Source organism: Physella acuta, unplaced genomic scaffold (genome assembly GCF_028476545.2).
Source record: "Physella acuta isolate Inbredline_101_S28 unplaced genomic scaffold, ASM2847654v3 ptg001189l, whole genome shotgun sequence".
In the NCBI taxonomy this organism is placed as follows: domain Eukaryota; kingdom Metazoa; phylum Mollusca; class Gastropoda; family Physidae; genus Physella; species Physella acuta.
In genome coordinates this window covers 1-65,000 of record NW_026732706.1, presented here as the reverse complement: position 1 = coordinate 65,000, position 65,000 = coordinate 1, and the positions used below count along the sequence as shown (strand labels likewise).

General features: G+C 35.2%; 4 protein-coding genes across 13 annotated transcripts; 2 read left to right on the top strand and 2 right to left on the bottom strand.

Moving 5' to 3' along the window:
• Nucleotides 1–4,493: 4,493 nt before the first annotated feature.
• Nucleotides 4,494–14,368, bottom strand: LOC131956955 (uncharacterized). 3 transcript variants are annotated; one of them, XM_059321604.1, is made up of 14 exons: nt 14,294–14,368; nt 12,129–12,278; nt 11,880–11,972; nt 11,547–11,627; nt 11,308–11,376; nt 11,049–11,174; nt 10,732–10,791; nt 10,504–10,576; nt 9,172–9,250; nt 8,729–8,819; nt 7,982–8,076; nt 7,188–7,348; nt 6,917–6,991; nt 4,494–6,445 (listed from the first exon to the last, which is right to left on the bottom strand). In XM_059321604.1, the coding sequence occupies exons 2-14, from the start codon at nt 12,219–12,221 to the stop codon at nt 6,258–6,260; spliced, it is 1,284 nt and encodes a 427-aa protein (XP_059177587.1). In that variant the 5' UTR covers nt 12,222–12,278; nt 14,294–14,368; the 3' UTR covers nt 4,494–6,257. The 3 variants fall into 3 exon arrangements, with proteins under 3 accessions (XP_059177587.1, XP_059177586.1, XP_059177585.1); XM_059321603.1 differs by having other exon boundaries at nt 14,298–14,368; XM_059321602.1 differs by having other exon boundaries at nt 12,129–12,288; nt 14,301–14,355.
• Nucleotides 14,369–21,025: 6,657 nt separating this feature from the next.
• Nucleotides 21,026–37,151, top strand: LOC131956948 (helicase ARIP4). 8 transcript variants are annotated; one of them, XM_059321588.1, is made up of 24 exons: nt 21,026–21,130; nt 22,888–23,695; nt 23,937–24,205; nt 24,470–24,577; nt 24,689–24,951; nt 25,198–25,314; nt 25,467–25,689; nt 25,827–25,994; nt 26,124–26,238; nt 26,520–26,747; nt 26,885–27,062; nt 27,295–27,558; nt 27,770–27,888; nt 28,030–28,133; nt 28,257–28,353; nt 28,719–28,924; nt 29,062–29,135; nt 29,246–29,350; nt 29,432–29,625; nt 29,820–29,977; nt 30,063–30,320; nt 31,127–31,303; nt 31,398–31,961; nt 32,177–37,151. In XM_059321588.1, exons 2-24 carry the CDS (start codon nt 22,905–22,907, stop codon nt 34,162–34,164), a joined length of 6,768 nt encoding a protein of 2,255 aa, XP_059177571.1. In that variant the 5' UTR covers nt 21,026–21,130; nt 22,888–22,904; the 3' UTR covers nt 34,165–37,151. The 8 variants fall into 8 exon arrangements, with proteins under 8 accessions (XP_059177571.1, XP_059177573.1, XP_059177574.1 ...); XM_059321590.1 differs by having other exon boundaries at nt 21,026–21,195; XM_059321591.1 differs by having other exon boundaries at nt 21,026–21,199.
• A 210-nt stretch (nt 37,152–37,361) lies between these two features.
• LOC131956947 (uncharacterized) lies at nt 37,362–42,777 on the bottom strand. The gene is made up of 6 exons (XM_059321586.1): nt 42,523–42,777; nt 41,414–41,514; nt 40,694–40,826; nt 39,812–39,974; nt 39,407–39,514; nt 37,362–38,402 (listed from the first exon to the last, which is right to left on the bottom strand). The coding sequence occupies exons 2-6, from the start codon at nt 41,447–41,449 to the stop codon at nt 38,204–38,206; spliced, it is 639 nt and encodes a 212-aa protein (XP_059177569.1). The 5' UTR covers nt 41,450–41,514; nt 42,523–42,777; the 3' UTR covers nt 37,362–38,203.
• Nucleotides 42,778–44,179: 1,402 nt separating this feature from the next.
• On the top strand, nt 44,180–53,266 carry LOC131956954 (uncharacterized). Its single transcript, XM_059321601.1, has 6 exons — nt 44,180–44,241; nt 45,831–47,232; nt 49,547–49,713; nt 50,379–50,529; nt 50,670–50,808; nt 51,597–53,266. The coding sequence occupies exons 2-6, from the start codon at nt 45,943–45,945 to the stop codon at nt 53,264–53,266; spliced, it is 3,417 nt and encodes a 1,138-aa protein (XP_059177584.1). The 5' UTR covers nt 44,180–44,241; nt 45,831–45,942.
• Nucleotides 53,267–65,000: the final 11,734 nt, after the last annotated feature.

The window sequence follows — 65,000 nt, the reverse complement described above, 5'->3', positions numbered from 1 at the left end:
GGGCCGGATGCGGCCCGCGAGGTCCTCTTATCCGGCCCGCGGAGATCTTTTTGTTGGTGATGGCTGAGGAACTTTGCCCAGAAAAATCAGACATGCCTGGAAGAAACTGGCCCCCGAACTGAAATTTGATAGTTAATGCGGCCCTTGGACTGAAAAGTTTGGAGACCCCTGGTCTAGACTGACGACTGACGACTGACGAGGAAGTGAGTTAAATAAAAGCTTGTAAAAACGTTTTAATAACAAGCTTTTATGTAATGATGCACTAAAAAGTAGAAAATAAATTATAGACTACTATTTAAATAACTATAAAGAAAAGCGTGGGTCACTTTAGTATCTATTGGATACCTTTACTAATGTTAAGGAAGACACCCACGCTTTTCTTTATAGTTATTTAAATAGTAGTCTATAATTTATATTCTACTTTTTAGTGCATCATTACATAAAAGCTTGTTATTAAAACGTTTTTTATGAATTATTTTTTTCAGTACTTTACATGTTTTATCTACAATAGAGTTACATGACTAAAAACCATTGCGCGCCTACTGAATATCACGTTCAGTAGGCGCGCAATGGTTTTTGAACGCAGCCATTACGTGGTCGTGATGGCGCAGCTATTGATGACGCGTGTGGTGTGGTTGGCTAGACATGCCTACTAATTCGGTCCAAATTTTAATTAATTCATAAAAAATCAATTAGGCATCCAATTAAGTCAAATTTAGTTTCAGATTGCATTGTCTTCATGTCTTGACCCACGTGCCAACTTTGAATCGTATCGGTCAAGTAGAACTGTCCGAATTTTCACTCCTGCGTTTCCATCTAGACAGACAGACTGTCGACAGACTGTCGACAGAGGAAGTGAGTTAAAAAAAAGCTTGTAAAAAAAAATTCATAAAAAACGTTTTAATAACAAGCTTTTATGTAATGATGCACTAAAAAGTAGAATATAAATTATAGACTACTATTTAAATAACTATAAAGAAAAGCGTGGGTCACTTTAGTATCTATTGGATACCTTTACTAATGTTAAGGAAGACACCCACTCTTTTCTTTATAGTTATTTAAATAGTAGTCTATAATTTATATTCTACTTTTTAGTGCATCATTACATAAAAGCTTGTTATTAAAACGTTTTTTATGAATTTTTTTTTCAGTACTTTACATGTTTTATTTACAATAGAGTTACATGACTAAAAACCATTGCGCGCCTACTGAACATCACGTTCAGTAGGCGCGCAATGGTTTTTGAACGCAGCCATTACGTGATGGCGCAGCTATTGAAGGTGATGACGCGTGTGGTGTGGTTGGCTAGACATGCCTACTAATTCGGTCCAAATTTTAATTAATTCATAAAAAATTAATTAGGCATCCAATTAAGTCAAATTTAGTTTCAGATTGCATTGTCTTCATGTCTTGACCCACGTGCCAAGTGTGAATCGTATCGGTCAAGTAGAAGTTTCCGAATTTTCACTCCTGCGTTTCCATCTAGACAGACAGACTGTCGACAGACTGTCGACAGAGGAAGTGAGTTAAATAAAAGCTTGTAAAAATTCATAAAAAACGTTTTAATAACAAGCTTTTATGTAATGATGCACTAAAAAGTAGAAAATAAATTATAGACTACTATTTAAATAACTATAAAGAAAAGCGTGGGTCACTTTAGTATCTATTGGATACCTTTACTAATGTTAAGGAAGACACCCACGCTTTTCTTTATAGTTATTTAAATAGTAGTCTATAATTTATTTTCTACTTTTTAGTGCATCATTACATAAAAGCTTGTTATTAAAACGTTTTTTATGAATTTTTTTTTCAGTACTTTACATGTTTTATCTACAATAGAGTTACATGACTAAAAACCATTGCGCGCCTACTGAATATCATGTTCAGTAGGCGCGCAATGGTTTTTGAACGCAGCCATTACGTGGTCGTGATGGCGCAGCTATTGATGACGCGTGTGGTGTGGTTGGCTAGACATGCCTACTAATTCGGTCCAAATTTTAATTAATTCATAAAAAATCAATTAGGCATCCAATTAAGTCAAATTTAGTTTCAGATTGCATTGTCTTCATGTCTTGACCCACGTGCCAACTGTGAATCGTGTCGGTCAAGTAGAACTGTCCGAATTTTCACTCCTGCGTTTCCGTCTAGACAGACTGACGACTGACGACAGAGGAAGTGAGTTAAATAAAAGCTTGTAAAAAAAAATTCATAAAAAACGTTTTAATAACAAGCTTTTATGTAATGATGCACTAAAAAGTAGAAAATAAATTATAGACTACTATTTAAATAACTATAAAGAAAAGCGTGGGTCACTTTAGTATCTATTGGATACCTTTACTAATGTTAAGGAAGACACCCACGCTTTTCTTTATAGTTATTTAAATAGTAGTCTATAATTTATTTTCTACTTTTTAGTGCATCATTACATAAAAGCTTGTTATTAAAACGTTTTTTATGAATTTTTTTTTCAGTACTTTACATGTTTTATTTACAATAGAGTTACATGACTAAAAACCATTGCGCGCCTACTGAACATCACGTTCAGTAGGCGCGCAATGGTTTTTGAACGCAGCCATTACGTGATGGCGCAGCTATTGAAGGTGATGACGCGTGTGGTGTGGTTGGCTAGACATGCCTACTAATTCGGTCCAAATTTTAATTAATTCATAAAAAATTAATTAGGCATCCAATTAAGTCAAATTTATTTTCAGATTGCATTGTCTTCATGTCTTGACCCACGTGCTAACTTTGAATCGTATCGGTCAAGTAGAACTGTCCGAATTTTCACTCCTGCGTTTCCGTCTAGACAGACAGACAGACTGACGAGGAAGTGAGTTAAATAAAAGCTTGTAAAAAAATTCATAAAAAACGTTTTAATAACAAGCTTTTATGTAATGATGCACTAAAAAGTAGAAAATAAATTATAGACTACTATTTAAATAACTATAAAGAAAAGCGTGGGTCACTTTAGTATCTATTGGATACCTTTACTAATGTTAAGGAAGACACCCACGCTTTTCTTTATAGTTATTTAAATAGTAGTCTATAATTTATTTTCTACTTTTTAGTGCATCATTACATAAAAGCTTGTTATTAAAACGTTTTTTATGAATTTTTTTTCAGTACTTTACATGTTTTATCTACAATAGAGTTACATGACTAAAAACCATTGCGCGCCTACTGAATATCACGTTCAGTAGGCGCGCAATGGTTTTTGAACGCAGCCATTACGTGGTCGTGATGGCGCAGCTATTGATGACGCGTGTGGTGTGGTTGGCTAGACATGCCTACTAATTCGGTCCAAATTTTAATTAATTCATAAAAAATCAATTAGGCATCCAATTAAGTCAAATTTAGTTTCAGATTGCATTGTCTTCATGTCTTGACCCACGTGCCAACTGTGAATCGTGTCGGTCAAGTAGAACTGTCCGAATTTTCACTCCTGCGTTTCCGTCTAGACTGACGACTGACGACTGACGACAGAGGAAGTGAGTTAAATAAAAGCTTGTAAAAATGAAGGAATTCCAACGAATTGTTTATTTTTTATCAATCAAAACAGTAACAGGAATATTGCAACACAGTAGCTGGGGCGCACCATGATTTTTCCCTTGGAGCCCATTGAAATTTTTTGTTGGGGCCCACCGAGATTTTTACATGGGGGTACACCAGGGTTTTACCTCGTAGACCGGCTGGCCAGTCCACCTCTGTAAATAAGGTTATATAATTATTTTTTCAGCGGCCTCCACAAGAAACAACTTGATTTTGTAATATAAAAATCTGTTTGTTGGTCTATTTGGTGAAATGTGACCTGAATTTGCTGAACATATTTTGTTGTGGCTTTCTTAGAAACAATCGCAATTAAGTTAAAAGAAAATTGTGCGCCAGCCGGTTGTCACTGTGCCAACACTTACATCCAATTATTCTTACTGTTGGAATGGTTTCAAAAATGGCAATACCTAAAAAATCAAAGTCAATGTCATAATTTCCTGGTCGCAATGTGTGCTGATGGTTGTTGCCCCTGTCCCTCGGGAACACAAACATTTGTGAACAAACCAAACAAGATTGATTACTATAGAGACACGTTTCTTGATTGGTATTCAACAAAAATTAAATATCCCTTCAAGTGTTGGGATAAATAGACAATGTCCAGTCAGAGGCGTAGCGAAAGGGGGGGGGGGGGTGCGGACCGCACCGGGTGACACCATTTAGGGGGGTTACACCAAGGCAAAAAATAGCAAAATATATAGAGAAAAATTTAAGGGGGGGGGGGGTGCAAATCGAAAGTTTGGGGGGGGGGGTGCAAATCGAAAGTTTGAAAGTTAGGTGCCGCACCGGGTGACACCCGACCTCGCTACGCCACTGTGTCCAGTTGTACTCTCTATAGGGTTGGATAGGTCTACCATGTAGAGAAAAAAAAAACGCACATCAAATCTCGTAGACCTCAATGTGATGTATCACAATATCAAACCACGATAAAGAATGCAAGAATAGAATAATTTTATAACAATTTTAATGTATTCCATGTAATAAAACCATGTAATAGAACAAAAATAATTTTCTATATAATTGGAAGCAAAAGGTTAGGAAATGAAAGTGGTGTAGTAATTTTGTTCTTGCATAGTTCATTGCCAGATTTTTTCGCATCTACAGACTAGAGTTCTGAAGAACACAGTGAACCTGGCATATCATCACAACAGGAACAACACATTTTGTGAAAATGTTGAGCCCTATATAATGAGACACAAAGGCTGTAAAACAACAGATACTTTGAATGTGTGTAGCCTTGTGTACACATGAAGACTACCATACTTACAACTAACTTATCATACCTTTTACCACTTCTAAATTGGACATAAGTTTAAACCTACTATGACTACTAGATCAAGGTTGTTGTATTAGGACCTAGCAGGTCCTCTATACTAGTCTGCTGTATGACCTCAGTAGGACTTATTAAGTCATCTATATTAGTCTCCTTTAGGACCTCAATAGGACCTCTCAAGTCCTCTTTTCTAATCTGCTTTTGGTCCTTAGTAGGACCTCTCAAGTCCTCTAGTCTACTTTAGGACCTCAGAAAGACCTCTGAAGTCCTCTATCCTAGTCTGCTTTAGACCTCCAGTATTCTAATACACTAAATATATAATGATTTATAATTATGTAATATGAATCACTAACCAGGCTAAGGAAAAAAGAGCAACTCTTGTTTTTAACATAAACAAAATCTTAATCCAATGACAAATAAATGATAACATTATCAGCAGCCTACAAGGTAACCACACAAAATATTGTGTATTCATAAAAAAAAAAACTAGCAAGGTAACACAAAGGGTATCAAGGTATAAAAAAATTGAAAAACACCAGATGTAAATTATGCCATGTGGATCCCACCCTTCAGCTTATGCATGGGTGAATGGAGGGGGGTGGGGGTAGTAGGTGGTGTGGGGAGTATGTGGAGGGGGATGGGGACAACAGAAGGAAAATACCAACATAAGATCTGTTTGACTAAGAAAGCGAGGCAGTAGAGGAATGAACCAGTAATGACCAATTTATGACCACGTACAACCAGGTATGATCTGTATAACATTCGCCTGTTGACGCAACACCCAACAAAATGGATTGGCAGTAAGTTGATCAGGTGTTATAAACAGGTAAATCGTAAGTGCGTGATTAAATGGCATGATGTGAATAATCAGTATAGCATCTAAAACTGACAATAACAGTGTGAAAAAGTTAATACTGTAATCCATACAATTCCATTTTAAATTGATTGTAAATAACAAAATTTCACGACCTGTCTTACCAGGTGAAACAAAATTTCATCTTTTAACAGCAATTTTTTTTTAAACATTACCAGCTCAGTAAAAAAAGCTAACTCACTTAAGTTTAAGTTAAATAACCACACATACTTATCTACCAATAATATGTTAAATAAATAAATATAATATTTTTACATCACTTTGTTTTGAAATGTTTATCATACATGTGATATGTATTGAGTTTTTAATAATTAAAATAATTTATTAGAATGTCGCAACATAAGTTTAATCTTTCCCAATGAAATTTTCACAGGAAAACTTCAGAATGTATTAGTATTTATAATAAGCAGCATATATATTCCATTTTAGATTAAAAAAACATACATCTGTCATTAGCGTTACAAAATACATCTCATTCAATTAAATTATTGGGTAAAAAAATCTATAAAATACCCCACTGTACAATTTTACAATAGCCCACGAGAAAAAGCATGAGATGAAGATTTAAACACCTTCAATAAAATCTGTCGTTGCCATGTTGACCCGGGCGTGGATGGAGGCAGCTCTGTAGGTGGCCACTGCACCCAGGGCAGACAACCCAATCATCAGTGGGAACATACCTGGCCAGCCAAAGTAGGCCGTCAGCAGACCAATGATGGGCCCTTCAATGCATGTGCCTATGCTGCCAAACCCTGAGAAAAGACATTTAAAAGATTATTAAACAAATTATACCAAATGTATATTCTTGAGTTTCAAAATAAAAATAAAATTTCTTGTAAAGCCCATTTTAGTGAATATTATAGAAATACAGCTAGAATGGATTTACTAGAGTACATCATGCCATTATGTATAGTCAAAAAAAAAAATTATTTTCTATTTCTCTGTCATAACCAACCACTACTCTTAAAATTCAAGTTAAGTCTCTGAAATTCATAACAGTTTACTAGATAAATTCAAAGACTTGTGTGACAAAAAGACCAATTTATAATGGATATTTTTTTAGAAACATCACTATAATGGTATAATTTGAAATAAACTAAATATTTAGTGAGTTTAAAAAATATAACTCTAATTTATATGACATATGACCAATCTGTTCACAACTAAAAACCCAACAGAACACCAACCTGCTCACAACTTAAACACATAATGAGATGACATACCATTGACGAGTCCTATAGTGGCTGTGGCAGCATTTTTGTTTTGTTTTTCCACCAGATCAGCAGGTACAGTGCCACCTGAGGACAACAGACAACAGCTGTTTACAAATTATATTTCATTTACAGAGGGTCTCATAACATCCTGCCAGCGGATCTCAAACTATCATTCAACATGCCATCCAACTATTACAGTTCATCTCACATCAACATTCAATATGCTATTTCACTATTATAGTGCATTTTACACCATCAGTTGGGATGCAGAAAGACTCACATAACAAGATGTCAGGTCCAGCATTGAAAGCCCCAGCAATGAACATAAACAAGGAGTTGATGAAGACACCCCATGTGCTGGTTATAAGAAAGAGGATGAGTGCAACCGTGGAGATCAGAACAAACAATGCTATGCCTCGGAGTGTCTGCCCTTTGTAATACCTTAAAAAGAAAAGAAAATTACTGCTTACACTACTATCTACTTGGTAGATTTACAAATATTTATAAGGAGATTTATGTTCCATGTAAATGGTAACATAATTTAAAAATGCTTAATGTAACATTTAATGTAAAAACCTTAAATAGATACAAGCAACTTGATATTATTAAGAGACAAACAAAAAGTATTGTAAGTATTTATACATCACTCAGTCACAAAATCATTACAATTTCAATAAGAGACACAAATATTTACAGGAAATCCAGAACTAAGTCACATCAGTATATCAGTAAGATACTAGTATCACTTTATACAATAACACCATAACACAGGTACCCTAGTATAAGCTAATTAATAATTAATAAAAAAAAATACATGGTCAGGTACCCAATGCAATGAAAACATAACAAGAGTACCCTAATTTAAGCTAATTAATAACAAACAATAATACATGGTCAGGTACCAATATAATAATGTACGATGCACCTATAAAATCCTTAGGTACCCCTATAAAATCCTACGGTACCCATATGAAATCCTAAGGTACCCACATAAAATCCTAAGGTACCCATATAACATGCTAAGGTACCCATATAACATACTAGGATGACCAAACACAGCAGCAACATACTGACCTGTCCAAGGCAAATCCTATCAAGGCACTGCCTGTTACCCCTCCAATCTCAAACACTGTAGAGAATATCCCAGCCATACTCTTGGGGTAGTTTAACTAAAGTAAACAAAGAAAACTACACTTAATGTACACATTTAGAATACTATAAAACTGTCAACAAAAAAAGAAACAACAAAGAATCAACAAATATAAACAATTTGTATCAAAGTAGAAAAAAATATGTACAGTTGAGTACATAATTGTAGCAAATAAAAAAAAAAATTACGAGTTCATTATTGCATTTAATTTTTGGGTATTATTCCTTCATTTATCCTCATTTCTTTTATTGCCAAACTTAAGACACCAAAATGTTTTTTTTTAATTAGCAGCATCATAAGAATGATCAACAATCAACTTTGATGTGCCAACCCAGTGGGGGTAGGTGTCTAGGCTTCTGTTGGTTAAGAAATATAACATATAGGCCTATATTAAATATTTTACAAATGACATTACAAAAAATATGTTACTTTTCATTAGAATAATTGATATTTTAAAGTGGTGTTGAAAATGTGTCACAACATTTTAGAGGGAGAGAGGGCTGCCTTTTGTGATTACTTGTGACGATGTTGGTAAAAATCATCTTAAAACTGTTTTACGTCATTTACAGTCAACCCCTCAGTATGCATAACAACTTGTCTACATTGTCTTCATAAGAAACACTCCAGCTCTGTGTTATCTAAAATGAGGATTGTATTCTTCTTGAACTTACAGCTTGCAGTAAATACATTGGCAGCCACATGTACATGCAGTATCTGACTACCTTGAGGCAGAAAACAGCAATGGAAACTTCTGCTATCATTCTAGGGATTGAAAGAAGAATACATCAATAAATGAGGCTGGTCAGAGCAATGATGAAATTTAAGTCACAAAAATAAATATTTATGATGAAATCTAATTAAAAAAGTACTTAATACCGCAAATTATAAAATTAATGAGTTAAAATTTTAATATATAAAAATCAGAAAATTATGCTGTTTTTACTTATTTAATTTTTTAATAACACTTTAAGGAAATATTTTCAAAAACACTAATTTAAGTATTTCTATTTTGCGATTTGTATCTTTTAACTTCAGGTTTAATTTCTATTTGATTGAATCCAATAATTCATTAAAATTTGTTAATAAAACACAGCAATATAGAAGTTTATCTTACGGCATTCTCCACAAGTCAATCATCCTTGGTTTCTCTGTAACATTAGGATTCTTTTCTCCCTCCTTAGCTTTATCTACACCTAATGGAAGAATAAAATGGTAAAAATAAAACATAATTAGGATTATTTTCAATTTTAACACGTTTTTCTTAACTCAGCTTCGTGTGTGTTTGTTGTTAAAATTGACATCGAAAATTAGCCCACTTCTGATTGCTCTAGAGATCTGAAATTTGGCATGTAGGCTACTTTCGCCTAACAATTTCAGATGCAATCATAAAAACTAGCAATTAGAGACCGTAAGTAGCTTAATTTAATTACGCCCCAAGGACCATAAAATTGAGGACATGATTTCTAAAGATACCGACAAGACTGGAGGCCTATTGACACAGTTACTTCGGCCCCAATCGATGTGAGCGCGCTGGCCGTGATCGTATAGTGGTTAGTACTTCGCGTTGTGGCCGCGACAACCCAGGTTCGAATCCTGGTCGCTCAAGATTTTTAGTCTGTGTATTTATAAACACTTAGTAAAGTCATACTTAATCAAGTCATTAGATAAAGTAGAAAATAAACTATATAAAAAACTTTTTTAAAACCCACGTTTTTCATGTGTAGCAACGGACTAAAAAGGAGAAAATAAAATACTTAAAAAAAACTTTTTTAAAAAACCACGTTTTTCTTGTGGACTAAAAAGTAGAAAATAAATTTTTCTTTTGTGCTTCCTCGAGCTGTGCAGATTCTTGTGATGACTGACAAAAAACGTGGGTCGGGCAGATGGGTCGGGAAATTTGATGGTGAACGTACCCACGTTTTTTGTCAGTCATCACAAGAATCTGCACAGCTCGAGGAAGCACAAAAGAAAAATTTATTTTCTACTTTTTAGTCCACAAGAAAAACGTGGTTTTTTAAAAAGTTTTTTTTAAGTATTTTATTTACTTCCCTTATCAAGATCTGATACAAGAATAAAATTATTTTTAAAAAAAACATCATTAGGATACTTTTCAATTTCTACTTCCTTTATCAACTTCTGATAAAATATTAAAATAATTAAAAAAAAACATCAGTAGGATTCTATTCTATTTCTACTTCATTAATCAAATCTGGTAACAGAATGATTTTTTAAAAATGTATTCTTTTCTCTCCTGTATCGACTTCTGGTAAAAATGTAATAAAAATAAATTTTAATGTAATTACATTTACAAGAGTGTTAGAAAACTAATTTGAATATCATAAATCAGTTTACAAGTATTTACAAATCTATCTCTTTAATGCTAAATGTGCAATCAAAAGCTCTGGAAATTAATTTTTTTTTAACCAATGTGTCTGAAGCCACCTACTTCTGCCTGGGACTTCCATGTTCAGCTCATCAGGTTGGGTGAACAAAATTAACACCAGAAAGCCGAGCACAAACTAGAAAAAAAAATTGTTTCATAAAATTTATTTTAACTAAGAAAAATGTACTTATTCTCCTGTATATGAATTAGTTTTTTATATTACTTTTTAATAGTTTAATAGTTTAATTTAAAATTCAAATTACAAATGGGATTAAAATTTTTCAAACTCACAACAATAATGGAAGGGAAGAAATATACAGATCTCCAGCCATAAGCAGATTGTAGATAAACCTATTGATAAAATTATGTATTAGAGGCAAAAAGTAAAACAACAAACTTATATGATTTATCTTTACATAGCATGTGTCAATTAACGAATAATATAAGACAACTTCTCAGAGAACATGCACAGATAACTCATCAGTGTGTTATTTCAACTTCTGTGGTCTGTATTAAGGAAATCTTTGACACACTATATCACTAAGTTTTTCTCAACACACTTAAATTAATAATGCATGCTAAGGTAAGTAATTTTCAGGCAAACCAACTGATATCATTGTTCCAATGATGCCACCGGCAAATGCGCAGGTCCCAAACATGCCGAACATGGAATTCCTCACAGAGTCAGAGAACCAGCACAACAAACCTTTTGTGCAGTTTGGCCAGCACTGGCTCTAAAACAAACAAAAGTATAACTTAACAGGTTAACTGGCAGAAGCTTTACAATGGAATCTATAGACTTTTATTATTACAATCTGAATCAAAACATAAAAACAGAGTGAAAAATTGTATAGAATTATTAAAAACCTGAGCAGTTCCGTTTAAAAACAGCAACAGAAACCAGACAGCAAAACTTGAGAAGTATCCAAATGAAATCTGAAATTTAAAAATTATAGCTCTTTATTTAGAAAAAATTAATAATTGACAGCAGTAAATTTAAAATGGTAAATCCTAAAACAATGTTGCCTATACACTTCAAATTATTCTACTCTCTTAATCAAATCAAATAAAACTAAAAAAAAACAACATGAAAACTCCCCACAAACCATAGACAAGGCCGATAACATCATGCACACACCAAAAGTTTTACGTGCACCAAACCTGTCACCCAAGGGCCCCAGAAGAATCTGTAGATAAAACAAATATTTCAAAACTAATGATATTCTTATAAATTATAAATGCTGTAATTTCTTTAAATTTAAAACACATTTTTCCAGCGTTGTTTAAATACTCATCTTTCCCTATAAAATAAAATTTATTTAGCGTGTAAAATTTAAATACTTTAAAGAAAAACAATAAAACAAAAAAAAAGTCTTTTTTTTTTAAAACAGTATGATTTAAGTGATTGAAAACATACAATAATTAAGATGATACTATACCTGCATGAATGCATAGGGAAAAAGTAATGCTGTGTCCAACCATCCCAACTGTGTGTGGCTTAAATTCATAAAAGTGTGAAGATCTGCTTTGATCTACAATTACAACAAAACAATAAACTAGTCAGCATTATTTAATATTAGTTTTTTCTTATATATACTATTTTAAAAATCAAACAAAAGTTTTTAAAAATATAACAGATAAAATTCTATTGGAAGGAGAGTGTAACTATTGGAATCTCTATATCTTACCACTCCTAAAGGTTTACGTAGAAAATATGTTGAAGCATAGGCTAACCACCCAAGGCCAAATGCTATTATCTGTCGAAAACGTAATGCATCCATCTCTACCACTGGCCAGTCAGCACCAATATATTTAGATAGTAAGTTGCTAATCTAGCTCTGAAATTTTTGAAACATAATGGCATAGATGAATATAAAAAAACATGATGAACTAAAAGCTTTTAAAAATTTCATTCATATTTCAATCATGGTCTGATTTTGAAATTTGATTTCATTTCTTTTAAACATTTTTTTTCTACTTCTATACAAAAAGAAAAATTTGCACTTTTTATTTTATTTTAATAATGTAGCTTTGTATTACCACCCTAGTGACAACACTTGGAAGTAGCAAACAGTTCTAGCAAATTCTGTGTAGGCCTATCATTAGTTAACGCACTGTTAAGCTTAGTCTTTAATATTAATAATACCCGTAGTAATCTTGCTTGGTTTTTTTTTGTTATTGATCACCCACACCCAGGTAAATGAAAAATGTGGTTTTTTCCTTATAAACTAGCAACTTATTGGCCAACCTCTAACCAACTTTTAAAAATATAAAATTCATTCAATTTTTAATTTAAAAATAAAATCAAAACAAATAGGGCCTACACAAATGTATAGATTCTATATTACTTCTTCTTCTTCATTCTTAATTTTAGTGTTGGAAGGCATCCCCTCCAACACAATTACGTATATGTGTTAACTGGTTATGCGCCATTGAGGCCATTGACTCCTATTTCAGCCTGCTTTTCTTTTTGGATTTGCTTCCATAGCCATAGCCTTTGTCCAACCAACAACAAACTACAAGGCAGCAGTTGTTTGATTTTGGAGTTGTCTCTCCTAGAAGAGTGGCTATCCCCAGCTAACGAGCCTCATCTGCCCGAGGGTTCGAACTCGAGACATTTCAGTTTAGCAACCATGAGATTGCCTTTACCGACTTGACCACACCTACCCATAGTTCTATAATTAATATTCTTATTTCATTAACTGACTTGCCTAAAACTGTACATTTTCAGCAGAGTTCCAATGAGTGGGTGTTAAATTAAAATTATTATTGTAATTGTGTGAATGTGTGTGTGAGCGTTGGATGCAAAAAAGAACTATTACTACTTCCTGAAGTCCTAAACCAAACTTGGAACTTAATTCTTGAAACTCAACTAATTACTAAAGAGTAATAACACTACTAATAGTACTAGTACTAACTAAACTAACTAAAAACAAGTTAATTAAAAAGTCTAGTGACAATTTTAGCGCAATTTCCTTATGTTATCTAAAAATAGCTCTGTCGTAGCGTAAATCAAGAGCAGGGTTAGTAAAACCATTGGTTAGTTATTAAAACGTTTTTTATTAAAAAAAATTTCAGTATTTTACATGTTTTATTTACAATAGAGTTACATGACTAAAAACCATTGCGTGCCTAGCTACTGAACGTGATGACGCAGCCATTGAACGTGATGGCGCAGCTATTGAACGTGATGACGCGTGTGGTGTGGTTGGAAAAAATGCCTACTAATTCGGTCCAAATTTTAATTACTTCAAAAAATTTGTTGTGACCGAACGTAAGGATATTTTTGAAAACTTTCTTTGGCAATATTGTTCTAAATTATGACAGGAATCGATTGGTACATGTTTCAAGTCGCTAAGTGGTCTGGTTGCCGAGATATGGGCCAAAAACTGCATTTTTTCGAGGTTTTTTGGCTTTTCTGGGAAATCCATGAAAGAAACCCGGAATTTTTATGGCCTATCCCCATGTTCATCCTCGTAACTTGCTTAACATAATTGCTTTTGGAACTGAACTAGTAATCGATATTGCTTCGTTGAGGAGGAGATACGACTTAAAGCTGCGGACACAAATTCATCCATCCATCCATCCATTCATACATCCAGAAATGACGGGTTAATAAACGCAATTCTCCAGAATGGAAATTGCGCTAAAAAATTAAAAAAAAAAAGTCTAAGATTTTTAAGAAAGTTTGTGGAATTCTAATATTCTATTTTCTAGATCTAGATCTAGATCTAGACCTAGATCAGAAATCTAGATTACTAAATCTATAATCAACACAGCGATCGACAGTTATTTCTCATTGGGTTAATCATTTTAAAAAATAGGCTCTAACAATGTAAAAATAAATTATTACCTACTTTAAAACAGCGTTGTGGTGTGATGTGGACTAACTCTTGTTTCGATTTTATTTTAGTTATCATTAGTGACGTTGTAGCGGAAGTAAACAATAGCCGTCGCTGTTCCGACTTTAGCAATCATCTTCGAAGCAACTTTTAGTCGGGCTAAACTAAATATGCTAACCAGGGTTTCTTTCACGCTAAAATTCCGGGGGGGGGGGGGTGCACTTAAAGTTGCCTTTACATTTTCTATGTAAATTATATTTTTTTTATATTTCGACCGGAGTCGGGTACGCCCTCGATCCCGGAAAGATGCCAACAAAAAAAACTCACTCCCCCCCCCCCCCCCCAAAATAAAAATTAAAAAAAAAAATAACAGAATCCGTCATCATAATGAAAAATGCAAAGAAAGCTCGCTATGCCAAAGTGTTTGACTACTTGGAGAACATCAAACCAAACACTTGATATATTATTTAAAGTTTATTAAAATTATTGTCTATGTAAAGTAAAAGTCCAAATAGCCGAAGCTGGAAGTCTCAGTTTTGTATATATATCAGGGGCGGAACTACAGTGCCGCCAGACCCCGCAATGCGGGGGGGCCCAGACCGATTGGGGGCCCAAAAATCCTGGCTAAATTATTTAAAAAAAAATAAAAAATAAAAAATTAGGTGGAGGTCGAGTTATCTTTCTTCTACAGTTACAAACAAACACGATAGTCGGCAAACGTCTTTGAGAAAAATGCACAGACTATAGCTCGAGAGACCGCCAGACATATAATATACAACTTCAAAGACGTAGCCTACCGTTCTTTTTTGTGGCGTCGATTACAGAACAAAAAGCATTTTTATATTGTTTACATTATTAAAATACATATCTATGATTGTGTGTTTAAACTACTGGCCTGAATTCTACAAAAAATATAATTATTTATTTCGATCTCATACATTTATAATTGCGTTCATTTTTACTTTAACAACTGTATCAATAAACTTGTAAAAGTTTAAGTTATCTCCCTTCAGCAAAGCATCTGAAATTTGACTGCCGGCACGCTTTGAAATCGGGCTGGGGAAATGTTGCGGCGACTATCCTGGTTTTCTAGGCGACCGGAAAAAGTCGGCACTATTGATGTAGATGTTTATCGGCGCTTTCTTGTCCCCTTCCAATGAACCTTCCCAACTCTCTCCTTCCCCCCTCTCACCCCTACCCCTCACCTCTACCCCTCACCACACCCTTACTCTTACAATAAGATGTAATGCATAGATTAACGAACTACTGAACTGTAAACTGACCACTTCTGCACATTTTGTTAAAGACACTAGTCAGTAGTTGTTCATTTACCTGATGAATAGGGGCGGAACTACAATCCGGCCAGACCCCGCAATGCGCGTGGGGGGGGGGGGGGGGGGGCAGGCCGTTTAGGGGCCCACGGCTGACCAAAATTAATATTTTTTTAAAATTTTGAATTTAATTTTCGTGCATTTTTGCCATAATATTTGGTTTGTAAAAGAAAAACACTGTAGCTGCGGTACGATTATCTTTATTTTACAGTCACTATTCCACGCTCTTCCGCAAAAGATAAAATCCATTACACAAACTACAGTGTAAAATATAGGCAACTCTTCAAATTTGAATGACTTCTTTGACTCGTTGCCCCCCCCCCCCCCTTTGATAGCTGCTAAATAGAGGACACGTAACTGTTTGACCGATCCTCCAAAGTGTACTGTGGCGGATGGGGCAGGGGATGGGGACCAAAAAGGGAGTTCAAAAATTGTCGATACATTTTTTTACATATTTAAAACAGTTATTTATAGTTGTATTTTTAAACCATCGTCAAGGCCGAGTTCCATTTCCCTACAATCAAACACACGCTGTCGCCGGCAAAATTCTTTTTAAAAAACAACAAAGTCCATAGCACGAAAAGCCGCTACATATGAAGTGGGCTTTCTTCTTTGCGGCATTGGTAAGGGACCCGAAATCCATTGTACATTTTTCAATGTTAATATGTGTTTGTGATAGTGGTTGAATTTGTATCCTGTACTATCTTGTATCCTACAAATAATAAAAAAATAATATAATACTAGAAACTTCAGTTTTATATACGTTTACTTGTTTTTGCTTTTACAAGAAATATCATAGTAAACTTTTAAGGCCTATACTTGGAATTATCTCCCCTGAGTAAGTTTTCCAATGGGCGATGCTGACGTACATAGATCAAGGCGTTTTGTTGTCTCTTTCAAGTTTTTTCCCGAGCCGACCCCTATCCCATCCCTCTTTCTCAACCTCACAAGTATCGAGGAGATAAATGTATCGTTTATGAACTACTTCCTAACCGTACGATTCACCACTTCAGCACATTTAGTCAGACACTAGACAGCACTAGATCTAGTCAACAGATATTAATTTACTTTCATAGTATTAGGCACATCTAATTCACAAAACAGGGCAGGTAAGATTATTTTTTATATAATTTAGAAATTAATTAGAACGTTTAGAATTAATTGAACATTATTAATAGTCAATTACTATTTATAAATGACGTCATTGAGGTGGGGGTGTGTGAGGGTCTGGCTTTTTGTTAGTCCCCCCCCCCCTTCCCCTAAATCAGAAGGTTATCCGACGTGTGAGCTGGCCACATATAGTTGTACATGTGAAAAACATTGTTCTGTCTATTATGCATTACTGCATCATTCACCCAATCGCCATGAAAACTTGGGAAGCTGTTGAGTACAGCCCCGCAAAGGTTTCTGTCATAGGCCTAACATTTGTACATATTGGAGTGGGGACTCCTAACGGAAATATGTGATTTAGCGCCCCGTGATCCTGCATAAGCGGATCTGGTTACTACTTGAATACAACCGGCAGCAGTGTCATCCAGAGCGCATCACATATGAGCAAGTTGGCCCCCACAGACAGTCGTTTAAAAGTTCCCACAACACTAGGAATAAGTCTCGCTACAACACTCGATGACTACATCTAATTAGGTGTCGCACCAATGTTTCTTCCAGGGGGGAGCTCTGCCGGAAGAAACAATGTGTTGCACCCATCACCCGTGCAGTAATGTAACCGGTAGCTCCAAGAGCCCCGTGACTCCCCCTGACACCTGGGCCGTCGCCGAGGGACTTACAGCATGCCTTGGCGTGTAAGTTGGTAGTGTGGACAAACCCGCGCCCTAAGATCCAAGAAATGAACTGCCGACATTGTTAACATTTAATTCAACTTCTGGAAAACAGGGCACACGGTTGATAACGTTTTGATGAAAGCCTCAAAAATCGGCGTCAGTTTGGTGTGTTGGACTAGATTTAGAGAGTCCGTGCTCCTCACTTGGAAAACTGAAAGGGGCCAGCTCGTGTGTTGGAAAACCTCTGATTTATTCGTGTACCAGATGGAAATTAAAAAAAAAAAATTACAGCGACCCTTGTTTTCCATATATATCTATATCTATCTATCTATCGATATATATATATATATATATATATATATATATATATATATATATATATATATATATATATATATATATATATATATATATATATATATATATATATATCAGAGGCGTATCCAGGTTTTCGTTGTAGGGGGAGCGAAAAGAGCAAAAAAAGGCGCCGAATTTTTAACACGTTCTATATACGTGTATTATATATATATATATATATATATATATATATATATATATATATATATATATATATATATATATATATATATATATATATATATATAATTACTAGCTGTGTGTCATTACTTCGCTATGATGTAAAATAAATTGAAAGTAGCACTCTGAAGAAATAAGAAAAAAACACCATGTAGGCCGACAAAACAAAAATTGTATCAATCTAAACAAAACAAATATACACACACTACAACCAAAAATAATGAACGTAACACAATCTGTTTTGTAATTCTTGTAAGAAATTTTCTTATAAATAATTCCTGGGAAATTATTTAAGACAAGTGAAATATGGGAAATAATCACTCACTTAATATAAATATGTATATATCTACACATTTAACTATATAAAATGTCAAAACAAATAAATAACTACTTTAGAATATAATAAAATTGTTTAACACTATTCGTGTTTACAAATGTTTTTGTCTATAATCAGAATTTAATATATCGTCATCATAAATGCTAAAGTATTACAGCATAATGAAAGTTTTTAAAATCAGAGTTGGTATAAAACCACGCTTTTCGAATGAATTGAAAACATCCGGAATAACAACCTACATTTAACTAAAGAACGGTAGTTTTAGTTCAGATCATTATACTTTTAATTAACTACTGCTTCTTTGTGTTCCTCAAAGATCATTTTTTTACATAGTGATATATATGGGTTAGATCACAGAGTTTTACGTTTAAAAAGCTAATTTTTTTGGCGGCATGGTACTTTGGTACATCATTACGCGTTTTTCTACATGTGCTTAACATATAAGTTCGGGGTGGGTTTGGGTGTTGGGGGTGGGTTCAACTTCATTCACCACTGTCCGGTCACTTTAGGTCAATTATCCAACCCAGTGTATAGGGCTGGTAAGTAGGTCACCAACCAGTTCTACTGCTCAATAAAACCTGCATGAGCCATAGAACTGGTTGGTGACATACTTACCAGCCCTTTACCCAGGTGTGACATTAATGTCGCTCTACACAATTGTGGTGGTGAGGTGTTGGGGGGGGGGGATAACCAACTCATAGTGAACATAGAGTCAGTTTTTAGATGACTGTTCTTAACATACATATACATTACACAAATATATATATGACTTTGTTGACCTTGTCAAAATTCCCCCACCACTACGCAGTTTGCTCATAAGTAAATTTAAATAGAGGTGCCACATCAGTTGTATTTGTTTCTGTATTGTAGTTTTTTTTTTAATTAATCGCACGATTCAAACTGTATATATAAAGTAAATATTTGTGAAGTTTTATGTATAACATTTTCTAATTCAATTATTCGTAAGCAAATACATTATACAGTTGCCTTAAACTTAACACCCCTCTTGCCAAGTGGTACTACCCGTAGAGGTTTTTTACTGGACTAGTACAATAACGCTTAATTTCTGCACAAAAAGAAATCTTGTGATTTACATAGATGTGTCGACCAAAAATAATTTTTTAACAAATATCATTGTTTAAAACTTTGAGTTTAAAAAGTTTCCAAAAAGGCGCCACTTTGCTGAAAATGGCCAGAGGGGGAGCGGCCGCTCCCCCTGCTCCCCCCCCTGCGTACGCTACTGATATATATATATATATATATATATAAATAGGGGCCCAAAAAAAAATTCTGCGGGGGGGCCTTTTTTTCTAGTTCCGCCACTGATATATATATATATATATATATATATATATATATATATATATATATATATATATATATATATATATATATATATATATATATATATATATATATATATATATATATATATATGAGAGAGATACTGTGTGTGTGTGCAACATTTACATTTATTTGGTATGGGTCATCGTGATGTGTGTGTGTGGCACAAAGCCACACTAGGAATAAAACCATTTGAGGGAAATGCAATTTCTTTTTTTAAATATTAGCTGACCTCATTCCACTTTTGATATATAGATTGATTTTTATTACAATTTACGCAAAGGTATTTTTAAATTGGAAAAGAATTGGAAACATTTTGTTTCACAAAGCATTTGAAATATAATGAAAAAGTGTGGCGTCATACTTTCCAAAAGTAAGAACCCCGTCCATTCGCCAAAAGGTCTGTAAAAGCCTCGTCCCCTTCAGTAATGCAGCGTTAGGCAACATTATTTAAGGTTTATGGTCCATAATCAGCCTCATAATAGGCCTGTGGTATCCTTGATACTTCCGGGGGCGGTGGGCGATGGTTAAAGTACATATTTTCTAAATAAGTTTAATCTTTTCTATTTCGTCGAAGGCCGAAGGGTGGGGGCGTTGGTCTTACTTTTCGGGACATTGCTCATTCTCTCCCCCCCCCCCCAGAATGCAGATGCCTGAAAGAAACACTGGAAAGTCTAATAGACATTGCTAAATGTGTGTTGATGCTTTTAAGAGGTAGCCAAAGTCGAAATTGAGGAGCTATTAAAAATTACGTCGGATTGGAAATTTAGCCCAAATTATGTATGATCCGCTTTTGTGTGTAGCTGACCGACCATGACTGATTTTTAAGGCGTACTTCTCCAAAATAAGTCTTTACCAAATAGTCTTATATTATACTGAAAGGCATTAGCATTGCAATAATAGTTCTTTCCTTTCGCGGAATGAAGTAGTTTCGCATTCAGATAAGTGTTTACCCTGCCATGGTAAGTAGCATAGTAATTTAGTAGTTAGATCTAGGAAATATCTATAATCGAGTTCGATGTAGCATAAGGCAGCAGTAGCATTTTTTTAAAGAAAAAAAATTCTATATAAAAATCAACTGGAAGCCCTTTCCATTTGTTTTCTTTTCTTTTTTAGGTTAATAGCCTACACATTTTTATACCTTTTGATTTATAAGCATAATTATTTCTAACGCAATGGACAGGGGAGATAAGTTTGCTGACATAAGGTTATTTGCATCAAACGTATATTTCGTTTACAACATATTTATGGATAATACAAGACATGAACATTTTCGAAGATGAGCAATAACATCTTTTATCGTTTACAGTTATTAAATTTAATGATGAAATTACAAAAATATTGATTTGGCCTATTAACTAGGTCATTCTCTCGATCTGGGTACGGGGGTATCCCAGAATTCCTTTTGACTGTGGAACGGAAGTGAAAGACCCAGGGGATTCCCTTTCACTCGTTTTCAATGGGATGAAAATTCAAGCTTTGTTCGAATATTCCAATAATTTTAGGCAGAATTCATGTGTAAATGATGTTTGCATTCTTGTACCATATATTGATGTAACAATTAGCTGTTTTGGAAGTCATATGTAGGTACTTCTCGCAAGAATGAAATGTGACCTAAAACAATCGATCTTTGCCGACTACGTTTCTGCCCTCGCATTCTCGTTAAGACAAGTTTACTGTGGTGTGTAGTTAAGTAGTTAAGATCTTGATGCTTGAAAGCAGCATACTAGATCTACCTTCGGTGTTAAGTATTAATGTAATTCTTGAATTTTTTCTATTGTGTTTTGTGTGTTTATTATGTAATAGTGTGAACTGTTGAATGAATGAGTCGTTTTACTCAGTTCTGAGTTTTACAGTTGTACCGGATTCTTCAGGTCTCAGGTCTACTCTGACTCCATCAACCAAGTTAATGAAGTTTCTCTACTTTATTAAATATTATTAATGCTAAAATAATGAAAATATAGATTCTAGTTTATTGATCAAGATCATTGTGTTTGAGTTCATGCTGATTTCTTAGCATTACCTGACAGTGCTGCTTTATCTCCTTTTTACTTGACAATCTGCATCATGACATGTTCTAGTCTAGATCTAGATTTTCTAGATTCTAGTCTAGAATTTAGTCTTTAAGCACATCAAGGCTCAACACTAGATCTAGTCACTACTGAGGGTGAGTAGTAGATCTACTAGTAGACATAGAACAGCAGTACTTCACTGCATTAAACTAGAAACCTACATTTATTTAGCTGAACTTTATTATCCTCAGTGAACTACCACTAAACACATTTTATAGGCCTATATTGTTTTAGTATTTTGAGGCCTAGTCATTTGTCACTAGGCTAACCAAACAATCTTTCTTTTTTTGTCAGCCTAGCCTAGGCAAATTATATCTATGTAGGCTACGTATTACCTTTTCCCATAGCATTCACTTTGCTAAATGCAATCCTCGAGTATAGCCTTGAATCACAATGGGTGAGAATTGGACCTACCATTAAAATCACAGTTTGTAAAACTGATTAGGTCTAGATCTAATACAACCTTAGCCTAAGCTACATCACATAAATTAAGTTGTAGGCCTATAGTAATTTGTTAATCTATGTCTAGATTTTTATCACTCATCATATTTCGAAATATTGTTTAAGCTTAGCCTATAGAAATGAGGTTGAATATGGTCAATACATGCGTAATCTAAAAATACTTTAGATTTTCTAGCCTGGTTTTTTTTTTTTAGAGTGATAAGCCTATGTAAGATGGATAAATTTCAGTTGAGTGTTTTCTTTACTTTCACTAACACACGACAATAGTTTTTATGTAATGTGAGTGAGGTGATAAGGGAAAGTGTTTCATTTAGTTCTAGAACAACTTAAACAAAGTGGTTTTCTTGTTTTTTAATTGGAATTTAATAAATAAAATTTGCATTTCATTCATTAGTTTGCAGTTTGTTCATATTTTATTGTGGGTGTGTTTTTTATGTTTTTAAATAGTGAGCAGGTTTTTTTGCATTATTGACAAATTACCTCTGTCAGTAGTGTTATGGGCCTTATGCAGATCGAGACTGGTCGATTTCTATATACTGTATTTTGAATAACTGCAATGGCTAACATTTATTCTGTATAACTTCCAACCTACATGATTAAGACAGCAACTTTTCTCTATTTCTGTTACCAGAATTGATTTATTTTTTATCACAGATTTAAAAAATGCAGTTGAGCTCTGCTGTACACCCTTGATTTTAGTTGGTCCATTTGAAAATTTTCCTTTTCTGTTTATTCCCCCAGATATCTTTTGATTAAACATGGAGGAAGTTACAGACCTTGTTGACCCGGTAACTGGCACAACAGAAGCTTTGGCAACGGACATTATGCCAGATTCTTTAGAATCTTTTCTCAGTGAACAGAAAGAGAAGCCAAGAGAGTTAAAAATGATAGAAAGTGATATTTTAGAGTTGGCCAACACCGTTGGGGAAGAGATGGAGGAGAATTCTGTGGATGAGGCCAGTTTGGCCACTGACCTGGCATTTTTAGCTAGCGCTGAAGCTAAAGAGACTACTGGGGATGAAGATGATCCTGGCCTTTCCTTTCTTGTGGGGGAGGGGAAGATTGATGTCAATAATGATGATCTAGCATTTCTTGAGGAGCAAGATCTTTCAGAAGGCAGCTATACAGAGGAAGAGGATGAAAATACAGAATATGAATCGGAAGAAACTGAAGAAGAGGAGGAGGGAGAAGAAGAAGAGAATGAAGATAATGATGCAACAGAAGGGGAGGATAATACTGAGGAGGATGAGAAGAAAAATGATATGGAAGAAGATGGTGTGTTTGGACAAGTTTCATTTTATGATGAAGAATCTGCTTCAAGTAATTCTTTAGATGTTGGAAAACAAAAACAAAAGAAAATTGACAAAAAGGCTAAAAAGTCTAAAGGTAAAAAGCGTAAAATGAGTTTTCCTGACAAAGGGAGAAAGAAGGCTAGAAAGAAGAGAAAGCTGAAAAGGAAGAAGTCTAAAAATGATGACGATGATGATGATGAACCAGATGACAAGCTACTCAAAAGTGGAACAACACTAATGAGGAGAAAGAACATTAGGTCTGTAACATTTTCCTATTTAGTTATTTGGTCTTGGAAGATCACAATTTATCATATTTACATTAAATAGTATATTATTCAAGGTTTATCTTCAAACTTTATAAAGTTCAAAAGTTACTTTACCATTTTGTTCTGTTTGCATTAATGTTGATAATGCCAACAAGCTGGTTGTATGTACTGCAAACAAAAACCTATTACGCTCCAAATTTGATTAAATGTAACTTGGGTAATGAATTCACAGATCTATTCTCAAAGAAAAAGACTTGGACAAGGATATGCTTTCAGCTCAGAATGAAGAGTTGGAGCGTCAGAAACGTTTAATGGAGCTGAAGAAGTCTCTGCTGCGTGAAAATGCTGCTGCCGGAGCTGCGGCCGCTGCTGCCAAAGCTGCTGCAGCGGCTGCTTCCAGTGCGGCTGCCTCTGCATCAACTTCTGTCAAAACTGCTACTGCCTCTACTGGCACATCAACACCAAAGGAAAAAGATTCTCAGTTAAAGTCCTTACTGCAAGGTATGGTTTTGAGTCTTCAGGAAATGTTTGTTAAACCATAGGCTGACTTAAATACTAAGGCTAAAAATATTCTCATATGATTATGTAGTTTAGATTGCCATTCCTGATGCAGTTTTATTTTTCGTCAGTGTTATCTTAATTTTCTTAATGTCTGAATTTTAATAATTTATATTATATATTATAATTTATATTTTCTTTTTTTTTTTTTAAATAGAAGCATAATTTTAAAATATGTATATAAATATATTTTTAACATGTTTATAGTTGCTGAGGAAGAGGCAGAGAAGGAAGCAGAAAGCAAAGAGAGAAAGCTCTTGGATAAAGAAGTTGTGAAAGTTAAAAAAGAGACCAGAGAAACTTCACCACCCTCAGGTTTTAGTATTTTATTTTGTCATTAATAACATACAAATGAGTGTTCTTCTGAATGATTGTAACACATTTTGTTTTTAACATAAACATGAAATTTCCTTTTCTTATTTCTAGATGTGATCACGTTGAGCAGTGAGTCTGAGGACTCTGATGATTATGATGAAGATGATTCAGATGAAGTAGTTATGGTTCCTAGTGATGAAGGTGAAGAAGATGATGAAGACCCAGAGGATGTCAACAATGGAGGAGCACACATAGATGATGCTTTAAACCTTCCTGATCCTGATGGCAGGGTCAAGGTCAATATAGGACATCCCCCTGATGACCCAGATATATATCTGGCTGCACAAATTGCACAAGCTATCAAGCCACATCAGGTATGGATGTTAAAAATCTTTTGCTGTTTACCTTTGAAATTATCGTATCCTTATTTTTTAGCACTAAAGAAAATAAAATCGTGACATTAAATTAATGATGAAAATTTTTCTTATAAAATTAATAAGATTGTAGTTGAACTTCTTTGATAATTAAATTTTATAAATATATATTATCTTGATCAAATGTTTTTAGGGTCTTGTAAAAATGTTGATTTAGATGTATATTATTGAGTACATTTTTGTTAGATTGGTGGAGTGCGGTTTCTTTATGATAACATGGTGGAGTCACTAGAGAGATTCAGAACCACTCCAGGATTTGGTTGTATACTTGCCCACAGTATGGGTTTAGGAAAAACAATTCAGGTAAATAACAGGCTCATAACTTCTATATTCCATTAGTATTTTAATTGCTAACCATTAGAGCATTGGCTGATACAGTATTTTTTTGAAAAAAAAAAATATTTTTTTTCAGCTTTAGTAATTAAAAAAATAATTTCTAATCATACATTTTACAGCTAATATCTTTCATCGACATTTTCCTGCGCTGCACTGGAGGTAAGCTGGTTCTGTGTATAGTACCTATCAATACTCTACAAAACTGGCTGGCTGAGTTTAACTATTGGCTGCCACCTAAAGAGAAGCTTCACCCTGATGATAACCTGACTCAGAGCAGGACTTTCCAGATCTATATTATCAATGACAGTTTAAAAACTACAGCTGCCAGAGCTTCAGTAGTAGGTGAGACATGTGCACAGCACTTTTATGCTTTAAAACATACAACTGAGGTTTCTGCATCACTTAGATAAGGTTCTTTGGGGGGAAATTTTTTTTTTTTTTAAAGTTGTTTACATTTTATTTATAAAAATTCTTTGTAGGAAAATGGAAAGAAACCGGAGGGGTGCTATTGATGGGGTATGAAATGTTTAGACTTTTGTCATCTAAAAAAGTCGCTCCAAGTAAAGCCAAAAGCAGGTCAAAGAAGCCAGTAAAACCTGAAGTTATAGATGTTGAAGAAGAGGATAAAAATAAAACCCTCATGATTGGTTAGTATTCTACTATTGCAATTTATGTATTTTCATATCGAGCCTAATTGTTGAGTAGTTTTCAGTTTAGTTTAATTCTACGCTCATAATTTCATTCCATCGTAATAATTCTTAACCATTTTATTCCAGATATGCATGGAGTTTTAGTCGACCCTGGTCCTGATTTAGTTGTGTGTGATGAGGGCCATCGAATCAAAAACAGTAGTGCTGCAATATCTCAGTCACTCAAAAATATAAAAACAAGGTAAGAATGGTTTTTATTCTTTCACCTAATAGACTAATAAATTTTGCTCACAGTACACTGTTGCATAAAATAAAAATAGTATTTTAAATATTATTAAAAATAAGCCTGCATGTTTTCTGCTTATTTTTAAGTAAGTATTCTCATATGAGATTATCATGAACACTTTTAAAAAAATATTACCCAGAGGTAATAAATAAAATGGTTGGCCATAAATACAACATGCCTTCAGTTTTTCTACATTTATTCAATATTAATGCAATTTGGACTATTTTTTTTAATAGGCGTCGTGTTGTGTTAACTGGTTATCCACTACAAAATAATTTAATGGAATACTGGTGCATGGTAGACTTTGTGAGACCCAACTTCCTTGGTACCAAAACTGAATTCAGCAATATGTTTGAGCGCCCTATAATGAACGGCCAGTGTATGGATAGTACAAATTCAGATAAGAAAATAATGAGACACCGCTCCTATGTCCTACACAATTTACTTGAGGGTTTTGTACAAAGGTAAGTTGCATATCTACCTAATATAAAATGACACTGTAGAATTTTAAGTAATTTATTGTTGAGGGAATTTTATCTGCCCTATAGATAGTGAGGTCATAAAGGGGAACTTAATTTCATTGAGGGCTTTTTTTTTTCAGGCGTGGTCACACAGTGCTTCAGCTTAGCCTGCCACCAAAAACAGAGCATGTTTTCCTTGTCCGCCTGAGTCCAATACAACACAAAATCTACTGTGAATTTATGAATGCCATATCGGAGTCTGGTCTTTGTTCTTGGGCTAATAACAACCCTCTCAAAGCTTTTGCTGTCTGTTGTAAGGTAAGGTCTCCATTTCCATTGCAAAATATTTTTAATTATAACTTTTTGTGTGTAATTTTACCCAAAATATTTAAATTAAAATTTTACAGTTTAATTCTGAAACGTATCTGCTCAAGTTTTTATATTTACTCAAATAAATTATGTTTTCTGTCTCTGTTGATTTTTAAATACTTACAGTCAGTCAAAATGGATCCATGATTTTCACTCTGGTTTAATTGCTGTCTTGTTTTAGATATGGAACCATCCTGATATATTATATGATGTCCTGACCCAACACATCGCAGACAAGGATAATGACCTTGATATTGATACTGGTGAGGGTGGCACAAACAAAAAGAAAAAGGTCCCAGGTCTAACCAAAGCTGCGTCTACACTGTCATTGTCTTCTGTTGATTCAGCTGCCACCTCTACACTAACACCTTCAGCCTCCACTGCTTCCTTGGGCTCAATGGCATCTGAGGGTGGAAATGATAAAAATCCTATAGTTTATGACTGGGTGAGAACTACTTTTTTTTTTTTAAATTTAATTTATAAATTAACTGTTAAAATGAAGAAAAAATGATTAAAACATAAGTTAATGTGAATTCAATTTGGTTTTTTTTTTTTTATATATAATTATTGATTCTTTGCTAGAAATAGATCATGAAGCAGATCTTAAATATTTAAAAATGGGTTGTTGTTTACAAAATTGTTTTTTTTTCTTTCAGGCTGAACCTTTGATGAAAGACTATGTTGCTGGTCTCCTAGAAAACAGTGGCAAGTTTATGATAATGAACTCCATTGTAGAAGAATGTCTAGCTGTTGGTGATAAGGTTCTGATATTTAGGTACACAATGTTTCATTATAAATTCATTGCCTTAACTGTAGAGCACTATTTTAATGTAAATTTTGTGTGTTGATATTTCTGATCGCAGTTGTTCTTGCAGTTTGGAAAATCTTGATTTATATATCATTCATTTTTCCATAGTCAAAGTTTGCTGACGTTAAATAAAATAGAAGAGTTCATGGGCAAGTTAAAGGTTCCCAGACCTGAGATTATGGAGAACTGGCAACGCAACAAAACATATTTCAGTAAGTTACTGTCTTTTTCCAGACTACTTAAAATTAATGCCATTTTATAAATTTTATTCTGATTAATTGTTACCAAGTATATTAAATGTATCATCTGAACTAATTTTAATATTGTGTTTCTAGGACTGGATGGAAGTACATCAGCCCAAGATAGAGAGAAGCTTATCAATCAGTTTAATGATCCAGAAAGCAATATTTGGGTTTTTCTTCTCTCAACCAAGTAAGTGTTGTTGTTTTTTACAGCTCTTGACATCCAATAATTTAAATAAAAAACACTTGTTTTATACCCCTAGACATGCTACCTAGTTTGCTGGATTCAGGAAAAACATCTTTGAGTGTTGATAATTTTTAAAGCTTGAAAATAACTAAATATTAATTTACAAACCACGCAACAGAAATGGGGGTGGCCTACTAACTCAGTATGTTTTATATCAAACACTTTAAATCTAGAAATCAGTCCTAAATGTGTGCTAGCAAGTCGTGGACCTAGAAATTATGCACCATTATCTCACTAGTCATTTCTGCTTTATTTAATTGTAGTTAAATTTAAAGTTAACTCACAATTACATACTGTCTGTTTTTCAGAGCTGGGTGCCTAGGAATCAATTTAGTTGCTGCTAACCGTGTCATTGTTGTTGATGCCTCTTGGAACCCATGTCATGATTGCCAGGCTATTTGCCGTGTGTACAGATTTGGTCAGATGAAAAACTCATACGTCTACAGACTTATAACAGAAAACACACTAGAAAAGAGGATCTATGATCGACAAATCAACAAGCAGGGAATGTCTGGTATGTAAACTTAATATACATCTTGCAAGTTTTCTGTTAAACTATCACATTTCTTGTATTTTACACCAAGTATTTTTTTTTTTGTTCGTTCTTTGTCAAATACATAGATAATAACATTGATTGATTTTTCAACACAGACAGGATTATTGATGACATGAACCCAGAAAACAAACTAACACGCAGACAAGTGGAGAATTTGCTTGATTTTGAGGTTAGTGTTCAGTTTGAAATTTTAATACTGTCCATAAAATAAAAAATACATGTGCATCATGTTTCACTTTCCAGTGTTTAATAAATCTTTTGCTTCATAAATGATTGCAGGACCAGGAGTATCCACTTGTAGATTTCTCTACAGCTTCCACCAAATACAGCCATGATACAGTCTTAGTCAATGTTCTAGAAAAACATGGAAAGTGGCTGACTAAGGTATATATTTTTTAAACTTTGTCTCTCATTAATATAACATTCAACTCTTTACATGTACTGATCAGTTTTTTATGGTTTCAGCAACCATTTACACATGAGTCACTGCTGATTGATCGCAAGGAGCTGAGATTGTCTAAACGTGAGAAAAGGCTGGCCAAAGAGGGTTATGCAAGGGATAAGAGAATGAATGTGACATACACACGACCAACGTATGCAGCATATTACCCACAACCTGGAGGGCTGCCCAGCAGATTGCCCTTAAATAGCAGATACAAGTATGTTATAATTTAACAGAAAAATACTAGATCAGTTTGTATGAAATGTTTCTAATATTTAAATGTTTTCTTAAAAATCTGTTGTATAAATTAAGCATTAGTCTAGTTTTTAATTGAAATAGTTTTTTAAATAGACAAAAGATTTTTTTGTTTTGTTTGAACAGCAGTTAATGTTGGTATTCTATTTTTTTAAGCTATGCTGCATTCAGACGTGGCCCCATTGTCCGCCCCATCGCCAGTGTTCGCCCCATGATAGCCGCTAATGTTCAAAATGGTGGTGAGAAAATCAAACAATTTGGTGGTCAGCCCTTAAGGCCAGGAGTGACCATCCATCAGGTCATCACAACAACAGGTTTGTATTAAATTTTTCCCCTACCTTTGATGTCAGATTTTAAAACTATCTGAATGATGCATTAGTCAAGCATTTTTGACAAAAGCCATTGTGTTTCCAGATATTGTTTTGCCTGGGACAAACACAGGCACACAAGCTGGTGCGTCTGTTAACAATAAAATAGGAGCAGGTGAAAAAATTTTAGTCATCAAGACTCCCAAAGGTGTGTACATCAGAACTAATGATGGGAAGATGTTTGCTGTGAGGTCAAAGACGGGGGCAGGCCTGACCGACATTGGGGGAACATCAGGTGTGACCACCACGACAGCCACAACTACATTCACTTCTGCTGGTGGGAATCAAGGTAATATCTTATTGAATGACCCTAATCTTAACAGGTCAAATAACTTCGTTAACTGAACCGGAAGTCTGAAGTCTATTTTGAATCAGATTTTTATAAATTGTGCTGTAAAAAATTTTGAGAGAATAGCTTTATTTTTAAAAACCACTAGCAGCCAATTTTATATTTAAAAACACTTCATTTATCTAAGCATAATGTGATCAATAAATTACGACATATAAAAGTATAAATAAATTTTCAGATAGAAAATATAAAACATTTTCTTATATCCATTAGTACCCTCAGAGTAAGATTCTATCGTGAATTTCTGAATAATTAGTGTGGGGCTGTGTGATTTGTTTTGGGTGATTATTTATCAGGCAGTTTTAGAGAAAACATATTTGGTAGTTATTTTTAAAATTAGTGGCAGACTAATCATAGTGGCTTACAAGTGATCTTCAAAACTTTAATTTCCTAACAAATTGGTTTTAAAGGAAAAGAAAGTGGAACACTTCTACTTCCATTTAGCTGAGTTTAGTCATCTCAAAACATTGTAATTTTAACTATAAATAGTATAGCAATTCAGGACAAAACAGTAACAGGTTTAGTTGCTGAAACCCACAAAATAATCATATAATTACCCTACACTTTATTTTTTAATACTTTTAAAAACCACATATGTATTCAGGCACTACTTTGTGTAGCATTTAGCTTTATTGAGACTATGGGTCAAACATTTATAACATGTTTATTTAAAGACATTATTTCTGTAGGATAATTTGTGTTGTACCCCATTGTTATATTTATGAAACTTTTTTTTTTCTCCTCAGTGTTTATAACTCCCAGTATGAACATAGGTGCTGGTGGTAAAAAACCACCTATCATTATTGTAAGCAACAAGAAAGGAATGCCCATTACCATGACTAGAGGAGGTAGCATCATACGTACTTTACCTTATGGAACTACTAATATTTTGAACTCTTTAAAACCTTCCATTTTGAGAACAGGTTAGTTTATACCTAACATCGATGGAGTGATCCCAAATATTGTGATCAAAATTATTTTTCAATGGTTATAATCCCATATGCAATTTATTTTTAGGTATAAATAAATCTGGTGACAGCACAGTACTGACAGCTAGCAACGCTATTAAATCCTCTGCTTCTACTTCAACGGGAGAAAAGGTGACCTCCCTGGCTGATTTGATTGCCAGCGAAGACGAGGACTCTAAAGGTAGTGGTGAAAAGAAGATGAGTGACGGCTCCACCCAGGCTGAAGAATCTCCCCCCAAGAGACCTGTCATTGTCCTCCCATCCCTGGCTGTCAGAACACCCAGGCCACTGTCCAGTATCCAGTCCTCCACCATAGCCACAACCTCACCTGGCGGTGGAACTGTGGTCATCATGCCCACAAAACCAGTCGTTTCCATGGGAACTAAAAGAGCCCCGAAAAATCCACGTCCCAGAAAGAAGGCCACAAGTAAGGACAGCCCTTCTCCCAGCACCGTGGAAGAAATCAGGGTTGGGCCAACAACCAAACAGAAAGGAGTGAGCCTGCTCTCTAATATGAGTGTGGCGTCCACCACTAGCACACCCTCTGCTAGTGCCTCGGGAACCATAACCTCTGCTTCCACTGCTACATCACCTAGCTCAGCAGCAGCTTCAAGTAAGTCATTTTGGTGTTCAGCACATTTTATTACACTTGTGTTTATTCCTTTTACATTTCAGCTTTTTGTAACAAACTATAGGGGGGGGGGGCTATTATTGTTTATTCAATTGCATAGTCATGCTGTGTAACCTGTTCTTTTTCATGTTATTCTTTTTTATAATTATAAGCGATGATCAATTCTTTTATTAAACCGTCATGATTTCTATTTCCAGACCCAATACCAAGTACAACAACACAGGCCCAGACACCAACTTCTTCTGGTCCACCTGTCCAGACCACACCAGAATCTCAGCCCAAGGCACCAGCACATTCATCTGCATTCCCAGACCTCAACAGCATGTGGCAAAGCAATTTTGGTGCCTCATCCTCCCAAAACCCACCCAGTGCTCCTGTAAGCACCAACAGCTACAGTGGAGGCATGATGATGCCCAACTCAACACCTGCGCCAATGTCCGCTGGTCAAGAAAATAGCAACATTGACAGCAGTTCAAATAGTTCAAATCAAAATATTATGACTGGGTCCAATCAAATTGGCAACTTCAACAGTTCTCACAACACAACCAATCAAGGATACAACAGCATGAACAATCCATACATGACAAGTAATATGAGCCCTTACGGTATGGGCCCCCCTCCGTCAATGATCGGGCAAGGGCTGGGATCAATGCAGCATCATATGCCACCTTATATGCATTCAGGCTTCATGCCCTCACCTCCTGGATCATTTAGTCAAAGTTTGCCCCCTCCACCATCAGATCCAGTGTCTAACCCATCTCACCAGGGCAGTATGTACGGCTCATCTAATTCTCAGTTCTCATCCTTTGGCCACAGCCAACAAAACCCTCCACCTTTTGGCGCCAGTGGCAGTAACTTCCAGGTCCCAAGCAACTCCACGCCATTCGGGTTCGGCTCAGAGATGAGTGGGATGAACTATGGTGCCCCGCCCACGACGTCATCTTCATTTATGTCTCAATCGCAGGGAGAGCAGAACTACCCACCAGCGCCAAACTTCCACCAGAATACTAGTCCTGCGTTTGGAATGGATGGCCCCAGCGAGTCGTTCCCCTCACAGTCCTCATCTCACACATCCACCACTCCCAATTACCAAGACTCAGGTTTATCGGCCATTGGAAGGAATAGTAGGGATAACAGTCCTTTCTCGCTGACTCTGTTAGGGTCAGAATCTAACACCCCTGGCCACTCAAAGTCCAGCAAACCATCATCACAGCGCCCCAAAACGAGCTCCTCCTCCTCCAAGAAGAGCAAGGTTATTCCTCCAGTCAGCTCTGGCACCAGCAGTCCAAACGTGAACAAACCTCAGAGCAACCCGAACAAACCTCGAGGGAGCAGCAACAAAACCCCATCCCCTGCACCAAGCCCCAGGCATACAACACACACGCCAGAAAACAGTAAAAGTTTCATGGATCTTTCTAACAGTCGACCATCTCATGGTGTCAGCAATAATACATCTCAGCCGTTTGCTTCAAGCGCTAGCAGTAGCTCTCAGGCATATCCTAGCAGTAGTGGTAGCTCCCAGCCGTACCCCTCCAGCCTCAGCCAGGATGTGGAAAGCATGAGCAACAGCATGAACTTCCCTAGCTTTGACTCAAATTCTGGTCTTGGTGGATTTAGCAGTTACCATGGGCCGAATGTAAACAGCAGCCTGTCTAGTGGGCTGCTGGGCCATTCTTTAGGAAGTGACATTGGTATGGGGGGAAGTGCTTTCCGAGCCCATCAAAGTCCTGCCAATCCGCAACCATTTAGACTGGATGGAACAGGTGGAATTAGCAGCATGGGAAACTCTGGTCTAAATTACAATAGTAGTATGAGTGCATTTAGTAGTCCTAGTGGGCTAGGCAGTGCTGGTGGCTATGGAAACGCTTCAAGCTTTGGAGGTTTTGGGTCTGGATACGGAGGTGGATCCACCCTTCCATTTTCATCTGCGCCAATCATGCCTCCACCACAGTCCATGATGGGTTACTCACAAACACCTCTGGGCTATCCTGGCATGTCACCTCTAATGATGGGTGGCCCTGCACCACCTGGGCCCCCACCTATGGGTAGCCCTATGTGGCCCATGATGCCATCCTCAATGATGGGGGGTGGGTATGGATACCCACCACACCCATCAAGTATGGGATTCTCTAGCTCTATAGATGGACAAGGGTTTGGTCATTTAGCTCCTGGACCAAATAACTAGTTAACTTAAATCTGACCATTTACTAGATGTTACCAAAGATAACTGAATTCCTTGTTTCAAGTGTTTTCTAGATATTGTTAAATGTAATCAAAGTGATCTTGTGTAGATGTCTACATCCCTGTCAGCCTGGACCAGATCAAGCAGTACATATCTCCACTGAAGAGATCCTCTCTGCCCTTTTCAAGTGATGTGTTGTGAGTCGTTTCAAGTATTTCAAACATCCTCAGTCAATCTTTCATCAAAGGTTTTGTCTCATGACAGATGCTGGATTATTATTCTATGAACTAAACTGTATATTAGTTTTATGTATTTCAAAAATCATAATCATATACAATTAGTCTTTGACACTTTCTTATAACTTATCTTTTTTTATGTACATAATGTGGGAGAAAATATCCCACTTGCGTTTGTAGTTTTTTGTACAATAATTTTTCCTGATTTAAGCTGTTATTTTAAAGAAAATTGAAGCTGACATTGTGTTTTTCATGCTTAGGTAAATTTATTTAATTTGTAACAGTTTGATTTATATGTTTTATATGATTATTTACATAAAGGTTCTAGCACTTATTTACAGTAAGGTTTGTACTTGTCTAAATATTTATAGAATACTAGTACATGGGCAAATCCATTGTCCTAATCTACAGACCAATAATTTTATTGTAGTCAAATTATTTTAGCAGTCAGTATTTGGTCTGCCAAAATTTCATCATCAGCTTTATATACACAAATGTCGTTCACTGTGATAAGAAAATGTAATTGAATGGCATTAGATAAAACTTGTATTATATTCTGGATGTCAAATTTCTATTAGAATCTCACTTCATTGCTTGTGGCTTTTAACCCAAATATAAATTTTAATTTAGAAAGTACATTTTCAGCTTTTCTAAAGTTCATTCATTGAATTTTTAAATTCAGAAAACATTCTACATGTTTTTAATTTGAGATACTTCTAAGTTTTAAAAATATAAAATAGTTTGTAAGTAACAATTTAAAAAAAAAACTTGTACTTGATTGTTGATTTATTTTTTATTATTTATTTTTTTGCACAAAATTTATTTCCTGGCCAATGAATAATTGCCCTTTCTAAGTTGCAAACATGAGAATGACTAACTGCATTTGGGTATAAATGTTCAGTATATTTCTTGCTTGCATTTTTGTATATAAAAGATACATTGAAGTGTGTAACTTTTAAGACTAGATATAAACTGTAATGTAAATATAAACAGTACATGTCTATGTTACCTAAATAATAAATGAATTTGTAAAAGATTATGCCATAAAAATTGACAATTAAACATCCCAGCTTATTTTGATGTTCCTCAGTAGTCACATTTAATGTTAATTCACTTTCTGTGCATGCATAAAATATCAAGTGTGTAACTTTTAGGGAACCAAAGTGGTAAGATTTTTTTTTTACATTTCAAATTTTTGGCATCAGTATAACTTTAAAAGCCTTGGGTTGTGTTATGTTAAAAAAAAATCTCTTAACATTTTCATAACAGACATACATCAAAACAATGTATTAGCATCAAAATCTTTTGGATTTTAATTTAGCATTCTTTAAATTTTGCTAAATGATTGCTTATATATTTTACTGAAAGCAAATTGTCTTCAAAAGATATGTCTTATTTTATTATACTTGTAACATTTAAGAAAATGCAATCTTTTGTATAAAAAATACTTAAGTTGTTTTTGGTCTGATATTTCTAGTCATAATAATGTTATCAATATGTTGTGCTTATCTAAATTTCTTGAACACTGTTTAGGGATGTTGAATTCTTTTTGAAAACAAAAGAATCATTTGAATGATAAAGAGCACAGAACAATAAAACAAGATGTAATGTTATACATTTTTCCCTCTATAAAAACAGTATGGAGCAAATCTACTTAATTATGAGTGTTTTAGGGTAGGGGCCCCTTGACATTAATAGAAAATATATTTTGCATAGTAATTTTTAAAATACGTTTTAAAAATAAGTGATGTGAAATTTGTTTTTAAAAAACTGCTTTTGTTAAAGTAGTGTGACATATCCAAAAAAAATTTTGAGCACCTCGTTCGTCATAGCAGCTTGAGGGTTAATCCAATCAAGCTGTATTCGGTGACGTTGTACATTGTGTTTATACAATAGTGAGCATCTTTCTTAGCTGCAAAACACACACATTACTGCTACTTGGTTCAACTCCTGCGTTAGTATTTCAACAATTCTCTGTGAATACGGTGGCGATGATAATTTGTTTTTAACAGAATTTTTTTGTCACTTTAAAGATGTAAATTACATATTTTTCTTGTATAAAAACCAATGTATGCTGTTAATTGCTTTAGATGCATTAGAATAAAACCTAAAGATCTGATATTTTTTTCCCTAGCTTGTTTTAAAAAAAAATTAATTTTTCAAAATCTTTTTGAATTATCTATAAGGCTACTGATTTCATATTTTGGATTAATGTGTATAGTTGTTAGCATATGTCATATAAAAAATCATATCTATTTACTTCGGTAAACCATTTTATCTATTGCTTTATGTGTAATAAGTAAAATGAGATTATTAGTAAGTGTGTCACCTCTTGTATGTAAGTGTCTTTTTGTTTTCATTCATCAGCAGTATAACAAGCTATGTGTTGAAGAGAGCTGGATCGATTTTTAAGTTTTTCTTTTCTTCAAATAACAGTATTCTATTTTAACTCATGTTTTGTATCTATACTTTCATATATAGTTTTTTTTTCTTTCAATAATTGAAACTGTTCATGCAATTTCTCCAATATCTTGTCTGTGTCCAGATTGTGTAAGAAATTTCTTCCATAACTCTGTGTTGTCTTAGGTGTTGTAAACTGTGTGATCACAGTCATTTCCTCTATATTATTTTTATGTTGTTTTATTATATTCAGACCAGTCTTCTTTTTTTTTTATTATAAACATGAGGAGGAAAAAAACTGCCATTAAAATATGTGTGTGGTCAAAGGTCAACCAATAAAAATATAGAATCATTTATAGAATATTTCATTTTTTTTTTTTGTAAACTATTGTTTAGTCATATTTCAAATACTGACATCACCTGGCATTTTAGAATACAGGGCATGATTTGGTCTCTAAATACATTTTTTTTCTGCCAATATTACCATAATGTCATTATTATGGTTACATAGAATTAAACCTCTCCGTTGGTACAAGCAAACCCTCCATCTTATATACTAAAAATAAGACTTTTAAAAGTGTTATAGTACACAAAAATTCCTTTTATGTTCAAAGCACTTAACTGAAAAGCATGTTGAATATTTAAAGAGTATAATTTTTAAATTAACATTACTTTTTTCATCAATCAAAAATTAAAACAAAATTGTATAACGTGCACTTTCTAAAAAAAACTTATACATTGGGGGGGGGGGGATTTTTAGTCACAATAATGTCTAAAATGTATTTATTTTTTGTATGGAACATTTCCGTTCAGTAGTTGTTCAACGTGTACAGTCTAGTCTGGTATAATCGGACCAGCCACCTAATCTGACCAAATCCTAAAGAGCTGAAATATCCAATACATTAACTTAATTGGCGCAAAATTTAACCAATGAAGCCACAAGTCATCCCCGCCGGAAGCCTACACTTGAATTAAAACAAATGTAAAAAAAAAAACATGTACAGTATTACAAATTAGCTTTTAAATGAACTGAAAATATAACGAATTTGATTTCTTTAATAAAGGCATTGGTTGCCAAAATGTTCATGCTTGTAATTATTTTTCTATTTCGTGAAGAGGGGGGGGGGGAGGGGGGCCTGTAGAGATGCTTGAAACTGATATTTATGTAATCGAACCAACTAGTCTACCAACTATTTATAAAGGTCAAAACTGTCGGATTCTGATTTGTTACTGTAGGGAAGGGTTATGGTAAAATTCATTTTTTAAAGCGTCATGTCGTTAATGAAGCCCCTAATAGTAAAGCTGGGTAAACCACAGCAAGCAATCATCACTTTACGTATGTTGTTGCCACATGAGTTTTTTGGTAAGTTTTGTTTTGTAAGCAAACTGCTAAAAATTGTCGTGCTTCACAATTTCTCCGCTAAATTGTCAACTTTGTTCGCCTCATCCAGCTCCTTATACCTTATCAGCAGCATCTTACGTTTCTTGAGTTCATTGTAAACCACTTCCGGGTCATCGTATTTTTGGAAAGTGGCCCCGTGGCTGATCACAATGGGGTTAAGTTCTTCTTTCTGAGTAATTAGGTCATCATACCACTCAGCGTAGCTGTGAACAGAAACAAATATTATATAGATAGATCGATTGCTTCATGACAGCTAGCATGGAGCAAACTTTTAAATTTTAAACCTTGGCACCGGACACTAATAAAATCAACAGGTTGTGTATGACAACAGTAGCACGCTTCTTTTGGGTTCTTCTTAAATGAGTTGTCCATTAACGTGAACAGTGTTTCTTCCAGACTTTTTTTCTCAAGGGGGTCGCTTGAAATTTTCGAGGGGGCGGACTAAAATTTCGGGGGGGGGGGGGGGGGGGGGACACTGGTAAAAGTATATATTTTCTATATAAATTCTATTTCGGGCTCCGCCCCCACCCCGAAGAGGTGCCTGGAAGAAACTCTGAACGTGAGGCAATTTTACTTTTTCTGTCACACATCTCTTCGGGTGGGCACCCCCCCCCCCCCGAACGAACCAGGATTTATATAGAGAATATATTATACTTTTACCAATGCCCGCCTTCTCCCCCCCCCCCTTTACCACTGTCTTACATCGTCTCCCCAATCCTCCTTATTTTAGTCGACTTTTACTAACCCCCCAACCCCCTCTGCTGTTTCTCTTAGACGTTTTCTCCGAGGTGGAGGGCACTTAAATTTCTGGGGGAGGCGGGAGGACACTGGTTTAAAGTATGTAGTTTCTAAATAAACTATACAGCCTACTTTTTCTGTGGGGGGGGGGGGGGGGGGAGGACATGTTCCGCCCCCGGAAGAGAAACTCTTCCTTCCCCCAACCCACACACAAACACACAGATACATACAAACACAAAACACCCCACCTATCTTCACAAAAACCCCGCTTACAATAGTGATTACAATTTTTAAAATCAACATATTTTATGTAAGTTTCGTCCACTTTTTAAAACCACCATCTCACATGAACAACTTCTTCAGTGACACAGACCTCCTCTCACGGTCAGCTAGGACATCACGACACGAACAAATTTTAAAGTTGCCCAGAAAAATCAAGCAGTAACGATAATCACCAAGCAAGACTTACGTTTTAACGTCGAGCGTAGGGTTGTCTAACCTGATCCTGTACGACATGGCTTTTTGTGCCAACATCTGCCAGGCACCGGCAGCCTTGATGTGACCTTCTGCCCGTTTGCTGCAATTAAAACAGACAGCGGCTGATGATTTGGCTAGCAGCATAATTAATATTTGTATTGTCGCTTATGTTCGTCGTGTAAAATCTAAAGCTATATCGTCGTACCCGCCCATTCCCGTGTTCACGTAGGCCTACTTTAAAAAGTCAAAAATGTTCTGTCTCCAACCCATATTAAATTTAAAAGTATAAAATCTCGCCCCCCCCCCCCCCGCTGCAACGGAAAGTAAAATGCTCTCTGCCACCCCCCCCCCCCCCCCCCCACCCCAACCCAACCTATGTCTGCGTAATGACACAAACCTGAAAGATGGCAGAACCCGTTCGCTCCCTTTGCTGATAAACTGGAGGACGAACGCCACGCCCACCGCGAAGATGCCTAGGTAGCCCCAGTTGGCAGCATACACAGAGTAATCCGCTGTCTTCTGCGCAAGCCACACCCCGAGGCTTGTGACGGCAAAAGCCCCTATGTAATACAAATTGTTAAACCATTAACGGAAGTCTACAGGCACACACGATGAAGCAGAGGCGTAGCTGTCCATTTCTGCGCCTGTTACGAACTATCAATTTGCCCCCTCCCTTCCTCCACCCCGAATTCGGATTGGTCGGGTCGCTATTCACTTTTTAATTTTGTGTCACACAACTGATGTAGAAAACTGTTAAATAAGTCCTCCCCAAGTTACGCCTTTTTAATAGTATAGAAGAGGAGGTAACACTAAACCGAAAATGCAAAATTGTTGGAGAAGATGGGGCAAAACCCTCAATTACAGCACCGGGCAACACCCGACCTAGTGACGCCACTAAAGTAGCCTATAACATTTTCTGCATATTAAAGAACAAATTAAAATCTAGGTAGAGTAGTGCACAATTGGCTTTAGACACTTTTACCACGTTATTGCTACAATGTGAGGTATTTTCTTTCTTTATTACTGGCGTTGGAGATCATTTTAATTTTTCATCGCAAAAATAGACGTCATTTTTCGGTGGTGCTACCAGAGCCTTCGCGCCTCTATTGGCTACGCCTCTGGAGGACTTTATTATAAGCGAATACATCTAAGAAGTATGTTATCAGAAATATAAACATTTAAACACACTGATTCTTTACCAGCCATATTTCAAAAAATTGATCGTTTTTATTTTTATTTTAGACGTGGCTATATTAAATTTTAAATTAGATAGGCCTACCCATTATTGCGGCTACAATTTCTGTCAGGTAAGCCCTTCTTGCGTAGGTCGAGGCCTCGTGGTTATTGATCAGTGCATTTTTATGGCATCGCAGCTCAAACTCATAGATGAGATGTTCGTATTCTTTGCGAGTCTGGGTGTGAAAGGGATCAAAGCGGATACATAAAACAACATAGATTTACAGATTTTTTAAAAACTAAATTTTACATTCAATCATCACTAAAGTCTCAAACAGAAGACGAGTTTTTTTTTCTACTGATATGATTTACTGTAGTGGGCAGGGTCGCAGGGACGAATCCCAATGAGCCGACAGCAAGAGTGAAGTGATATTGGAGATGCACGATGTTTTTTTTTTCCCGGTCCGCTTTTAAACACTCAGTCTACCACTGGGTCAGAGGCATCGCGGGGGGGGGGGGGGGGGGGGGCAAATGATCTCAGACAAAATATCTCAGACAAAATATCTCACGGACAAATGATCTCAGGACAAATGATCTCAGACAAAATATCTCAGACAAAATATCTCACGGACAAATGATCTCAGGACATTGTGTCATGGAACCCCATATTCCACGTTAGCTCATAATTATGACTGTATTACCTTACTCATTTACTAATAAATAACCTGTGTACTACAATATGAAGCCTATATGCATCTTGCGTTATGGTCCGTCTATTATAATTAGTAAACTGGAATTCAGTTCAATGAATGTCAGTGTTTACCTGTAGTTTAAAAGCACTGTACTCGGCCTCTGTCATCTTGTAAGCACACAAGTATTTAACGGATGCTACAAAATTAAACGAAGTCTATAATTGACGTTTGCCTGCAGACGAAAAAAAAAAAACTTTCTTATATGTTAAGCCAGATAAATTGATCAACTGCAGTCTACCTCAAATCAGATCGTTATGACCTGAGAGAAAAATTGGAGCTTTACTAAAGTAGTGCAACAAACCTCCGTCGCCGTCATGGTTCTTAAGCTCACCTTGTCCCCCCCCCTCTCCAACACACGTATCGAATCCTCACATAATTCTGAGCCTATCCTCCTTCTCCAAACTACCCACTCCATTCACTAAAGTGTGCGGTTTCATATATGGACTAAAATGAGAATACATTTATGACTTATGAAATTCTACTTGCTTGAAAAGGGAGGTAATGCACAAGGGAGACTATTCTTTCGTTTCTATAGGTATTTGATACAAGGGATAGACAATTTTACAACAATTTAGCAATACAATAAGGTCACAGGGAGGCAATCAATGAAAATTAAAGAAAGAAGCTTTATAAAATTTATTACTAATAAAGACTTATTAGTTAACCTACATCATTTAGCTATCTTAATGCCGTCAAGAACGTTGGTGTGTCGGCACATCATGTATGTAGTAGTTTGGAAATACAAATAGGAGAGGGGTTTGGCAGGGGGGGGGGGAGGTTATGTATGTGTCTGTGAAACAACATATCAAGGCATTAAAAAGGAAAGGGGATAGCAGTATTATAATTACTTTTGCATTGTATGCCTGCCAGTGGCGTAGCCAGGATCGTCTCAAGAGGGGGGGGGGGTTCCAATTTTTACCCGGGGACAAACTATCGATTTGCACCCCCCCTCAGACTTTTGATTTGCACCCCCCCCCCCCTCAAACTTTCGATTTGCGCACCCCCCCCCCCCCTCATACTTTATATATATATACCGAGGGGTCTACGCCACTGATGCCTGCAATGAAGGTATAAAAACCATCCAACCATACCTATACACAATCACCCGCCATTGTCTGTTACAAGTGAACTATTGTTTTAAAAAAATAAGAAGAAAACAACAAATACAGATCAAGATTACCTTGGGTATAAAATAAGAAGCTCTCAGTCACGAAATTTCACTCGACCAAGCGTTAACTGAAGTGCGTTCATCAGCAGGACTTACGGATCTGTGTATAATTGTCAGCGTGTCGGGTCCCCTTGCTAAGTAAATACTGTCTCGAGTATCATCCAATTTTCCCTAGCCCGACGTTGCAGTTTACACATGCTATATATAGATTCAATTGTGAATGCACATGCTAATCTTTTTAAACCACAGTGACTGGTACAGACAACCACACCCGTACATAAACATACACACATACACACACACACACACACTCTCTCTCTCTCTCTCTCTCTATATATATATATATATAGAGAGAGAGATGCATATATGTATATATATATATTTGGATTAGAGACATCTGGCTCTTTATCGATTAGCCATACCACTTCTTAGTCGTATAACTGGTAATGGTATCGCCGATTCAAACTTCTAGCATTCGGCGATAGAGATTGTTAGTTTTATTGTACTGGATTGCATTGGGAGGTAGGTAGGCTATGTAGCCTACTATTTGAAAAAAAATACTTTTTAATATTGGAAAGCGGTATTTGGGTTATTTTTTTTTTCTATTTTGCTACTCCAATCATAAACCGTAGTCTTAAAGCCCTACTGACCCAAACCCAGACCTAACAGACTGTACTGACAGAATTTTTTAAAAATATAGGGTACTTTACTAGATTCAACCAGTGTTTCTTCCAGACTTTTTTTCTCCGGGGGTGCACTTGAAATTTTCGGGGGGCGGGGGCGGAGGGCGAACAACAATTTCCGGGGGGGGGGGGGGGGGGCGAACACTGTAAAAAGTATATATTTTCTATATAAATTCCATTTCGTTCGGGGGGGGGGGGGGGGCGGTAGACTTTCTTCGGGGGGGGGGGGGGGCGAGGAGCCCCCGGAAATTTAAGTCCGCCCCCCCCCCCCCAAAAACAAATTTCAAGTGCACCCCGGGGAAAAAAACCTGTAAGAAACACTGTTTTAATATTGAATGGCAGATCAATGGGAGGGGAGGGGGGAAGGGGAGTGCATCATGGGTGGGGATGGGAGCGTGAGGCTACTGTAATCAGAACCCATGGTTAGATCGTTCCATCAAAAAAGCTAAGACAACACCTCTCTTTTCAGATGTTTGGTGATGCGAGTTGACAGAATGATCTAATATCGAGTGCGATATTCTGTTTTTTTTTAAAAGTAGATTTTGATTAAGGTTAGGCATAATTATTGAAGGTCTTACTAAATATCGTTGTTCTTTTAAACAAAACTGCATTAATTATTATGCTTCGACGCGAGGAGGAGAAGGGAAAGAGTTGGAAAAATTATTGTTACCAACTGGTCTATCACAAATAATGGCAAATATGGTCTACAATGAATTAGATACTTTTCAGATTTAAAAAGTTAATAATTTAACTCTAATTCACACTAAGCTTACATATTTTAAACAAATGTTTTATCGAACACCTTTGTATGAACGTTATAAGGATTTGTCACAATCATTGTAAGATTTGGCAATTTTCTTTAAAATGTCATCGCTTAATTGTAATAAACCCAGAACGCTAGCTAAACGTCTAATCATGCTGCTACACACAATAATTTAAATTTCGAAATACTGCGAAAATATTTCTATACCGGAAGTTAGTTCCAAGAAAATTCACCTAAAGGAAAAAAATCAGGAAGCTGTCAATAACATAAATGAATGATTGTAAAGTAAACAACAGTGTTTTATAATTTCGATTAAATGGAATATCATGTGACGGATTTATTTATAAACAATTATTAACAAACATTTTTTCATTATATGGTGTGTATTAAAATCTAGACTAGACACACAATATTTAAATTCATGCAGCACCAAGCAGACCAAAACTCAAAAACAAGTTCAAGATTGAAGTCTGTCTTCTAACTTTTAGATTAGTCCTCAACCTTAAACAATGCAATATGCCTACGTTATTTATTTTAGTGATCATAATTTGTAGGCCTATTGTCATGCATTTTCTTTTCTATAATGTATTGGTGGGTTGCTGGTCGATTTTTCACCCCATCTGGTCGGCAGAAGATATGAAACTCAATAGTTCTGCGCATGCGCAGTGAGCTTAATTAATAGCTGTGTTAGGGTGGTGTTATGGTTATGTGGTTAGTTTGAAAATATACGCAGTACCATCGAAAACATCGCCGCGAAGGAAGGCGGTAGTTTCTCTCCATTGCGCATGCATATCTTTTTCCGGCTAGAATCTGCCTTTTTTATTTGATAGCTTAAAAATAACATGTTAACGCTGTGACATCATACAGCGCTCTGTGCTTTAAGCATTTTTTATTTAGATTTAGGACAATCTTAATACTATTCATTAGGCCTACTCCAAAATGTAATTAATATACGCTAATAAAAATTAAAAATACTAGGGCCCTAATGTTTATTATTTCAAAACTATTTGGTAGGGCCTACAAGGCCTTTATTTCCTTTATCTGACTTCTGCTGTCTGTCTTCACCCTGGAGTCTTATGTTATAAAATACTAACTTCAAACCGAAGTTAATAAAAATTGAACTTTTGTAGATTGTACCAGATTAAAGCCAAACAGTAGTTCAATTGTATACATACATTTTTTAAAAATATTTTCACCAATTGTCAAAAAGTCATCTTTTAAAAATCAATTTTCAAAAGCAATTAGTAACCTACCATATGTATGATTTCTATTCCGATCATTCTTTATTAACTTTAATAATATGGCTAAAAATGTTTTAAAATTCACTCAGAAGCTTGCAATACATAAACTCCAAGCAAAAATTGCCTGAATCTTATTAGTGCCCATGGTAGGCTCTCAGGTTTTCAGGTTATTTTTGTAAACATCAATTCACCTAATTTGGGTGATTGTTAATACTAAGTTATCTCCCCTTCAGCATTTAATTCTTTACACATTTGTATTTTTCAAAATATCTAAATTATACTGAGAATGAAATATTCTTGTTTTGTTAAGAACTGTTTTTTTTTTAAAAAAAAAAGAGTTATACATTTTGACGACTTACTTTAAATTTCTTAACATTTTTATTACATAAAACCTTGTAATTAATTTTTTACTTAAATAATGTGATTGCAAAAAAAGTTTACTGTTTTAGAAAAGTTAGGAGCTATCTAATTTTGTTTGATCAGATATCAGGTAAACATTGTTACGGAAACAGTTATATTTTTATTTTTACTCAAAATATTTTTTAGATTGTTAAACTAGTTTAGTTTAATGAACAATAATAAATGCAAACTTATTTCATCTCTATTCTTTAACTTATTTATTTTCTTTTTTAGGAATATAACATGGGAATCTTCTTCAATCAAGATATTATCCTACCTGTGTGTGTTAAATGACCTGAAAAATGTGTTTTATTGTTGGTTATGGTGTTGATGTTTAGCCCAAACCATGTCAGGTAGGCTAGCAAGCTCAAGCTCCGTTTGTTCCGTAGCACCCTTTGATTCCAACGATGTACCCATATCTGTAGACTTACCAGATGCTGCTAAATTCTTGTTGGAATTTTTAAGTGAAATCTCAGCCAAGCCTGAATTATATGAAGGGCCTTTAGTTGAATGTGCTATTCAGCGCTATGAGAGGTACTGGCTGCCATTAGTGGCCAAGCACCCAGGTCGTTTGTTGCCCGCCCCGCTGGATATTGAGTGGATATGGCAGTGCCACATGTTGTCCCCAGCGGCTTACAACACAGACTGCCACAACATTGCAGGGAAGCTAATAGACCATCACCTGATGGAGAAGTCTCAGAGAAAAGAGTTGCTAAAGGATTCTGAGCGCCTGTGGAGGAAAGAATATGCTGATGTGCCTTTTTCTGCATGTGATGCTGTAACACCCTGGTTTGATTGTGAGTTTGTTTCAGCCTTGACCTACAATTTAGCATCCGCTGTTGCAAGGCAAAGAGTATTCTACTATCAAGTCAGTCTTCCCCATTACAGAGATGATAAATTCTTGCAAAATGCGTTGCTGCGATATAAAAAATTTCTCTTTCTAAAGTGCCATAACCCAGGAGTATTTCTTGTCCCGTGCTATGATAATGACTTGATGTGGCATACCCATATGCTCCATCCTGTCTTTTACAAAGATGATACGGAGACTTATATGGGGAGTTTACTTCCTCATGATGATTCAGTTAATGACAGGACTATTGGCTCTAAGCTATCGCTATCAGAGGCTAAAACACGTAACCTGTGGAGAAAAGTATTCAGTGAAAAATTCTCTTATTTTGGAGCAATGTACAGAGGAGAACCACCAAATTCCAAACTTTATGCAATGAACAAAGAAGATATTTGCAGAGTGTGCACGAAACAAGCAAATATCCTTATAGAAAAAATTGGTATATCCGGTCTTCCTCTTGGTAAAACGTTTAAATTAAAACTATGCTACAACACTGGCTATCAGAACTTTAACCGCTCCTTATTTGTGACGGAGAATATTGCTACAGTCAAAGGGACAGCCAGGGTTTTGGAAGACAACAGAGTCAACACACATTTTTCTTTTGATACGCGTTACAATGACAAAATCATTCTAAGTCTTCAGCAAAAATCTGGGAAATTGTGCCTGGGCACCAACGACATTGTTGGTGAGGGAAAGATAGATTTACAGAAGAAAATACAGTCGTTAAACAGCAAAGGGTTAACGGCTAATGATGAGATAGATTGTGGCGATGGATTATCTATTGGTCTGGTAAGTTGATTTCTACTGTTCAGCTTTTATGATTTCTTTTTGGTTTGAAAACACTTTGGTCTAAAAAATTTTTCCCTCATACATTAAATGACAGTTGATTAGTTTACATTTTAACTTTTGCTGTTTGTTGTGATTTACCATCCTAGTAGTGCCTTGTGTATGGAATCAGCATGAATATATTTTTATAGAGAATTGAATGGAGAAGATATGAACAAAGCAAAACAAAATATCAATATGCATTGCTCAATGTGTAAATTAATGTATTATTTAAACACTACCACATATACATCAAACTAGCTTGCATAGGGTCATCCATTAATCAAATTAATGATATCACTCCAAAAGAACAGGGGGAGATTTGACTGACGTCAGTTAGGATCAGTAATGTTAGTGTTATTGGGAGGCTAAAGATATGTGACCTGTTTTGTATTTAATAAACATGTTAAAAACATTACTTTTTAAAGCATTATGTTTTTTTGCACCTTGAATTTTAACACTGAAGGTGCACATTCTTCAGTAATACTTTTGATTAGTTGGAAAGGCTATTTCATCTCATATTTTTATATTTGCTGTAGTGGTCATCTACCCTGTTTGCTCCAAAACAAAATGCATGATCCAGCTTGTGTTTGAAAATGCAGTTTAGGGGCCCTTATGTTGGATAGATAAGACATTTAGATACCAAGTCCAAATATACTAGGCCGAATAATGTGCCTATAGCAGAAATGTAAAACTCAAAATATGTGGATTACACCCATGACGTATGGTGAAGCTCAGAATAAAGTAGATCTTATCAGATGGCTGAAATGCTAATTGAAGCCCACTGTTGTTAAATTCACTAAGTGTTTGAAAAAAAAATTATATAGTTAACATAACAGGTGCCTTTAAAAAAGATAGTTTTTGTAAAATGATTTTTTACTCAGTCAACAATAAATTGATATGTAGATCTACATTTGATAAATGTTTATACTATATTATATAATATATAGAAATTATACTAAATGATGTTTGATGTGATGTAATGGTACATCATATATTCTTTTTGGAGCAACAAATAGTTTATTGCCCCAGACAATTCAAATGCCTATAACTTGGTATCTGTCAGTATTCCTCTCATTTTAAATTTGGGTTTATTAATGCCATACAAATCCTTAAGTAATGAATATTAACTGTAGATAACAAAGCTGAATTGTGTGTAACATTGTTCACACCACTGATTTAATCGCTCAAGTTAACTATCTGGGGGTTCTCTTGTTGTTGCCAGTCTGCAAGAACTATTTTGATTGTGTTTCCAGCTAATGTTTACCTATATTGCTTCTCCAGAACCTGTCTATTCTTGTCTCTATTTTAAAAAAATGTTCACTAGGCTGAAGCTTCAAATTCCTGTAACCTTTTTTTTTACAGTTAATAGTTGTTTACTGTGAACAGATTTGACCTTTTGTTATTGGCCATGTTGCTGTGGGTGGATTTAGATAAAGAGGTTTAAAATAAAATGGTCAGTAAAGGTTATAAATGGGTGGATATGGTGGGAGAGGTTTGTAGAAAACCAGTGATCTAAGCTTAGAAACAGCCTTAGTAAAGAATGGAAGTGGCTAAGTTTAATTATCAACATAAATCTGTAGTCTCGAAAATGCTTTTATAAAAAAAAAGTGTTATAAAATGTCTGCCTTACAAATCCATTATTTCTTTCTTATTCAGTGTTATTACTCCCTGTATCCCCCCCTTCACACACACAAATTATATGACCTGTAAGATTTCCTGCATATTTACATAGTGGGCAGTGGGTGTGTGGTTCAGTCTGTCATCATCTTGATCAAGTTATTATTTAAATTTTTTTTTCAAAACTTTGATGGAATAGACTGATCTAAGCTTTAAGAAAAATAGTTTATCAAGAATCTACAACCATTTATTATTGGAATGTAAATGTTATTTATTTAGTTTAACAGTTGATTATCTTAACTTTAGCTCAATATATTATATACACTGCATAAAGACTTAACTATCAATGTTCAAACTCTGAAACTGTAGTTAAAACCATGCAAGTTTCAGTGCAGAATTTGCAAAAATAACCAATGCAGCATTGTTAAAATCATCACAGAAAAAAATACCTTTATGAAAATGGCAAAATTGAGGCTTGGTCAATTTTAAATAGACAATATTAACATAGTGTTCAAAAGTGAAGTCAGAGAAGGTGTAATATCCCTTAATTAATTAAATGCAGTAGTGGTTGTGATGCTGTGCAATTAAGGTTAAGTTTAGCTACCAAATACATAAATCTTACATAGTCTATGAACAAAGGTGTTTGATCTTCTTGTAGAATTGGAGCTGCCCAGCGCCAGTTTTAGGGCCATGTGTCTTGCGGCTGGAGCAAGGGGAATACCAGAGCTGCGTCATGCCTGAAGATAGAGAATCCATTTGGGGGCCCATTCCACTTCCTCGACTGCCACCTGGAGTAGACAACCGTTGCTCCGTGGCTTCACATAAGTATGAATGATGTCTCATCAGTATTTTTTAAAGATTGTTGTGATTTTATCACATAGCTAATTCCATAGTTTTGGTTTAGTTGATACGTTAAAGTACCCTTTTAAACATTATTGTCCATGGGTTAGGTGAAGTAGAGTTCACTTATTTTGGTGACCTTGGCCTATGAAGGAATAGTGCAGTGAGCACTATGCCCATCTGCCTTTACTTTCCCTAACAAGAATCAGGTACTCATCAGAGCTGAGTTGACACAGGGACATCCTAAAGATTCAAGCCTGGATCTGAACTTGAGGCTCACCGAAGTGTAGAATAGATTAGAATAGTCTGACTGATTGTTATTTCTGTCATAAAATCTTTAGTTTTACAATTGTTGCAGAACATGTTAGTTAAATTGGTAATTTGGGAGAATTGAAACAATTCAAGTCGATTAAAAATGGACATTTTTTACACTGTAACAATCTTTGTCAAACTATTTTCTAACAACCACTAAAAAACCCAGTTTTAATATTTTAAAATAGTATTATGCTGAATACAGTGAATAAACACATTTTTAAAATGGGTTAAGTGTATTTCTTAAACACTGTATTAAATCTCATTTTATTTTTGGAAACATGCTATCTTTAAAATTCCTGTCCTAAATTGCAACTTAACATGACTGTATCTTCCAGGTTGTTCAACCACACAAGGAGAGTAGTGTTCACAGTGCGCATGATACACAGCGAGCCCCTTCTCATGTCTGCTATTCATGTGTTCTATGGAGATAAGCTGACGGTTGTGGCACATCTGGTTGTAGGGGACCAGCTTCCCTTGCCATCCTCTGTAAACATTTTTCTTTACCTGATAGCTTGGGTGTTTTTCTTTAGGATTAATAATCAGCATTTGTTCAAATTTAGTTTTAATGTACCAAGTTAAAGAATAAATACATATTGTCTATTGTATTATTATATATTTGATTGCAGGTGACAGACACAAAAAAGTGTGTAACACTTAATCCTAAAGAAGGGCAGAGGGCTGTTCTCATTAAGAACAACAATGGAGACTGGGGGGTAGCTGTTGGATGGTGGGATGGTTTTCAAAGAAGACTGACAGGTAGAAAAGGTTAGGCGATTATTTGATAGGGCATCTCCATTTATAGGCCACGCTTTAGGAAACCTAGACTACTGCTACAATAGTTGGGTCCCTGGGTTCAACAGATTTATAAACACCAATCAATTTCTTTCAACAATATTTGGGTTCACTATTGATCTATTAAACTTGTTTTCACTCTAGCGCATAGCTACAACATGGGGTTAGAGTACTTAGAGATTTGCTATGGAAAGGTGAATGAGTGATGGCTGCTATTTGTATTGTGTTTTTGCTAGTTTAAGTTGTTTAGGTGATTGAAAAATGAGAAAAAAATCATTACCTGATTAGAAAAAGATCAGTAATAAAAAATATACAAATTAATTACAATTATATACATTGTATTACTATTAGTGATGATCTTTGTCTTAAAGGTCTTTCAGTTTTGTACTTGGATGGATAGTGTTCTGCAAATATAAATATACATAAGCAGTTGAAGAGTATCAAGTGTTTAGAATTTAAAATCTTTAAAAATCATATATTGTGATTTTGTAGAGTTTTGCTTTCAAAAAATGTAAATAACTTCAAAAGAATTAACATTTTACTAAATTAAAATATAGTTACATTTCTGAAAGTAGTAAAACAAACTATTTTCATATAAAAGAATAATAAAAAAAAATTGCAATTCAAAGAATTATAAAAATTTTGTTGAGGTATCTAGTTTTTATAAAAAAGATTATGTAACATAACTTCGGTTTGCCGCTATACTTCAGCTCTCGGCTAGGAAGTAATTAATTAATTTTTTCTTATTTTCTTACTCCAAGGTTCTGGTAGCGAAGGCCATTTAGAAGTGAGATTTTACCATCTCAAGTCCAACAAGTGTCACTTTGTCTCCTTCGATCGTCTTTACTCCCTGGCCACCTCCAAGTTTGAAATTGGAGATTCTGTGGTGGAGTTTGACAGTGGATTTATAGAGATCAACTCAGACAGGTCGGAGATCGCAGAAAACCTGGGGCTTATATTCAGTGTGGCTCTGATCCATGTTTTGTGTCAGCCTCGGCCAACGAACTGGGCACCGCAGCTGACCTCACCCAAGGCGGAGGAACAGGCCGTGCCCAGGCTTGGCGGCTCGGAAGAAATAGCACTCTTGTTAGCAGCCGGTGTGTTGATAGCAACGCCATGCAATCACGCTATCAAAAATCTTTTTAAAAGAAGGAAACAAGAGTACGGTGAAAACATGCTGAGGAGCGGCCAGCGAGAACAGGGTGAAAGGTCGGAGATGCCTTCTCTCATTCTTCATGAAGCGCAGGTCAACGCAGGCTGGGCGGAGGACAACAGCAATGCAGGGGCCAGCACCCCGGAAGCTGCGGTTTGTCCTAGCTCTGCTCTGACTGTGATAAAGGAAAGTGATGATGAAAGTAGTGAAGAGGATGTGAAAACAGGGCATGTGACTTGTGAGAGTGATATTGAAGAAGTGACAGAGGAGACATGTTTGCTCCGAGTCACGGATGACACCAGCTTGCACCAAACAGAGCAGGAAAGTCCAGCCCCTGCTGCTTTCAGTAATGAACAAAAAAATGACAACAGAGAAGTCCCTGTTGCCTTATACACTGGAGGAAAAACTAAGTACAAAGAAACACCTGTAGCAGTTATTGTTCCTGATCAAAAAGAATTAAGAGAAAACCCTGTAGCAGTTACTGTCCCTGATAAAAAAGAGCTTAAAGAAAGTCCTGTTGGCCATGGGCTTAAAGAGAAAAAAAGTTCTAGAGAAGGTCCTATAGCCGTAGCTGTTGCAGAGAGAGCAGAGTACATGGAGGCTCCTGTTGAGGTGGGCACTGAGGACTGTATACTAGAGGAGAGCAGTGAGAGTGGGGAGGAGGATATATCAGAGCGGGAGAGCGAAGGGGTCTTTGATGCGGATAGTCAAACAGGGCTGTTTGGGAACGGGGAGAGTGACAGCGATGAGGTTGAGGATGAGGATCCGTTTGGGCACGCCAGCCCTAACGACTGCGGGGAAGAGAGCTCTTATGTGATGAGTAGCCATGAGGAGATAGCGTTTGATGTGGATAATTACTATGATGAGTTTTACAATATAGGATCTGACGACCAGGTCAACGGGTGCAGTAATGAAAACATCGGTGGTTTGTTTAATGATGTGAATCATTTAGAAACAAATGCATGGGAAGTTTATTCTGAGAGAGCTAACCATATGGATTACAGTGAAAGGGCTAATCACACGGATTATAGTGAAAGGGCGAACCACACGGATTACGCAGGTTTTGTGAATAGTTATGGGTCGTACAATGACCACGAGGACACGGGGGTCAATGCGGGATTGTTTGGTGGGGGAGGAGATTGTGAGGCAATACAGGATCATTCCACTATGCTGTACTGTGCGGGTGGAGGTGATCACAGCGTGGGGGGAGGGGAGATCAGTGGAGGGCTGGTGGACAGTGGGGGGGATTTAGGTGAATGTGGTGGCTGTGGAGCGTAGAACTCTAGTCTCTCATCAATCTAGGTCTATAGGTTGCATTTAATCTTACAGTGACCCTTTGGTGCTAGTACAGCCCAAATGTGACATGCACAAATAATGTGGGAAGCTCTTCTGGGCCTCGACACTTATCTAATAGCACACCTGAATTCAACTGACCCTTTATATGCATGAGCAGGATGGATTGCAATTGAATCAAAGATGCAAACTCTGAACCTATCATATGCACTTGTTTTTTTTTAGAGCTAAATGAAAAATCTTATAATATATTGTTTAAAATTATTGTAGTCATATGTTGTTTTTTTTTTAGTTTTTATTTCCAAAATATTCTATTAAAGTAAAAAGGCCATGTGTATGTTATTAGAAATTCAACAAACAGCATTTTAAAAATAGCTAGTCCATCTTTTTTTTAAAAATAAATTCATCAGTTTAAATGCTTTGTTCACTTACAAATGTGGGATTTTTTAAAAAATGACAAAGTTAGAAAAAGTGATTGGATAAATTGACTGTTAGTGCTGTAATTAGATTAATTAGAATTTTATGGAAACTTTTGGCTGATGATTGTGTGTTTACCTGGGAACATGTTCATGTATCATTTGCAGAAGAAAAATACTTCATCATTAATCTTTGTAATTTAGCCAAAGTTGATTGGTAATTGTAATCACTTACTTGTAAAAAAAAAAAATGTCCTATGGTTCAATGACTATCATGGAAGAGAACCAAATTTTTCTAGTTTGAACTGGTTGTGAAAAGTTTGCTTCAGGGAATATCAATGGACTTTTTAACTGTCACTTATAGTTTGCTGTGAAATCCCATTTGGTTACTGTTGAAGATACAGTGCAATGATGTTACTACATTTATTTTTTACTGAAGATGCATTTGTATAAAAAATCATTTACAAATCTTATCAAGTCATGTTATTCCTATTGAAGTCAAATATTCCATTTTTCATAACCCACAAGTTGATTCAGTTCTAATGGAGTTTATGTAAATTTAGTTTTAATTGGCTTTAAGACATCCATTTTTAACTGTCAGATTTTTATTCTTTTTTTTTTTAATTATAATTTTTTTTTTATATACAACAAGCATTTATAGAGCTTTAACACACACTAACATTATTCACAAAGTGCAATGAAAGTTTACGAAACTGTACAATAGTTTTAGATTTATAACAGTTGAATTATATTTTTATCTACAATTTATCTAAGTTTAAAAAACAAAAACCTTTCAAGGCCCGTTCACTTAGTACAGTGGCATTTATGCTGACACATTTACATGCTTAAATAAAAGAAATTTTCTGTGGCACACATTCTGGGCACTCAGTATCAGATAACCCAACAAAACATGTTATTGACGTATAGTAAATAGGCCCTACTTGCTTTTCTGAAACATCAAACATTTTAAACAAGATTGCTTATACACAAAAAAAGTCTGCACCTTGAGGCTTCTCTCTATAGTCTTGTGAACTTCAAACCAGTAAATCTATATTTAAAAAACCCACCTCTAGTAGTTCTGAATAAAATTCTCAAGAGTTCCTTAAACAATACCTTTAAGTATTGTTTGCAAGTTATCAAAGATTCTATTTTAAGTGACAATAATGGTATCCTGTAATGTGATTATAAGTGACATTTTGTTTTTAGTTCACATGTTTAGGTAACTCTCCTGTCACTGTAATCTATTGTATTTCATTCCCCTCAGTAAGTTGATCATAGGCCTAGATGTCATTTTGTTTTTAGTTCACATGCATGATCATGTAACCCTTCTGTCTAATCTGTTGATGGATTTCATTCCCCTGGTGCCTAAAGAATACAATACAGTCCCTCATTCTCAAGTGTTAGATGTATGCTATTGGTATGTTAGGTTTCAATATTCTTATGCAATCCTATGATACATGAAAAGTTCTAGGAATAATCACTACTTAACCACATTTAAACATGTTTGTACAATTTGAACAACTCTACAGAATTGAAAAAGTTTACTTTTTATTGTAAAGAAAAGGAAGTTTAAAGACCAGCTATGCAGCTCTGATATGAAACTGGAATTTTATCTAATAATTTACATTTTTCTCCAGGTGTTGATAAGAAATTTTTTTAAATAATTTATAACTATCTAGTTACATACAGACTGTTTTTTATTGATCAAATACATTGCTCTCTCTCTTACAGTAAACTGTAAGTAATTTTTAAGATTACTGTGTTCAGCTAAATGTTTTGAATTAAAATATCTAGTCATAACATTATTGATTTTAAGCAGTTCATATTTATGAAGTATCACTGCACATATATAGAGCTACATTTAAATGGTTTACTTCTCTTGCCAGTGTTAAATGCTTTATTGGAATTTAACCTTATTTAAAAAAAAAAAAAATGCGATCTGCATTTTCAAATATTTAGTCTCAAGACCTTTTTGGTCAATAGTTATTAATTTTAATTTTTTTATGGTAAACTTAAAATGTATTTCCTTATTGAGTCATAATAGATACCTGTTTACTCAGCTGTTTTCTTTAGCAAAAAACCAAAACAAATATTACAATTTTAGTTGTCTTTTTGGTTACTTAAAATTTTAAAATGTATTGAGTCATCCAGCTTGGTGGGTGGTCTGGTCATTGAGTTTTGTTGGTGGTGTGGTCATCCAGCTTGGTGGGTGGTGTGGTCATCCAACTTAGTGGGTGGTGTGGTCATTGAGTTTTGTTGGTGGTGTGGTCATCCACCTTGGTGGGTGGTGTGGTCATTCAACTTGGTGGGTGGTGCGGTCATTCAACTTGGTGGGTGGTGCGGTCATCCAGCTTGATGGATGGTGTGGTCATCCATCTTGGTGGTTGATGTGGTCATCCAGCTTGGTGGGTGGTGTGGTCATCCGGTGTGGTGGGTGTTGTATCTTTTACACATATGTCCATTGTAATTGTCCATTAGGATGCACTTGAGCCCACCTAACTAATATGACTACCTGTCAGTTTTACTACCTGGCACATATATCACAAAGTCCTTTTAACATATCTGACACTTGTATCGCACATATCACTAGATTATTTTCCTCCATTGAGTCCGTATTACCGTAATTCTATACAAAGTATTGGATACTGCTGAAGACACCGCAACATATGCACTATTGTATGTCTATACTGTCCTTTTAGACATCCCTCGTTCATAATGAACTTTGGAGAAATACTTGATTTGAATAGTCAGTCTTGAAGCTGTGTGAATGGTATAGGTTCATACATAGAGTATTATCTATCTTTTTGTGGTTTTTAAAATGTTATAAGTTTTTTTATTTTTTTGTTTAAAACTACATCTGTGATGTGTCCATTGTAATATGTCTCATTCTGGGGCGTCTGATTGTGTTGTTGAGCGTGTGGTTTAAATGACAGATTTTTTTTTATTATGTATTAGTTTGAGAAGTTGTATCTCTGATGTGTTTGCTTCAGTGTACTGACCATCAGTTAGTTGGTCAGACAAGTCATAAGCTGGTCAGTTACTCGTGAGCCCACATGACCGAACAAAAAAATTGTGATCCTCCAAAAAAAAGAATTGCTTTGTGCCATGAGCTAGAGTCACAATTGTTTTATTATACATTTTTGGATCTTGTTTATTTATAACTATTTATACACACGTGTTGTGGAGGTTTTTAAAAATTGAAATTAATATTTAAATTGTCTTTTGAAAATAGCAAACCAATATGCTTGGTATGAAGCCGTTGGGGAGTAAACTTCAAATTTCTGATAACTACAATAAGGACAGTAAACAATACAACACTCATTTCTGTTGGTTTGGTTCCTCAACAGCCGTCACAATACAAATCAGTGATATAAAGGCTTTAGGGTTGACTGAAAAACTCAAAATCAGCTTTGAGTGTTAAGTGACCCGATTGTCCGTGGAGGGTCACAGTTATACTTTTGAAATTCCATGAGAATGAAATACATGCTTGATTTTTCTACAGCTGATCTCATCTAAAAAAGAAAACATAAGAAAACAACCCACAATGTTATTTTAAAAAATTGTTGTAGGCTTAGCTTTTTTCTCTGTAAGACTTTTTAAGGTCATAGACATAATTAACCTAACATAAAAATTGCACAAATTTGGTACTTTTTAGAACTACAAGGTGCAGTTGTGCTAATTAAAACTTGAAATCCTTCAATCAACCATAATCCCATACTTACAGTTATCCTAAGTCTGTCCTCTATTCAGAATTGTTCTAACCACTGACTCTGTCTGTATTCACCTAAGTTATTATAGTGTTCAATTTTACTGTTTTACTGTACATAATAAAGCAATTGAAGCATGGGTTGTCTCAATTTGTTTTGTATTTGAATTCAGGTCACATTGACCTAAAGATTTTTTAAATATTTGTGTATCAAACAATACTGACTTTTTTTTTTTAATTTTTTAATTGATTTGTTTGAATGCCCATTCAACATTGTATTTATTTTTGTTTTGTTAAAAAACTATAATAGCTAGCATGAATGGAGCTCATTATTTTGAATTCAGTATTAATTAATACCTTCCCTGTTAGAGCTTGAATTTAAAAAAAAAAAAAAAACACTATTGTAAACTTCTAAAGATGTATCCCAAATATTTGATTGTCAGCTTCTCAAAGGATATGTAGACATGGTATACTGGTTAAAGCTAAGCACTCAGATAGGTATTTAGAGCTACACCCCATTCAAATACCAAACCTCATAATGTTTTAAAGAGGGACAAATTTAAGAGAAATATAATGACACGAGTATGTGTTATAATCACTGGATCAAGACTTGATTTTAAAAAATCTACGAATAAAATGGCTGTTAAACCTTGGTTTGACACCATCATTTAATAGCCTTGTCAAAAAAAATATGAGCTTTGTTATTTTGCATTTTTTTTTTACTTTGCTTCACCTCTTTGTTTTGAATTATGTGATATTCTTCACTTTCAAAACTGGCTTTTTTAATGCTTAACTTTGTGATAAGTTTTGATTTTTTAAAAGTTATATATATTATATATCTGTGTGTGATTTTAACCCCTTTTGCTCCAAACATATTTATATGGCAAAAGCTATCATAACAAAAAATCAGTTTGAAATTTATACCATAATAAAATCCAAACATGCCATTGCATAACATGCTTATCAATGTACTTTATATTTTACTAATCTGTGTTCAATCATTTTTTTTTGCATTTATTTGTTCATTCTCAATTTTATGACATTGTGAGTGTGTATATTCAGTGCTAGTTTTACTAACCACTCAGACAGAAGATCCAAAGCCAATTGGTTGTGCTAATGTTCCTTCAACTTTTGATCAATATTTAAATCATTTAATTAAAAATTGTTTTTAAAAAAAATCCTTAACCCTACAAACTTTTATTGGAATGCATACTCTTCTTAAACAAGTTGGTTTTCAATTCCAACTTATATTTCCTCTAGTTTTTAAAATTGTTCTTTTAATTAGAGTGTTACAATAAATATTATGGTATTCATGTGTTGAAGTAGGTCTCAATGGGTTTCTTGCTCCTCATATTCTTGTTATATTTGGACTATTGTTTGCTCTCTGAAAATGTGTTCATTTTTTATTATATTATTGTTGACAGTGCCATTGACAAAACTTTTTTTTTAAATCTTCATCAACTGGTATTAGCACAACACAAGTGATTCATTCTTTTTGCCATTCCTTGTACACATTAATATGCTTCTTTTACTTGCTCGTAAAAAATCAGTTCATTTGTTTTTACCTGTTTAGCTTTTCTGGCATTTAAAAAGAGTGGCCAGATTTTTTAGATGACATAGTTTATATCTAGTAAGATAGAAATCCATGAACTTTTGCTTAATTAAAAGAATTATATTTTTATCAACCATCATTGTCTAGTATAATTGAATATTCAACTCTTGTTTAGTATCTCTAACTTTATTTTAAAATTTACTTTTTCCAGTTACAAATCTATTACTTCCCCTTATCTAGTACTAGTAGCAAAAAGCTCATTGGCACACAAAAATTTTTTGTGTGTCAATCTGTCTGGTATTTAAAAAAAAAAACAATCCTTTCATACAAAATTACCACTGTGGTAGTTACTTCCCTTTATGCAGGATTTTAAAATAACCTTTGACCAGTTGTCAGGGTTCAGTGACATTCCATTAAAAAAAAATCTTTGTGTTCTTTCAATAAATTCTTTTCAAATAAACACCATGGTTTTAAAAAAAAAAAAAAAGAACGACAAAAAATCCTGCCCAACGTGCACAAATTACACAGCTTGTTATTGTGGATGTAGGGGAAATAAATTCAAATCTAAGTAGGAAAGTTTTTAATCCACTCAATATTTCTACTATAGATGTGTTCCACTGTAATATTCATTGTAACCTTTTACTCTGATATCAATAATCTATGCCAATATAAATATTGTTAATATCTTAATAACGCTGTGATCCACATTCTCTATCAAGCATTAATTCATCATCCTGTATCTGTTCATGTGTGTCTGGGCAGTGCCAGTGAGAATGAATGCAGTATTTATCATTCTGTTGTACATTATGCAATAGTTCCATTTCTTGTTTTTGTATCTTCGTTTATCTTTTCTTTCTTCTGTTAGCTGTTGTACTTTAGCTTGCCCCCAGGAACTTTTAACTTGATGGTACACATATAACATGGGACAGTGTGGCCTAGCGATAGAGCTCTCGGCTTCTAACCGGAAAGTCTCTAGTTCAAATCCGGGTTCGTCAGTAGAGTCCGCCCAGCTCACGTTCAGTAAACGCTGCTGGGCATATTGCTGACTACTATTCCTTCATATGCTGAGGTCACAAAAACAGTTGAACTCTACTTCACTTACCCCCCATGGACTGTCAGGTTCAGAAAGGGAACTTAACTTTACACAGCTGTTGTTCTTATGTATGTATAACACCTCCACTGTTTCACCCCAATTTGTGATAACGTATATGCAAAATATATGCCAAATGAGTCACAGATTTAATATATATATATATATATATAAATTAATACAATGCAGAAACATGTATAAGTATATGAAGTGTGTTTCTGAATGTAAAATAAATCTTTGCATATATATGTATGTATATACACACATATACACATGCAAGTATTTATTGTTAGTGAGTGATTTGGATAACAAAAATACATGATGTTCATATAAATGGATTTTAGGTAAGTCTTTTTTATAGTACTACATATTAATGGTAAATTTTATACAGATGAAAAAAAAACATTTTTAAAGGCTTGTTGAATGTGAAAATAAAATGCAGTTGTTAAGTTTAAAAATAGTCCTAACAACATAGTAAATGGTGCTAGATGATTGGATGGCATTTGTTGACAGATTTTTATTGGTTGTTCACTACAACCTATCCAGCAGCTATTAAAATGCCAGCCAGTTATATAATAGGAAAAATCTATTGCTTTAGTTTAATTATTCAATAATGTTTAGTAGCACTTCTTACAATTGTTTTTACAGTATTTATATTAAGTTGCTATATTAACTTGCATGAAGATCAAGCATTTTTTTAACCATTTAAATGTTTCAAATAAGTTGTTTTTTTGTAGGGAAGGTCATGATAAGGAGAATATTGAATAAATTGCGAGTTGTTAAAGCAAGTACTCATTTTATACATGGATCTATCATCTGATATCCATTAACTATTATCCTGTAAGACAACAAATTATAAAGTCACTTTCTGTTTGGGTTGGTTTCATTTTCATTCTTTATAGGGATCATCAACTTAGTTATGATCCCAAAGGGTTTGGGGAGGTGAATCATCGCAAAATATCTGCCAAAATTAATTTTTAAGTTTAAATCACAAATGGAAACAAAGCATTTGGTTTTTCGTTTTCTCATAATTCTAACAGTAAAAAAAAATCATAGCTTTAGCTTAATCTATTGATGCAACTGTATTGTTGATAGCTTTAAAGTTGCAATTGTTCAGATGAGTATATTTGTTCTTTTAAACTGGTGCTTGCTTTGTGTATGTGGTGAATGTAATATACAATATCAACTTGAAATAGATGTTCTATTACATATATATATATATATATATATATATATATATATATATATATATATATATATATATATATATATATATATATATATATATATATAGGCCTATATATATATATATCCTAAGAGAACACTGAACAATGTCCAATATAATAAACTTTTGTTCTAGTAGATGTGTCCATTTGATCTAGCTATTGTTCTTATAGGGAAAATGTGTCTGTTAAAAATATTCACAGGTTGTTACTGTTGCTTTAAAATCCAATCACCAAATGATCTATCTTATTCATTAATATTGCTTCAGTGAACCTAATTGTGATCTGAGTCATATTTAAAATGTATATTTTATTATAGTATCTATGTCAAACTTTCCCATTCGACTTGAAATAAAACTTGGAATTCTTTCCACCTAGTTGCTGTCTACTTCTTTCCACCTAGTTGCTGTCTACTTCTTTCCACCTAGTTGCTGTCTACTTCTTTCCACCTAGTTGCTGTCTACTTCTTTCCACCTAGTTGCTGTCTACTTCTTTCCACCTAGTTGCTGTCTACTTCTTTCCACCTAGTTGCTGTCTAATTCTTTCCACCTAGTTGCTGTCTACTTCTTTCCACCTAGTTGCTGTCTACTTCTTTCCACCTAGTTGCTGTCTATTTCTTTCCACCTCGTTGCTGTCTAATTCTTTCCACCTAGTTGCTGTCTATTTCTTTCCACCTATGTTGCTGTCTAATTCTTTCCACCTAGTTGCTGTCTACTTCTTTCCACCTAGTTGCTGTCTAATTCTTTCCACCTATGTTGCTGTCTAATTCTTTCCACCTAGTTGCTGTCTAATTCTTTCCACCTATGTTGCTGTCTAATTCTTTCCACCTAGTTGCTGTCTAATTCTTTCCACCTATGTTGCTGTCTAATTCTTTCCACCTAGTTGCTGTCTAATTCTTTCCACCTCGTTGCTGTCTAATTCTTTCCACCTAGTTGCTGTCTATTTCTTTCCACCTATGTTGCTGTCTAATTCTTTCCACCTAGTTGCTGTCTACTTCTTTCCACCTAGTTGCTGTCTAATTCTTTCCACCTATGTTGCTGTCTAATTCTTTCCACCTAGTTGCTGTCTAATTCTTTCCACCTATGTTGCTGTCTAATTCTTTCCACCTAGTTGCTGTCTAATTCTTTCCACCTATGTTGCTGTCTAATTCTTTCCACCTAGTTGCCGTCTAATTCTTTCCACCTATGTTGCTGTCTAATTCTTTCCACCTAGTTGCCGTCTAATTCTTTCCACCTATGTTGCTGTCTAATTCTTTCCACCTAGTTGCTGTCTAATTCTTTCCACCTAGATATAGTTGCTTAAGACATTCTCACATGCAGGCTGCAGTGTGTGTGGGTGTGTTGAGTCAGGTTTAGTCACTGTGATGACCCAAACTAAGATATATTTATAAAAGGAGAATATGTACAAGTTAGGCCAAGTAGATGTAAGAGCTTATCGAATAGCCCGATCAATAGGGCTGGTAAATAGGTCACCAACCAGTTCTACGGCTCAATAAAACCTGCATGAGCCATAGAACTGGTTCGTGACCTACTTACCAGCCCTATTAACAACGAGATGACCGCTCACACGTGAAGGTCGTAGGAGTCATTTAGTCAGTGTCCGGGAACAGACGGCAGCATCACAAATCTTTTCAGGCAGTATTAGCAGTTATGTGCCCTTTCGTCGCCATGCACAGAAAAACAGACCGCCATGCTAACAGACGTAACAATGAAATCCGAAACTAATTACGGAAAGAATACTTCTAGTTGAAATGAATATGTATCTTTATTTTTAAGAATTCAAAATGTCTCCAAAATCATACCCCCCCCCCCCCCCCCCCGTGACGTCATGTATCGACAACCCCATTAGGAAAAAATATGATCGATAACAGTGGATGTACATAGTAATCGACTGCGTCAAATGATAATTGCTAGTAAACGTCGTATAGCTAATAGAAAGCAACCCAAATGGCGGTACAACATTTTAGCGATACCTCGTTTAAGTACTTAATACTAATAGCTATGGTAGGTTGCTGTGGGTTAAGTTAAATACACTATCTGTTATTTATTTATATCCATTAAAAGTAGAGTCAGTAATAATACGCTTACTTAATTGGATACGCCCATCTGACATCTAACTAAACGCTATCTTTATCTCAGTGGCTTCAGAAGGTGGGGTGCGGTAAATCAGGGAGTTCTCCCACACCCTCAAAAAACTATACATTTTCAGTTTGGTGTCACCCCATATTTTCGAGTTGTCGCCCTCTAAATATCGTCACCCGGAACAGACCGCATTTCCCGCCTAGGGACTCTACTACTCACTCTATCGCTAGTTGAAAACCTAAGAAAAGATCGTCATTTATTTGTTTTTATTTTTAAGATTACTAGGAAACAGTCCGCTATACAGAATATGCCTCGCGTTTCCTGTAATAAATAACAGCCTCGTGTGTTCTCCAGACATTTCCCAACTCTTTTAGTTCCTTGTGCCACATACACATAACCTGAGGAAACAACGGAACAGTAATTCGCTTTTCTACACCGTGAAAGTATAACACCAGATAACGCTTTTCTACACCTTAGGGGTCATCCATAATTGACGCCACGCTTTTTTCACGATTTTACCCGCCCCCCTCCCCTCCGTCACACATCGTCACAAAAAGCCAAAGCCACCCCCCCCCCCCCGCCTCTCTCCCTAAATGACGTCACACGTCAGCCTACAAAATCTTGTCTGAGCTCTGTCAACATAGAGTATTTTAATCAATTCATATTACAATTGTACATTGCATATTACATATTACAATTCAATATTACAATTATGCGAAATGACGGCAAAAATTCGTTTTCTAACATTACTTTTTACTTTCTCGTATATACGAAGTATAGAGAAAGTCTTGTAATCGTGCAAAAAAAAAAAAATCGAGATTTTTGCAAATCTCGACGTTTTACATCTCACTGATACGGAAAAACATAATTTTGCAATCTTGTCCGTATGTCTGTGTGTCTGTGTGTGTGTCTGTGTGTGTGTGTGTCCGTGTGTAAACACGATAACTTGAGTACCGTTACAGCTAGATTGATGAAATTTCATATACAAGTATTTTATCAAAATCGTAGATCCGTATCAACTTTTGAGCGATTTCGGATAACCGGAAGTGGTACTTTTTCTACTTTGAATTTTTCAAAAGCCTATAACTTGAGTACTATTTCAGATAGATAAATGAAATTTCACATGTAAGTAAAAGATCTAATTCTCTACCTTCTGTTAAATTTTGAGTAATTTCCGTTGACTGGAAGTAGTAATTTACGCTACTTCCGATTTCTCAAAAAACTAATGTAAATTTTTAAAGTACTAATAATATTGCGCACTATTATACGCGTTTTTATTCGGCGTTTGCTTGGTGCGCAATGTTTTTTTTTATGAGATTCTATTCTATTTTTAAAAGTTTAAGTATTTAAAATGGATTAAAATCATGTCTATAGCCCGAGTTACCATCCCCTGTTGTTTTATATAAGAATATTCGAGAAAGTTTAGGGGAGATCACTACCGGTTTATTTTATAATGCAAAAGTGTGACATCACACTATCTGAACCCCCTCCCCCCCTCATCACACACCGTCACAAAATTACGTACCCCTCCCCCGACCCCCTACGAGTGTAACGTCATTTATTGATGACCACTTACAGTAACCGTAACGCCTTATACCGTAACAGTGTAGCGCCAGATAGCGTCACAACGTAACAGTATAGACCAGAGTTT

Excerpts from the sequence above, each read along its gene's own strand:
- LOC131956948 (XM_059321588.1), top strand. The coding sequence starts at position 22,905 with ATGGAGGAAGTTACAGACCTTGTTGACCCGGTAACTGGCACAACAGAA. Across the intron at positions 28,925-29,061 it reads CAACAAGCAGGGAATGTCTG|ACAGGATTATTGATGACATG; the intron begins GTATGTAAACTT and ends TTTTCAACACAG. Across the intron at positions 31,304-31,397 it reads ACCTTCCATTTTGAGAACAG|GTATAAATAAATCTGGTGAC; the intron begins GTTAGTTTATAC and ends ATTTATTTTTAG.
- LOC131956947 (XM_059321586.1), bottom strand. The coding sequence starts at position 41,449 with ATGACAGAGGCCGAGTACAGTGCTTTTAAACTACAG. Across the intron at positions 40,827-41,413 it reads ACAGTGCTTTTAAACTACAG|ACTCGCAAAGAATACGAACA; the intron begins GTAAACACTGAC and ends TTTCACACCCAG. Across the intron at positions 39,975-40,693 it reads AATTGTAGCCGCAATAATGG|GGGCTTTTGCCGTCACAAGC; the intron begins GTAGGCCTATCT and ends TGTATTACATAG.
- LOC131956954 (XM_059321601.1), top strand. The coding sequence starts at position 45,943 with ATGTCAGGTAGGCTAGCAAGCTCAAGCTCCGTTTGTTCCGTAGCACCC. Across the intron at positions 49,714-50,378 it reads TGCTCCGTGGCTTCACATAA|GTTGTTCAACCACACAAGGA; the intron begins GTATGAATGATG and ends TGTATCTTCCAG. Across the intron at positions 50,530-50,669 it reads AGCTTCCCTTGCCATCCTCT|GTGACAGACACAAAAAAGTG; the intron begins GTAAACATTTTT and ends ATTTGATTGCAG.
- LOC131956955 (XM_059321604.1), bottom strand. The coding sequence starts at position 12,221 with ATGGATGCATTACGTTTTCGACAGATAATAGCATTTGGCCTTGGGTGG. Across the intron at positions 11,628-11,879 it reads TTCCCTATGCATTCATGCAG|ATTCTTCTGGGGCCCTTGGG; the intron begins GTATAGTATCAT and ends TTTTATCTACAG. Across the intron at positions 8,820-9,171 it reads ATTGACTTGTGGAGAATGCC|AATGATAGCAGAAGTTTCCA; the intron begins GTAAGATAAACT and ends TTCAATCCCTAG.